Source organism: Rattus rattus, chromosome 3 (genome assembly GCF_011064425.1).
Source record: "Rattus rattus isolate New Zealand chromosome 3, Rrattus_CSIRO_v1, whole genome shotgun sequence".
NCBI lineage: Eukaryota > Metazoa > Chordata > Mammalia > Rodentia > Muridae > Rattus > Rattus rattus.
The window spans coordinates 117,889,059-117,951,561 of NC_046156.1; the positions used below are offsets into that span (position 1 = coordinate 117,889,059).

At 41.0% G+C, this 62,503-nt stretch overlaps 1 protein-coding gene and 1 pseudogene across 1 annotated transcript; one reads left to right on the plus strand and one right to left on the minus strand.

Annotated features, from left to right (window-relative positions):
- Positions 1-12,624: 12,624 nt before the first annotated feature.
- LOC116895900 (ankyrin repeat domain-containing protein 26-like) lies at positions 12,625-50,490 on the plus strand. Its single transcript, XM_032896985.1, has 10 exons — positions 12,625-12,745; positions 14,841-15,033; positions 28,120-28,303; positions 35,024-35,161; positions 41,732-41,802; positions 42,132-42,225; positions 46,488-46,778; positions 47,853-48,067; positions 49,601-49,823; positions 50,383-50,490. The coding sequence occupies exons 1-10, from the start codon at positions 12,625-12,627 to the stop codon at positions 50,488-50,490; spliced, it is 1,638 nt and encodes a 545-aa protein (XP_032752876.1).
- On the minus strand, positions 33,213-33,781 carry LOC116895177 (annotated as a pseudogene).
- Positions 50,491-62,503: the final 12,013 nt, after the last annotated feature.

The following is a 62,503-nucleotide window of genomic DNA, read 5'->3' on the forward strand; positions in this document are numbered from 1 at the left end:
GTCTGCAAACAAGCCCCCCATCGCCACCACACACCTCAAATCTTATCCGTTGGGTTTTAAAAATATGCACAATCTTTTGAGGGTGGTTGTAGGAATTACCCCACTCTATTGGAACATGCTCAGGATTTTCTTCATTGCCTTAGATAGAAACCTGACAGCCTTTAAGCAGAAATTGAATAGTTTACAGAAATATTGAGAAGACTCAATACAGTCGATGATGCTTTACAAGAACATTGAGAACTCATTCACCAACAGATCATATCTAACTCGAAATCCTCTGTAGGAGCTTGCCTGTAATGTTACTTACCTAATCTTATTACCTCAGAGATGGGCGACGTCTCCTAAGCATAATCTTCGAAGAACTCAGGTAGTTTAAAGAAGACACAAACATCTCAATGAACTTAAAAGAGACCAGCAATAAATGCCAGGACAATGGGGGAAAACACAAATACATGGACAAATTAGAATTTGAAGAACACCTTGGATGTGAAAGCTGAACTCAATAGAGAGAAAGAAAGACGGGAGAGAACTCAAGCTGAAGTGAAGATGAAGGTGAGAACACAGCATGACTAGGACATTCAGGGGAGACACAACATGACTAGGACATTCAGAGGAGACAACAACATGACTAGGACATTCAGGGAAAACATTACAAACACAACATGACTAGGACATTCAGGGGAGACATTACAAACACAGCATGACTAGGACATTCAGGGGAGACATTACAAACACAACATGACTAGGACATTCAGGGGAGACACAACATGACTAGGACATTCAGGGGAAAACATTACAAATAGAATGGATCAAGTAGAAGACCGCATATCAGGAACCAAAAACAAAGCAGAGAAGATAAATCCACAAGCAAAGGATATAAAAAATTAAATCCCATGGAATGAAGAAATGTAGAGCACCATTAAAAGTCTAGGTCTTCTAGTTATATACACACATAAAGGAGAAGGATCCCGGGACAATGTTGGAGACCAGGTCTTTAACAGGACCATAGAAGATGTCTCCAAATGGAGGCAAGACATACACAGACACAAGAAGCAAATAAACGTCCCATGTGTATCGTAAACAAAGAAAGAGTATTGAAAGATGCAAGAGAAAGAAAGAGAGACAGATTTAAAGGAAAAACCCAACAGAACAACAACCACTTTCTCAACAGGAACTAAAAATCAGTAGAGCCTAGAGCGATGCACTTCAAATCTGAAAAGACCACAGATGCCAACCTAGACTACTACTACTACTGTACTACTGTACTACTGTACCACTGTACCACTGTACCACTGTACCACTGTACCACTAGACTACTAGACTACTAGACTACTGTACTACTGTACTACCGTACTACCGTACCACCGTACCACCGTACCACCTTACCACCGTACCACCATACCACCGGATCACTGGACCACCGTACCACTGGACCACTGTACTACTGTACTACCATACTACTGTACTACCATACTACGGTACTACTAGACTACTAGACTACTATGGTACTGTACTACTATACTACTATACTACTGTACTACTGTACTACTGTACTACTAGACTACTGTACTACTAGACTACTATACTACTATATACAGCAGAACTCTTGATCGTCATAGATGGAGAAAACAAGATATTTCAAGACACATCCAAATTTAAACAATTTCTATTCACAAATTCAGCCCTGCAGAAAATACTAGAAGGAAAAATCCAATCCAAGAAGGTAACTACATCCAAGAAAACACAGGAAATAAATAATTCCTTATCAGCAAAAAACAAGGGAAGCACAGGCATGTGCACACGCACATACCACTAACACCACCAACATCAAAAGAACAGGAATTTATAGGGGGGGGTTGTGGAGGGGAAACTGAGAAAGGGGATAACATTTGAAATGTAAACAAATAAAATATCCAATAAAAAGTAACAGGAATTAATGATCACTGACTATTAATATCTCAACATCAGTGGACTCAATTCCCCGAAACAAGCTAACAGAATGGATGAGAAACCAGGATCCATCATTCTGCTAAATGCTGGGAACTGAACCTGGGGCCTCTGCTAGTATGCACAACCGTTCCAAGTCCCACTTTGTCTTGATTTAGCTTTGGTTGCATATATCTAGAAATGCATCCACTTCTTTTAGATCTTCTAGTTTGGTAGAATACAGATTTCTTTTTTACATATATTCTTATGATTCTCTAAATTTCTTTCATGCCTATTGTAATGTCTGTCTTTTCATCTCTAATTTCATTAATGTGGATCATATCTTGTTGGTGAATTGTTTCACATGGAACCATCAAAGAGAGAGACACTGATGAAGGAAGTAGCCTTCACTGGCAGGGACAGCCTCTGAGGAATGAAGGCAGAACTATCTTGCAGACACTTTTACTCATTGTTACACTAAAGACCCTTTAGTAAGTCAATTTCCCCATACTAAAATCTTTCTCTGCATAGAAACAGATTATTAGTTCAACAAATGGTCTGGTCTAGGAGTTCTCGGAAGAAACCATTTCCTGAACACTTCTCAGCCACTGCAAGACTGAGGTCATGCAAAGGCTCTGGAGTTCCCATCGGAAGGGCAACCCCATAAAACTGATTGTTTACAAAGGATTACTTCAAAGGCGAGGTGCCAGCACTCCAGAGATCATGCCAGACACCTGAACTTTCCCATATCTCCCTGTTCCCTCTCCCCTAACTCCCTGCGAGTGTGTGTGTGTGTGTGTGTGTGTGTGTGTGTTTGTCTCATAAAATAAGTGAAATAGTTGTACAGTGAGAACTCTAAGACACCGAAAAGGAAATCAAAGAAGATTAGTGAAAACACTCATGAATTGGAAGGATATTGTTAAAAATAGTTGTCCTACCAAAAGCAATCTTCAGGTTAAGCACAATTTCCATAAAAATTCTAATGTAATCATTCGCAGAAATTAAGAAACAAATTAAATTTCATGTAGATATAGAAAAGACCCAGGATAGCCAAATGATCCTGAAAAAACCAACCAAACAAACAAACAAAAATGCTGGAGTTATCACCCGGTGCTCAGTACCCAGACTACAGGATATATTACAGAGCTATAGTTCTGAAAGCAGCATGGCACTGGCATAGAAACAGATTCATTGTCAGTTGAATAGAACTGAGGACCCACAGAAAAATTCCCATTCCCAGACTCTACAGTAAACTGATTTTGAGCAAGAAGCCAACAAAACAGGTTAGAGAAAAGATAGACTCTTTCACAAATGGTGCTAGTCAAACTCAATAACTATATGTAGAAGAATGAAACTCACCATTCATTTCTTGATATGCACAAAATTTAACTCCATATGGATCCAGGGCTTCAATGTAAGACATGATAGATAGATGAGAGAGTAGATAAAATATTTGAACTCACTGACACAGGAATGAACTTTCTGAACAGGATTATGGTAGCACAAACATTAAGACCAACAATTAATAAATGAGACCTCATCACACATTGGAATAAAGAGGCAGCCTATAGAACAAGGAAAAATATTTACCAGCTATACATCTGAAAAAGATTAATATCTATAATATATAAAGCATTTAAAAATCAAACAACAACAAAATGAACAACCAAATTAAAAAATAGTTCCTAGAACTAAACAGGAAGTTCTCAAAACATGAAGTATAAATGGCCAAGGGATGATTTTTAGTATAGTCAACATCTTTAGCTATCAGAAAATATGAATTAAAACTTTTTGGAGATTTCATCTCACTCCAGTCAAAATGGCTGAGGAAAAAAACAAGGAACAACAAGTTCTGGCATAGATGTGGGGAAAGGAAAAGACTTAGTGTCTGCATGGGAATGCAGACTGGTGCAGCTACTATGGGAATTAGTGTGAAGGTGCCTCAAAAGACTAAAAACAGATTCCCGGTAGGATCCAGCCACATGCTCTTGCGTATACTCTGAAGGATTTCTAACCCACTGAAGGTCTAGAAGTACCTGCTCACCCACATTCATTGCTTTTGTGCTCACAATAATCAAGAAATAGAAACTGATGAATAGGTATTAAAATGTGTTAGATTTACACACCAGAATTCAGCTATTAACTTTCAAGGAAAATATCATCAATTCTTTATAAACTGTTCCACAAAATAAAAAGGCAAATATTAGTACCAATTCATTCTACAAAGTTAATATCACCATGATACCTGCTTCCAAAACATGACAAGGAGAAAGGGGGAGGGGCAGGAGGCAAGGAGGGAAAAATACAGACTAACTTCCTTAATGGTCATAGATGCAATGTTGTCAATGAAGTACTTACAAACCAAATTCAAGAACACACGAAGACAATTTTACACCACAATAAAATTGTTTCCATGTGAGGGGACATGAATTTTACTGAACATATGCAAATCAATAAATATAATATAACATTCAGGTAAACTTAGAGACGAAAATCTTAACAGACTCAGAAAATGTATTTGACTAAGTTCAAAATATGCTCATGACTGAAGTCCCCCAAAACCCAGCAATAGAAAGAACATATTTAGACATAATAAAGTCTATGTACAAAAAAACCCTATAGTTAACATTATACCAAACAGCAAAATTTGAGATCACTTTCTATAAAATCTAGAAACACTGTTCTCAACATCACCTTCTTCTTATACATCATGTAGTGCTTGAAGTTTTTCCTAAAGCAGTAAGACATGAGAAACAGAAGGGATACAGATAAGAAAGGAGAAAATCATCTGTATATACTGTGATCTTGCCCTATAGACTCCAAAAAAAACCTCTTAGATATGACAAATGTTTTCAGTGAAGTTGATGAATACAAAATCATGGGAGGTCATGGGTATAGCTGCTTGGATTTGTACAGGATTTGCATTTAATCTACAATCAACTTTCATAGTATAGACATTTCACAATATTAATTCTATCAACCCAGGAGCATGGGAAGTCTTTCTTCTTGCACTTTATTATTTTTTCCTTTCCATGGTCTTCAAGTTTTCATCACAAAGGCCCTAAAACCTCCTTCATTTGGTTCATTATTATCTCTCTCTGTGTGTCTGTGTGTCTGTGTATCTGTGTGTCTGTCTATATGTTGTCTATTGTGAGTGGGTTCTTTTCCTGATACCTTTCTTAGCAAGTGTATGGTGGGGGAGACAGGGTAGAAGAGAGATTATGGGGAGGAATGACTAACACTGAAGGCCCTTTGAAAATCCACATGGAAACCTGGAGGAGCTTTCTAAAATACATACACATAGAAAAGGAATTTAAAGAAAAATAACTTATAATGGGGGTCAGTACCCCAACAAGACATCATATGCTACCAAAAAAATCCCTAAACATCACAGTGCATTGCTACTGATTCCCTTCCACAATCTGGTGATAAAACCTTAATGCTGAAGACACCACATAGTAATAGAACATGGAGAAATCAAATTAGTGTTCACCTGGAAACTTCACCTCTACTGGGTAGTGTTTATAGTTCTGGAAGGTGCTACTTAAAGAGACTATGCTACTGAAGGAAAAAAGCTGTCATCTTACAGAGACTGTAATTAGTAAAGAATGCACAATTGAACAACATGTAGAGAGCCAGGAACTTTGGAGGCCTCAGCCCTGAATCCAAGGTCTTTCTCAGACCCCTCCCCTCAGGGCTCAGGTATCTCTGAGTAAGAGGCAGTGGAAAGACTAAGAGCCAGGGGTGGGAAGCAGGTGCCAGGACTGAGGCGCATATGAATGAATGAACATATGAATGAATGAACATATGAATGAATGAACATATGAATGAATGAACACATGAATGAATGCACACACAGTGCGACAGCATGCACAAGACCTGTACAAGCTTAAACCAGACAAAACCACAGCACACAGAGAGGGAAGTGGGCACAAAGGAGCTATCTGCAGCTGATGGTTACTCGGAGGGAGAAAGTCAGATGTCTTCAGTAGCTTGACAGTAATATGTAATCCACACTCCAGGACAGGCCCCAGGTTCAGAAATAGTTGGCCAACACAAATCAGACTCCATGGTTTTGTGGGTTACTTTTTAGTTTGTTTTAAGAAAGAAAGAAGATGAAATTGGATATGATAGGGTGGTAGGGTATATCTGGGAGGAATTGGAAGAGGAGAAAGAATGTGATCAAAATAGATTATATGAAATTTTCAATAAATAAAAAGCTTTTAAAATAAAAAACCTCACTGCTTCCTTATAGTAACTTTACATCCTGCTACTTTGCTGAACGTGCTTAACTAACTTAAGAAATTTCTGCTGGACTCCTTAAGACTTTTTAAGTATAGGATCATATTTTCTGCAAGAAGAGGTAATTTTTTTTTCCTATTTGTCTCCCTTTAATGCCATTCCCTTGCTCTTGGTAAATGTTGCACTGTGCTGAATGAGAGGTGAAAGGATATATCTCTCACTTGTTCCAGATTTTAGAGGAAATGAGTTCAGTGTTTTCTCATTTAACACAATATTTGCAACATGTCCGCTATATATAGCACTTTTGATGTTGAAGTATGTTTCTTCTTCTGCTATTTTCTTCAAGACATAAAGAAATGTTGATATTTTTCAAAGTCCTTTTCTACAGCTTTTCAGATGATTGGGTGGCCTCTGTAGTTAAGTCTAAATATATATTCCATTTTCAGATTTGTATATTTGAACTATCCTGTATCTCTGGAATGAAAAGAAGTTGGTCATAGTATATGGATTTTTTTTAGTGTGTTGTTGAATTTAGTTTTTGGACATTTAATACTTAATTAATTTTCTTACTTTTATTTTTATCTTCAACAATTTCATTATATATATATATATATACCCACTCTTTCTGGTCCTTTACTTTTCCTGTCTATCCTCTCACCTAACTTAGGTCTTTTGTGTGTTTGTTTCCCTCACTAAGTATAAATAGGGTTGGTTTCACAAAAATTTACTACCAGTAGCTACATCTCCAAAAGAAATTTTGCCCCTCCCCCCGAGAACATTTAACTCCCAAAAGATCCTCAGAAAGGGATGGGGCTTCATTTTGTGAATCCCTCTCTTGAGAAGGTAGCCACAACTGGCCTGTGTTCGTGATTGCAACAGCCATGGCATACCCAGAAAAGAGATTCCATAGCTTGGTTCTCCATCCTGCTGTTTATACAGTCTTCCCACTTAATACTCCATGACATTGTCTGGACCTTGGAAGAAGTTGTTGAAATCTGTGTATGTCTGTTCATCAGGAATAATGATGTATCATTTTCTTTTTTATTGATCGCTCATCCAATTTTAGTCTCAGGGTAAAACTGGCTTTACAAAATGTATTTGGTAGTGTTCCTTTCTGTTATGATTAGTTTTTTCTATTTGTTTTTATTTTTATTTTTATTAGTTTTGTTGAGAACAAGCAAAAGAAATTTGTTCTAAATACTACCATTTTGTTTCAAGACTCCATTTAGTCCTAAGGAGAAACTACCCAATAGCTGGACAGCTTCTGTTGTTCAGAAAGAAATAGTTGTATGAGTCCAGCAATCTCAAGGACAATTCCATCTTGCTGGTAGGTTTAAACTAAGTTCATGTTCCCAGGCTCAGGAATCAACTCCTATCATGATTGGTGGGAAAATGTAACAATAACTTGGCGCACATTTTTATGATTTGCAAGCTTAATATATTCTGTGATGTTCTGACTCACTGTTGCCGTTCAACTCTCGAGTCTGTTCTGCAGCCTTGATCAATCAGTAGTAGCTTGATTACAATACATTTTTTGTCATCTGTATTGACCTGCTGTTTGTTTGAGCTACATTGGATTGAAGCAGACTCCATAGCAGTTTTTCTTTTTACTTGACACAAGCTAGACTTATCTGGGAAGAGTAATCTCAATTGAGAAAGTGCCTCCATCGGATTGTCTGTAGGCCAGAGGTGATGGATGGTTCTAGAAAAAGAGTGTCCTACAGGTACGACATGACTGATATATACTGCTATGTGTATTCACAAAGATTGTGAATACACAGGCTCAAGTCAGATGAAATCCCCGCAGTGACAGAAGGAAGCAGACTCAGGTTCCCACTCATACTCGAGAGAATATAAGGAAAACTCCGTTTTCTCCAATGAAGTCTCACTGGATATAATAGTTCCACTTCATGGTAGGCTCCACGCTCAGGAGTAGTTGGCCAACACGAAATAAACTCAACAGTACTTTTGCCAACCTTTTAGCCTCATGTAGCTGTGTTTGGGCTTTTGTCGTTGTCTTTTTCGTCTTTCTCTTGTTTGTTTTGACTTCTGTATTTGTGGTTTTCTCTGTGAATGTGTTTCTTATTTTGTTTGTTCATTTGGTTTAAATAGAGAGAAAAGGAACATAAAGTTGGATGGGTAGGAAGACGAGGATCTGGGAGGACCTGGGGAAGGGGAAATGATCAAAACACATATGAAAAAATGTTTCAATTAAAATTAACTATAAGAAACAAAGTTGGAATAAATTTAATAAAGGAAACAATTAACTATATAGCACTAATATACTTTGTATCACAAAAAAAGAGAGACTTTTGTTTTTTAGAGATATTGTATATTTTAAAGAACTAAATGTATCAGTGAGGGTTTTTATTGCTGTGATAAAATGTCATGATATAAAGCAACTAGGGAGAAAGGGGCTTATTTTAACTTAGATCTTGTAGTCTGTCTCCCAGGGAAGTCAGGACAGTAAGTTGAGGCAGGAACTTCTCCAGGCTGAAGCTGATGCAGAGGCCCTGAAAGAACTGCTTCCTGGCTTGCTCAGTCTGCTTTCTTACATCGTCTAGGACCACGTGCCCTTAGGGGGCAACCCCCAATCAGATGGGACCAGCCACATCAACCACTAATTAAGAAAATGCTTCACAAACATGATTACAGACCTACCTTATGAAGGTGTTTTCTCAATTCTGATTCCCTCTTCTCAATTCTAGCTTATATCAAGCTAAAAACAGAACAAAACAAGAAACCCAAACAAACAAACAAACAAACAAAAACAAAACAAGATTCTGGATTTCATTAGTATCTATTGTGGCGGGGGACACTGTTTCCATATCTAATTTTATTAACCGATCTTTTTCTCCTTTGGTTAGATAAAGCTTTTCTCGATCTTGTTTGTGTCAAAGAACGGAAACTATGTCTCACTGATGCTCTGACTCTGTTCTCTCTGCCTCCACTTTCTTCATCGCTGCCCTAATCAGTGCTACTTTCTTTCTATTCGTTTTGTTTGTTTTCCTTACGCTCCTCTTGTTTGTCTTCTTACTGTTGCTTTTGATACAGCTCCTCAGGTAGCTCAGGGCAGCTTTTTAAATCACCGTGCAATCAAGAAGAGGCTAAGGGGTTGGGGATTTAGCTCAGTGGTAGAGCGCTTGCCTAGGGGAAGGTCCTGGGTTCGGTCCCCAGCTCTGAAAAAAAGAACCAAAAAAAAAAAAAAAAAAAAGGAAGAAGAGGCTAAGGCTGGAACACCTGATTCTCTTACTTCCAACTTTTAAGAGTTGTCATGTGTTTCTAAGACCTGGAGGTACATTGTTATTAGCGACCTACTGTTTATTCAGAATATACATGGTTCCAGTTCCTTATTTTTACATTTCTGTATTCTTTTTGCTGATTTTTAGATTTATCAATTATAATCTGCTAATATACAGAATTATTTCAATTATTTTGTATTTGTTAAAAGTTACACTAAGAAACTAGAAAAGAGATATGTCTGCCACTTGGTGCTTTAAAAAATAATTTATCCACAAAGCTCAAATAAATATAGAAATAATATTCTCATGCAGTGTATATTTGTACTAACAAGGAAAATATTGGAGAATTTTTACAAACTTGCTACATTTGATCATCTTGCAACATGGGGTACAGCGGCTATCAAAGACCACAGAACACGTGCTGCCCAGGACTCCCAGAGGCCTCTGCGCCTAGCCATAACCCTCACGAGGCTACCGCGGGACGGTTGAACCCTCCAGGAAAGGGGACATGGCTAGAGACCACTGTGAGCTCTTGTATTTTCGGTGAAGAGGTGAGGAATAAGGGATCTCGGAAAAATTTAAAAAGCTCACTGATAAGAATTCAAAGTTGGGATTTTCCAAGTCACTCCAAAACCCAAGTGTATCCGTTTGACCATTGCTTATATTCCGGGGAAAGGGACGATTTACGTGTAATAAAAAGTAAAGTATAGTCAATAAGAGACCATGAGATCCAAAGCACCGACCGTGTCACTAAGTTAGCTTATACGATGCATGTTTGTAGATTCGTGAGTAAGCAGTTAAATACATGTCCATTGAGGAATTTCCTTTGGAAAAATAAGGGAGCTTCCACAAATTACCTATGTTTATTGTCATTTTATTTTTAAGAGTATTTTTCAATATTTGGGGGTGATGATATGACTCAGTAGGCAAAGTGCTTGCCAGCATTAAACCTGCGATCGGGTCCCCAGCACCCGCATAGAAGCCCAGCACTAGAAGACAGAGGCAGGAGGGTTCCCAGGACTAAGATTAGACAAATGGTGCACTCCAGGTTCAAGAAACTCTGTCTTACAATAGATAGAAGGTGCAGCGAGGTTACCAATTAGGAGCACTTGGGACTGGGGCGTTTGGTTCCCAGCATTCTCATGTCAGCTCGCAACTTCCTGTAACTCCAGTTCCAGTGGACACAATGCCCTCTTATGATCTCCCCCGGCCACCAAGCATGTACCTGCTATAGGTACACATGTAAAATTTAAAACTAATTAAGGGGGCTAGAGAATGGTGTGGGGTTATCAGCATTTGTTGCTCTTCTTGGGGACCCACGTTGGGATCTCGGCTTAACATGGTGGTTAGGCTATATACCGGTGAAAGATGCTTACACATGCGCGTCCGCACACAAATATTTACAAGAGTCGGAAATTATCAATTTTTAATAAGATAGGGGTGATAATATGGATTCCCCTGCCAATATATGACTTAAACAGTTGGAAATACTACATTTATAACATATTGTGAAACAACATGTTGTGGAGTCAGAATCCCTGGGTGGAAATTCTCTGGGTTTAGCCACTTCTTAAGTGATTCAGGCTTTCTCTTAAAAAATTTTTTTATTACGTTGATTAATGGGGACACACACGCTTGCCGCTTGCCACTTGCCACATGTGTGGAGGTCAGAGAAACACTTGTGGAGTCAGGCCTCCTCTTCCGGCCTGTGGGTCCTGGAGATTGAACTCAGGTCCTCGAGCTCGGCACGGAGAGAGTGCCTTTACCTATTAAACCTTCTTGCTAGCCCAGGACCCTAGAAATGTTTCTAATTCATCTCTTCATAAATAATTAATGTGTAACCTACCTCACAATTCTGTGAGGACTGGAATGAATTCAACACATGCCCAGTGCTTAGAATAACACCCGGTAATTACCTAGTAGGTCTCAAGAAAGTGAAGGGCTTATGTTCGGGAAACCGGGAAAGGGAATAATGTTTGAAATGTAAATAAAAAAAATCCAATAAAAGAAAAAAAAGGTTTTCCCCAACTAAGGATTTAAGTAATATTTTCCCAAATTGAGTTTAATTGTCATAAAAACTTGTTTTATAAAATGTAGCGATAACAGAATACCTGGTGTGTGTCTATTTAATAAACTGTTATCCTCTTGCTTAGACTGACGTCTGATCTAAATTTAATTGTTACACTGTTAGTAGTCGTAGCTTTTGTCCCTTAATGTCCCTTTCCAGCACAGACATGTCCCCCTGGCATTGTTTTTCAAGAGTTTGTAAATACTATCTCTGGGGCAAAGAACAAAATCATTCTTGTATGAAATGGCTTGTGAGTACTGTATAAACTTTATGAACAAGATAAATAGCAAATGTGGTATTTTATGCACAGATGACAGCAGGTACAGAACTTTCCCGTATTTTACAGATTTATTATCTTCTTACAGGGGTTTTATGGTTTTGGAATCCCGAAGGGCAGCACTGGGGGCAATGATGTAAGCTGCTATAAAAATAAACAAAATAACATTTCATTAAAACATATTACAAAATGCAAAAATGATGCATTTTAAAACAAACAGAAGCTTCCAGGGATGTTGAAAGGAAAGAGGGAATTGGAGAGAGAATAAAGGAGTACAGAGTGGGGGTTGGAGAGATGGCTCAGTGGTTTAGATCACCTGACTGTTCTTCCAGAGGTCCTGAGTTCAATTCCCAGCGACCACATGGTGGCTCACAACCATCCAGCGACCACATGATGCCTCACAACCATCTGTAATGGGATCTGATTTCTTCTTCTGGTGTGCATGAAGACAGAGAGCTTGTATATGTAAAATACACAAATGAATTCTTTTAAAAAAGAGAACAGAAGAGATGGAGGTAATCAAAATATACAAGTGTATATGGAATGACACAATGAATCTTTTTATTTTGTACCATTAATACAGACTAGTACAGTAATATTAAAAGGTACATTATAAAAGTTAAGTTGAAAGTAGAGAATGTTGTTATGGGAAGTCATTTAACTTTTAAAATGAAACTGAGAAACAATGGTTCATGGATAGTTTCCTTCTGATTAAACGTCAGTTCTTTCAGAAATCCCTGAAGTTCTTTTATTATATAAAATGATTGGCATTTGCCTTTTCTGTGTGGATGGCATGTGGTAGGAGATATTAAAGTACACTTTGAATTGGTATGACTTATTTTAAAGGTCAAAAAGAAAACCTGCCTGCTATGGAAGATTTGGGTGACTTATCTCAGTCATCTGAAACAGCCTCTGAGTGTGGCAAGCTTGCCTCCCCTAACTATGAAGCTATACTGAAGCTAATTGAAGGTCTGAGCTTAGAATGCAAAGGTAAGTCTGCTGTGGATAGATCAGCAGGGGCTCTACACACATCTGCACGGCACCCCGGAGCACTAATGCATCTTGGCGTGGCCATGCCGGAGACGTGCTATACATTTAAGGAGAAAGAGAATCAATCATACACTATTAGCCATTAATTTTATTCCTACTGTAGTTTCTTCGGTGTGGGTGGCACACCCTGTCTTTTTAAAACCACTGTTTCTCTCTTGAGCATTTCCTATAATCAGATCAGGTTATCTTTGTCTCTGCCTTGTGTATTTGGAACCCCTTGGAATGAATGGCTTAGAACTGTTTCTCTGCTAGCCTCACCCATCTCTTGAGACCACCGCCTACCTCACAACCCTGATGATGTGCTGTTAACAGTTAAGATGCGATCATGTTAACACCTTGCTTAAGACCAGCTGTTTCTCTACTTTCATTTATACTTCCTGTCTCTGTATGTCCCTTCCTGTCTGTATGTCGATCCTCTGCCTTAGATGTTTGTTCTTGTAATGGAGCCTTTTGTTTTCTAAGGTTTCGCTGAGATTTTTCTTATACCATGTACTGCACATGTACAAAGTATACCATTTGAGAAGTTTTAACATACACGTTAAACACGGTTAGTCAACATACTAAGACATTGACAGATCTACCACTTAGAACACTGTTTCCATTCCTGATTTATCGTCACTTGTGATATCACAAAAAACTGTTTCCACGTTTGGACCATGTTCCATCCCTTCCCTCACAGCATAGACACTGCCAGCCATTTTTAATTTTTCCATGCATTGTAATTCATGTAACATAAATCAATAATAATGATCAACACTTCTCCACGTGCTTGTTTACGCTTGTGTGTTTTCCTTGGAAACTGTCATCCCCAGTCTTTTTGCCAAATAAAATTAAGAGTGTTTGTTTGATTTTTAACCTTGTTATTTATGTTCCAGATTTCAGTCCTTTATCTGCTGTGCTTTTTGACAGGACTCTCCCCACTCCAGCTTTAGGGAATTTATGTATTCTCTTGAGACTATCTCGAGTACTGTCTCTTCCTTTGTGCTGGGGAATGGACTCAGGGACCCACACACTATAGGCAAGCAATCTAACGTTAAACTTCATCCGTTAACACTTATTTGCTTATACTTACACCTTTCTTAAGTCAAATGATACTAGAGCGGTGAGGCAGGAGTGGGCGAGTGGCTGGAGGAGCAGTTGTTTTGCAGTCTAGATCTTTTGCATTTCCATATGATTCCTTGGTAGATTTGTTTTACTTGTGTTTGTTTTTATATAGTGGTAAAGATTAAACAGAAGCCTTTGAATCTACTCCTTAAAGACCTAGCCATAGATGTAGATGTGAATTTTAAAATCAGCTTGCCAACTAAAAATTAAGTGTGTGGCCCTGGTTAGACAGCTAAGCACTAACATCTTAGTAAATCTTCAAACACCTAAGCAATGGTTTGCATTTATTTTCATGGGCAACATTTCATATTTCCATGTCGTTAATATTTCTATGCTTTTGTGTATTAGATATGTGATATTTCTATATTTTAGAAGTTTTATTTGTATTTCAGATATTTTGATAAAATAGTATTTGCTTTGTGAAGTAGCATTTATTTTTAGCTAACACATAGGAAGGTATCTTTACTTGTATTTATGAAGCTATACTGAAGCTAATTGAACGTCTTAGCTTAGAATGCAAAGATAAGACTGCTGTGGGTAGATCAGCAGCGGCTCTACACACATCTGCACAGCACCCCGGAGCACTAATGCGTCTTGGTATGGCCAAGCTCATGCCACATATGCATTGTGTGTATAATTACCAAAACATCATTTTTATAGATATATAACCTCAAATATTTGTCATTTCCTTGCTGTGAGAACATCAAGAAGTGTCTTTAGTAGCTGTTTTAAGATATTGAGTTAATGTCAAGCATAGTTATCTTGTGCTATGTGGATGCAAAAGTGACTTTCCTCATCTGGTGGCCTCACACCCCTTTATAAACCTTCTCTCTGGTCAGTATTGGAATCGGGGAATGGGACAACATACAGCCATTCACATATAAAAAGTTCTCTCATATTTTATTCCCTTATTGCTTTCTCACTGATTCAGATTCTGGTAGCCTATTAAAAATCCAGAATGCAGTTTATTCATATAAAAGGTTAATACAGCTGAAAAATGGTCACTGCAAAGTGCTTCAAGGGAAGCTTCAAGTGGTGGAGAAGGAAGTCAGTGGGCTCCGTAAGAAGCTTACGGATGCAGAACGTGAACAACTTGAACAAGAACAAGAACTCTGCAATGTAAGGTATGACGTCTCCATTTCAAAAATGTCTGAAGGTTGTGGGGACAGCTTACTGAGTCCTCGGCTGGCATGTGTGAGGCCCTGAGTTTTATCACTGTATTACACTAGAGGGTTACAATAGTGTGTGTAATCCCAGTCCTTGCAAGGCAGAGGAAAGCGAATCTCAAATTCAAGGCCAAAGGCAGTCTGCAACATATGGGGAAACTGAAGAAGGGGAAGAGAAGGAAGGCAGAGGCGTGGGGGAGGGCAGTGGACATTAAGTAGCCGGATTATGTAAAGCAGAGAAGTATCTGTGATAGGCCACAGATGCTGTCTGGTGACATTCTTACCCTTTGGGTTGAAGTCTACCGGTTCCCTTTGAAAAGGATCTTACCCAATAGTCACAGGGATGTTAGCTTAAACAAACACACGGCTGTTAAGAAAGCAGAAGATATGGCTGTCCTCTGAAAGGCCCAACAAGCAGCTGAAAGAGTCAGATGTAGACACCAGCAGCCAACCAATGGACAGAAGTCCTGGACCCCTGAGATCTTCCGGACACTGAGCCACCAACCAGGCAACATATACCAGCCCATATGAGGCCCCTGACAGCAAAAGTCTATTGGGTCTGGGTTCAGTGAGAGAAGATACACCTAACCCTTAGGAGACTTGAGGCCTCAGGGAGTGGAGATGCCTGGGGTGGTGGGGGTGAAGGCAGGAACAAGGAAAGGTGGGGAAGAGGTATGGGATGGGGAGCGGTCGGGAGACAGACCAGGAGGGGGATGAAGTCTGGACTATAAAAAAGAATTAAAGAATAAAAATAAAATAAATAAAAAATAAAAAAATAGAAGAAAGCAGAAGATAAGACTAATAATCAGGGTCTGCAACCTTTTAGCTCTCCACAATCAGAGACTTTTTTCCTTCCAATTTTATTAAATTGAGTATTTCTTATTTGCATTTCAAATGCTATTCCCTTTCCTGGTTTCCTGTCCATTAGCCTCCTAACACCTCCCCCTTCCCTTCTATATGGGTGTTCCCCTTCCCATCCACTCTCCCCATTACCAACCCCTCCACAGTCCCCTACACTGGAGGTCCAGCCTTGGCAGGACCAAGGGCTTCCCCTTCCACTAGTGCCCCAACAAGGCTATTCACTGCTACCTATGAGGTTGGAGCCCAGGGTCAGTCCATGTATAGTCTTTGGGTAGTGGTTTAGTCCCTGGGAGCTCTGGTTGGTTGGCATTGTTGTTCATATGGGGTCTCGAGCCCCTTAAAGCTCTTTCAGTCCTTTCTCTAATTCCTCCTTCCAATGGGGGTCCCGTTCTCAGTTCAGTGGTTTGCTGCTGGCATTCACCTCTGTGTTTGACATATTCTGGCTGTGTGTCTCAGGAGAGATCTATATCCAGTTCCTGTCAGCATACACTAATCAGAGACTTTTTTTTTTTTAGTTATTATTATTATTTTTTTTTATTATTAACTTGAGTATTTCTTATATACATTTCGAATGTTATTCCCTTTCCCGGTTTCCGGCAAACATCCCCTCCCCCCCCTTCCTTATGGGTGTTCCTCCCCCCCCTCCCCCATTGCTGCCCTCTCCCCAACAGTCTAGTTCACTGGGGTTCAGTCTTAGCAGGACCCAGGGCTTCCCTTCCACTGGTGCTCTTACTAGGATATTCATTGCAACCCACGAGGTCAGAGTCCAGGGTCAGTCCATGTATAGTCTTTGGGTAGTGGCTTAGTCCCTGGAAGCTCTGGTTGGTTGGCATTGCTGTACATATGGGGTCTCGAGCTCCTTCAAGCTCTTCCAGTTCTTTCTCTGATTCCTTCAACAGGGGTCCCGTTCACATTCAGTGGTTTCCTGCTGGCATACGCCTCTGTATTTGCTGTATTCTGGCTGTGTCTCTCATGAGCGATCTGCACTCACATTTTGATCATCCGTCTTGAGTTTCATTTGTTCTAGGCATCTAGGGTAATTCAGGCATTTGGGCTAATAGCCACTTATCAATGAGTGCATACCATGTATGTCTTTCTGTGATTGGGTTAGCTCACTCAGGATGATATTTTCCAGTTCAACCATTTGCCCTGAATTTCATAAACTTCGTTGTTTTTGATAGCTGAGTAATATTCCATTGTGTAGATATACCACATTTTCTGTATCCATTCCTCTGTTGAAGGGCATCTGGGTTCTTTCCAGCTTCTGGCTATTATAAATAAGGCTGCGATGAACATAGTGGAGCACGTGTCTTTTTTATATGTTGGGGCATCTTTTGGGTATATGCCCAAGAGAGGGATAGCTGGATCCTCAGGCAGTTTAATGTCCAATTTTCTGAGGAACCTCCAGACTGATTTCCAGAATGGTTGTACCAGTCTGCAATCCCACCAACAATGGAGGAGTGTTCCTCTTTCTCCGCATCCTCGCCAGCATTTGCTGTCACCTGAGTTTTTGATCTTAGCCATTCTCACTGGTGTGAGGTGAAATCTCAGGGTTGTTTTGATTTGCATTTCCCTGATGACTAAAGATGTTGAACATTTCTTTAGGTGTTTCTCAGCCTTTCGGCATTCCTCTACTGTGAATTCTTTGTTTAGCTCTGAACCCCATTTTTAATAGGGTTATTTGTCTCCCTGCCGTCTAACTTTTTGAGTTCTTTGTATATTTTGGATATAAGGCCTCTATCTGTTGTAGGATTGGTAAAGATCTTTTCCCAATCTGTTGGTTGCCGTTTTGTCCTAACCACAGTGTCCTTTGCCTTACAGAAGCTTTGCAGTTTATGAGATCCCATTTGTCGATTCTTGATCTTAGAGCATAAGCCATTGGTGTTTTGTTCAGGAAATTTTTCCAGTGCCCATGTGTTCCAGATGCTTCCCTAGTTTTTCTTCTATTAGTTTGAGTGTGTCTGGTTTGATGTGGAGGTCCTTGATCCACTTGGACTTAAGCTTTGTACAGGGTGATAAGCATGGATCGATCTGCATTCTTCTACATGTTGACCTCCAGTTGAACCAGCACCATTTGCTGAAAATGCTATCTTTTTTCCATTGGATGGATTTGGCTCCTTTGTCAAAAATCAAGTGACCATAGGTGTGTGGATTCATTTCTGGGTCTTCAATTCTGTTCCATTGGTCTATCTGTCTGTCTCTGTACCAATACCATGCAGTTTTTATCACTATTGCTCTGTAATACTGCTTGAGTTCAGGATAGTGATTCCCCTGAAGTCCTTTTTTATTGTTGAGGATAGTTTTAGCTATCCTGGGTTTTTGTTATTCCAGATGAATTTGCAAATTGTTCTGTCTAACTCTTTGAAGAATTGGATTGGTATTTTGATGGGGATTGCATTGAATCTGTAGATCGCTTTTTGGTAAAATGGCCATTTTTACTATATTAATCCTGCCAATCCATGAGCATGGGAGATCTTTCCACCTTCTGAGGTCTTCTTCAATTTCTTTCTTCAGTGTCTTGAAGTTCTTATTGTACAGATCTTTTACTTGCTTGGTTAAAGTCACACCGAGGTATTTTATATTATTTGGGTCTATTATGAAGGGTGTCGTTTCCCTAATTTCTTTCTCGGCTTGTTTCTCTTTTGTGTAGAGGAAGGCTACTGATTTATTTGAGTTAATTTTATACCCAGCCACTTTGCTGAAGTTGTTTATCAGCTTTAGTAGTTCTCTGGTGGAACTTTTGGCATCACTTAAATATACTATCATATCATCTGCAAATAGTGATATTTTGACTTCTTCTTTTCCGATCTGTATCCCCTTGATCTCCTTTTGTTGTCTGATTGCTCTGGCTAGAACTTCAAGAACTATATTGAATAAGTAGGGAGAGAGTGGGCAGCCTTGTCTAGTCCCTGATTTTAGTGGGATTGCTTCAAGTTTCTCTCCATTTAGTTTAATGTTAGCAACTGGTTTGCTGTATATGGCTTTTACTATGTTTAGGTATGGGCCTTGTATTCCTATTCTTTCCAGGACTTTTATCATGAAGGGGTGTTGAATTTTGTCAAATGCTTTCTCAGCATCTAATGAAATGATCATGTGGTTTTGTTCTTTCAGTTTGTTTATATAATGGATCACGTTGATGGTTTTCCGTCAGATATTAAACCATCCCTGCATGCCTGGGATGAAGCCTACTTGATCATGGTGGATGATTGTTTTGATGTGCTCTTGGATTCGGTTTGCCAGAATTTTGTTGAGTATTTTTGCGTCAATGTTCATAAGGGAAATTGGTCTGAATTTCTCTTTCTTTGTTGGGTCTTTGTGTGGTTTAGGTATAAGAGTAATTGTGGCTTCATAGAAGGAATTCCGTAGTGCTCCATCTGTTTCAATTTTGTGGAATAGTTTGGATAATATTGGTATGAGGTCTTCTATGAAGGTCTGATAGAATTCTGCACTAAACCCGTCTGGACCTGGGCTCTTTTTGGTTGGGAGACCTTTAATGACTGCTTCTATTTCCTTAGGAGTTATGGGGTTGTTTAACTGGTTTATCTGTTCCTGATTTAACTTCGGTACCTGGTATCTGTCTAGGAAATTGTCCATTTCCTGTAGATTTTCAAGTTTTGTTGAATATAGGCTTTTATAGTAAGATCTGATGATTTTTTGAATTTCCTCTGAATCTGTAGTTATGTCTCCTTTTCATTTCTGATTTTGTTAATTTGGACACACTCTCTGTGTCCTCTCGTTAGTCTGGCTAGGGGTTTATCTATCTTGTTGATTTTCTCAAAAGAACCAACTTTTGGTTCTGTTGATTCTTTCTATGGTCCTTTTGTTTCTACTTGGTTGATTTCAGCTCTGAGTTTGATTATTTCCTGCCTTCTACTCCTCCTGGGTGTATTTGCTTCTTTTTTGTTCTAGAGCTTTTTAGGTGTGCTGTCAAGCTGCTGACATATGCTCTTTCCTGTTTCTTTCTGCAGGCACTCAGCGCTATGAGTTTTACTCTTAGCACAGCTTTCATTGTGTCCCATAAGTTTGGGTATGTTGTACCTTCATTTTCATTAAATTCTAAAAAGTTTTTAATTTCTTTCTTTATTTCTTCCTTGACCAGGTTATCATTGAGTAGAGCATTGTTCAGTTTCCACGTATATGTGGGCATTCTTCCCTTATTGTTATTGAAGACCAGCTTTAGGCCGTGGTGGTCCGATAGCACGCATGGGATTATTTCTATCTTTCTGTACCTGTTGAGGCCCGTTTTTTGACCAATTATATGGTCAATTTTGGAGAAAGTACCATGAGGAGCTGAGAAGAAGATATATCCTTTTGCTTTAGGGTAGAACGTTCTATAAATATCCGTTAAGTCCATTTGGTCATGACTTCTCTTAGTCTGTCTACGTCTCTGTTTAATTTCTGTTTCCATGATCTGTCCATTGATGAGAGTGGGGTGTTGAAATCTCCTACTATTATTGTGCGAGGGTGCAATGTGTTTTGAGCTTTAGTAAGGTTTCTTTTTTACATTATGTAGGTGCCCTTGTATTTGGGGCATAGATATTTAGGATTGAGAGTTCATCTTGGTGGATTTTTCCTTTGATGAATATAAAGTGTCCTTCCTTATCTTTTTTGATGAGTTTTAGTTGAAAATTGATTTTATTTGATATTAGAATGGCTACTCCAGCTTGCTTCTTCTGACCATTTGCTTGGAAAGTTGTTTTCCAGCCTTTCACTCTGAGGTAGTGTCTGTCTTTGTCTCTGAGGTGTGTTTCCTGTAGGCAGCAGAATGCAGGGTCCTCGTTGCGTATCCAGTTTGTTAATCTATGTCTTTTTATTGGGGAGTTGAGGCCATTGATGTTGAGAGATATTAAGGAATAGTGATTATTGCTTCCTGTTATATTCATATTTGGATGTGAGGTTGTGTTTGTGTGCTTTTCTTCTCTTTGTTTTGTTGCCAAGACGATTAGTTTCTTGCCTCTTCTTGGGTATAGCTTGCCTCCTTATGTTGGGCTTTGCCATTTATTATCCTTTGTAGTGCTGGATTTGTAGAAAGATATTGTGTAAATTTGGTTTTGTCATGGAATATCTTGGTTTCTCCATCTATGTTAATTGAGAGTTTTGCAGGATACAGTAGCCTGGGCTGGCATTTGTGTTCTCTTAGGGTCTGTATGACATCAGTCCAGGATCTTCTGGCCTTCATAGTTTCTGGCGAGAAGTCTGGTGTGATTCTGATAGGTCTGCCTTTATATGTTACTTGACCTTTTTCCCTTACTGCTTTTAATATTCTTTCTTTATTTTGTGCGTTTGGTGTTTTGACTATTATGTGACGGGAGGTGTTTCTTTTCTGGTCCAATCTATTTGGAGTTCTGTAGGCTTCTTGTATGCCTATGGGTGTCTCTTTTTTAGGTTAGGGAAGTTTTCTTCTATGATTTTGTTGAAGATATTTACTGGTCCTTTGAGCTGGGAGTCTTCACTCTCTTCTATACCTATTATCCTTAGGTTTGATCTTCTCATTGAGTCCTGGATTTCCTGTATGTTTTGGACCAGTAGCTTTTCCGCTTTACATTATCTTTGACAGTTGAGTCAATGATTTCTATGGAATCTTCTGCTCCTGAGATTCTCTCTTCCATCTCTTGTATTCTGTTGGTGAAGCTTGTATCTACAGCTCCTTGTCTCTTCTTTTGGTTTTCTATATCCAGGGTTATTTCCATGTGTTCTTTCTTGATTGCTTCTATTTCCATTTTTAATTCCTTCAACTGTTTGATTGTGTTTTCCTGGAATTCTTTCAGGGATTTTTGTGATTCCTCTCTGTTGGCTTCTACTTGTTTATTAATGTTTTCCTGTGTTTCTCTAAGGGAGTTCTTCACGTCTTTCTTGAAGTCCTCCAGCATCATGATCAAATATGATTTTGAAACTAGATCTTGCTTTTCTGGTGTGTTTGGATATTCCATGCTTGTTTTGGTGGGAGAATTGGGCTCCGATGATGCCATGTAGTCTTGGTTTCTGTTGCTTGTTTTCCTGCGCTTGCCTCTCGCCATCAGATTATCTCTAGTGTTACTTTGTTCTGCTAATTCTGACAGTGGCTAGACTGTCCTATAAGCCTGTGTGTCAGGAGTGCTGTAGACCTGTTTTACTGTTTTCTTTCAGCCAGTTATGGGGACAGAGTGTTCTGCTTTCGTGTGTGTAGTTTTGTCCCTCTACAGGTCTTCAGCTGTTCCTGTGGGCCTGTGTCTTGAGTTCACCAGGCAGGTCACTTGCAGCAGCAAAGTTGGTCTTACCTGTGGTCCCGAGGCTCAAGTTCGCTCGAGGGGTGCTGCCCACGGGCTCTCTGCGGTGGCAGCAACCGGGAAGATCTGCGCTGCCTCTTCCGGGAGCCTCCGTGCACCAGGGTTCCAGATGGCCTCCGGTGTTTTCCTCTGGAATCAGCAATGTGTGTAGAGAGCAGTCTCTTCTGGTTTCGCAGGCGTGTCTGCCTCTCTGAAGTTTTAGCTCTCCCTCCCACGGGATTTGGGTGCAGAGAACTGTTTATCCGGTCTGTTTCATATCGGATGCGCCGACGTCTGAACTCCAGTTCCTCCCTCACCTCGGCCCTCTCCTACGGGAGGCCAGAGGCCTTATACAGTTTCCTCTTGGGCCAGGGATGTGGGCAGGGGTGGGCAGTGTTGGTGGTCTCTTCTACTCTGCAGCCTCAGGAGTGCCCACCTGACCAGGCGGTAAGGTATCTCTCCCACGGGTTCTGGGAGCAGAGAGCTGCTGCGGGCGGGATCCGTGGGTGTGGGACTTCGGTAAACACAGGGCGTGCCTGGTCCTAGAGGATTCTGCCTCTGTTGTCCCGATTCCCCGGCAAGTCACTTGCAGCAGATAAGTTAGTCTTACCTGTGGTCCCGAGGCTCAAGTTAGCTCGCTTGGGGTTCTGCCCACGGGCTCTCGGATGGCAGCGACCAGGAAGATCTGTGCCGCCTCTTCCGGGAACCTCCGTGCACCAGGGTTCCAGATGGCCTCCGGTGTTTTCCTCTGGAATCAGCAATGTGTGTAGAGAGCAGTCTCTTCTGGTTTCGCAGGCGTGTCTGCCTCTCTGAAGGTTTAGCTCTCCTTCCCACGGGATTTGGGTGCAGAGAACTGTTTATCCGGTCTGTTTCCTTCAGGTTCCGGCGGTGTCTCAGGCAGGGCTCCTGCCTCACCTGGGCCCTCTCCCACGGGAGCCCAGAGGCCTTATACAGTTTCCTCTTGGGCCAGGGATGTGGGCAGGGGTGGGCAGTGTTGGTGGTCTCTTCTACTCTGCAGCCTCAGGAGTGCCCACCTGACCAGGCGGTAAGGTCGGTCTATGTCTTTTGACTGGAGAATACAGCCATTGAAATTTCAAGTTCTTTTTGAAGCGTATGTGTTAGCCGTGGTCGTGCTGCTGAGTTGGGGTGTATGTGTTAGCCGTGGTCATGCTGCTGATCTGGGGTGTATGTGTTAGCCGTGGTCATGCTGCTGAGCTGGGGTGTATGTGTTAGCCGTGGTCGTGCTGCTGAGCTGGGGTGTATGTGTTAGCCGTGGTCGTGCTGCTGAGCTGGGGTGTATGTGTTAGCCGTGGTCGTGCTGCTGAGCTGCTGTGTATGTGTTAGCCGTGGTCGTGCTGCTGAGCTGGGGTGTATGTGTTAGCCGTGGTCATGCTGCTGAGCTGGGGTGTATGTGTTAGCCGTGGTCATGCTGCTGAGCTGGGGTGGCGTTGCTCGTATGCTCTGTGGTATTTTGGGTTTAGTGACTGTGGCTCTGCCTTGTTTGCCATGTCTGTCTCCCATTCTCACGACTCTCTTTGGCCTGAAGCACCACTTCCTGTGTTTTCTCCAGCTTTGGTTTGTTGGATATAAATTTTTATAAGCTCTTGTCTCAGAGTCTTACTGCTGTGAAGAGACACCATGACCAAGGCCCTAGGGCAAGGATATTCAAACCATTTCCTGGCCCCCTGGCTTGTTTAAACACACAAGTCTATGGGGGCAATACCTAGCCATAGCACAATGCAAAATAAATTTAATCCAACTTCAAAAGTTCCCATATATCACAGTCTCAACAGTGTTTACAAGTTCAAAGTCTCTTCTGATATTCATGCAATCTCTTAACTGTAATACCCTATAAATTCAACATTAAAAAGCTGTTCACATACTTCCAATATCATAGAACCTACAGTTTCATTCTGAAACATGATAATGAGGAAATATTGGACCAAAGAAAGACCAGTAACCAGCTGCACACACTCCAAAATCTGAATCTCCGTGTCTAATGTTCAGCAGAGCATAGCCATCACAATCCATCCATATCTTATTCTGTCCAAATGCAAACAATAACTAAGTCAAAATAATACCTAACATAATAAAACTGTCCCTTGTTCAACTGCAAATGCTTAAACAATAAAGTTAAATGGGTGGGATCTTGCTGAGGTCACCACTTCTTTAATTCCATTTAATATACTTGAACACAAGATTTAACTCCATTTTACTTCTTGGTGCCCCTTTAATAGTTGAAGCATAAATTTTGTATTTTTCCTTTTTAACCTTTATTCTTCATAAGAGTGAACTACAGGACAGAGTCTATGCTGGGCTTTTTTGAGACTTCCTTTGTCAATGCAATTAATCTAAATCCTGTCACCCTAGCCTCAAGCAGACTCTTCGGACAAGGGCAAAAGGCAGTCCCATTTGTCAACAAAATATCTCAAGAATGATCTCTAGTCAACATACTAAAATTCTTCTCCTCTGAAACTATAGGTCCCCAGAGTTCAAATCACCCTCAGCACCAATGTCTTCCATATTTCTCCTAGGATGGCCCATTCCACTGCTTTTCAAATGCAAACTCTCCAAATTCACATTCCTCCAAACAAAAGCACAGTCGGGCCTATCACAGCAATACCCCAGCCCCTGGTACCAACTTCTGTCTAGGTGAGGGTTTTAATGCTGTGAACAGACACCATGACCAAGGCAACTCTTATAAAGACAAACCTTTAATTGGGACTGGCCCATACTTTCAGCAGCTCATTATCATCATAGCAGGAAGCATGGCAGCAAGCGGGCTGACACAGGGCCGGAAGAGCCTAGAATGCTATATCTTGATCTGCAGGCAGCAGAAATGGACTGTCTTCCTCAGGCAGCCAAGGGGAGGGTCTGGATCACACTGGCCAGATTTGCGCATATATGTGAGACTTCAAAGCCCGACAGTGACACAATTCCTCTACCAAGACCACACCTCCTCCAATAAGGCCACACCCCCTAATGGTGCCATATCCTATGAACCAAGCATACACAAACCACCATAGCTGTTTATGATGTAGAAAGTTTTTCTTTTTCCTGCATTCATATTAGATAGTTTTACTAAATATATTAGTCTAGGTTTGCAGTCATTTAAGGATTTGACATGCATCGCTCCAGACGTCAGGCTTTCAAAGTTTTCACTGAGAAGTTAGCTATTATTCTGGTGGAATATGCTCTTGTATGCTACTTGCAATTTTTTTCTCTTGTATCTGTCTATACACTTTCTCTGTTCCTTAGTGTTTTAACCACGGCATGCTGTGGGGATTTTCCTTCTGGTCTTGTCTATTTGCTGTTCCATGTGCTTCTTGTATTTGGGTCTTTTCTTAGTTTGGGGACATTTTCTTCTGTGATCCTGTTGAAGACATGGTCTATGCCATTGACTTGGGATTCTTCTTCTTCATCTATGCTTATAATTGGAAGATTTGTTTTTATGATGCCCCACGTTCCCTGTGTGCTCCCTGCTGGTTTTAAATGTTTTCACATTCATCGATAATTTGGTCTAGATATTGCACTTCATCTTCCAGACCTGATATTCTAGTCTTTGCCTGATTCATTCTGCTAGCAAGGCTTTCCTTTGTGTCTTCTAGTTGGGCCATTGGGTTATTCAATTCCACCTCCATCTCAGACTGAGTCCCCATCTGTGTTTCTATTTATTTAATTTTGTTCTCAAGTTCTGGGTCGCCGCCATCACTTCCATCAGCCTTAGGTTTGTGTTTTCTTGGGCACCACTCAGGCATTTATTCTCCTCAAGCTCTTTCTCCCTGACTTCATTGAGAGGTTTCTTCATGATTTCTTCAAACTGTTTGAACTCTCTGAGGAGGTTTATGGCTGTTTTTTTTTAATTTCTGGGCCTTGAAATTCATCTAGATAATTCTCTTTGACAATCATTTCTATAGGACTAGAAGATTTTGGAGAGAAGCTACCAGCTTGATCTTTCATATTGCTGGTATTGCTGGGGTGACATCTTGGCATGTAGAATTCCTGTATTAGTTTTAGGTTTGTGTGGATGGAGCAGGGTTGGGGAGAGAGAAGATGTTGGGAAAGGTTGGGTCTAGAGATTTGAAGTGGCAGTCAGTTGTGTGGAGGGAACTGGGCTGGTACACAGAATGTACTTCTTGTTCCAAGTTGGAGTGTGGATGTAGATAGGTCTGAGTGGGAAGGGTGGTTATGACTTGGGAGAGTCCTGTTGTATGGCAGACAGGTAGGGAAGATATGGGACCAAACCTAGAGCAACTCTGCAGTGAAGACCAGACTAGGTTTACGCACTTATTGTGGGACCGAGGCTAATCCTGGTAGATTGTAGAAAATGTGTGGATGAAATGATCGGGAGTATTCACCAGGATGGACCCTGGAGGAGGACATTGGAATCTGAATATGGAATGGGGTTGTGAAGGCTGCAATATAGGAACAGTGGGTAGATGATGGTAAGGAAAAGGTCCAGTGAGTAGGTGATGGTAAGGAAAAGGTCCAGTGGGTAGGTGATGTTAAGGAAAAGGTCCAGTGGGTAGGTGATGGTAAGGAAAAGGTCCAGTGGGTAGATGATGATAAGGAAAAGGTCCAGTGAGTAGGTGATGGTAAGGAAAAGGTCCAGTGGGTAGATGATGGTAAGGCGGGTCTTGGCGGAAGCCTGGATGTTGGCTGCAGTATAGGAGGAGATGGTGAGACTAGGTCATAGGTCAGATCATGGGACTAGGGGCACTGTGGAAGCCTAGAGGTCACTATTATCAGACATGGGCCATCAGATTTGGCTAGCCCACTGTCTGAGAAACCTGAACTATATTTAGCAGGATATGGAAAACAAGTATGGGGGTCGTGATACTTACCAGGCTAGAACCTGGAGGAGGATGTGGAAAGTTTAGATACAGAGTAGGGTGGTTTAGGCAACAACAAAGAGACCTGTGGGTTGATTTCAATAGTCTTTTATTTTTTGTTTGCTCTATCTGGTTGGTTTACTTATTAAGTAATTAAATGAATGTTGTTACTTACCATGTACTTGTATTCGTTTGCATATTTTTTGTTGCTGTGGCAAAATAGACCATTCCATAATGAATTTCTACTATGCGTAATAGAAAGAAGCTAGTTTCTACTCTAGACATCCTTTGTGGGTAAATAACAGTGATGTCTGCTGGAAATGGTTTACGTCTCAGTTGCTCTAAGGATATAGGGCCTTTACCCTCAGGCTGCTTTATTGTTCTCCTTTTCTTTATCCCAGAGTCAGGGCTCAACCTGACCCATGATAGGGATTTATGAGAACAGAATGGGGCAAACATGCTTGTTCCTGAAGTGGGCAGCCCAGATTCCTCTCTAGAGCCAGTTTCGTGGGGAGCTGTAACAGTGCGTGACCACTATCCATACATCACACATGTAAAGAGACATTTGCTTCTATGTAGAGCAAAACTCAGTGGTTTATATCAGATAGGAGATTCGCTGGGGCATCCAGTGACAACTGGCTGGGCCCACAGTCCCTGACCTCTGTATGGCCTGTCCTTGTTAATCAAGTCATAAATTCTGGGTTGTCCACTGGGAAAAGACTGACAAGAGGCAGGAAGTGTTTCCTCCTTTCAGTGTCCTATAAGAAACAGAAACCTTGATTTAGGTTCCACTCTGGTTTCTTTACATTTCGCAGGTTTTGAGTGTGTGGATCCAGGTGGCTGAGGTGTCTGCCTTTGCTGGTGTCTAACTTGACATTCTCCCTGGCTAGTCTTGGGGCTACCCACGGCTTGCAAACCTGTACCCAATTTGTGTGTGTGTGAGGATGGAGAAGAGACATCAGAAGGGGCAACGGGGGGTAAGCATGTTTCAGAGGAAGGTTGGATTCTCTAGAACCTTCAGAATAAACAAACCTGTAGGCGACTAGCCAGGCGAAAGAAACATTTTCTAACAAAACGCGTTCCTAACAAAGCATCTTAAACTGTAGGTTTACTTTAAAACAAGAAGAGGAGAAGAGAAAAAATGTGGACTGGATTTATAACAAAATAAAGGAACAGCTAAGAGAAAAGGAAGAGCAATATAATAAAGAAGTTAAAGCGAGACAAAAGCTCGAAATTCGTATCAGGGAACTGGATGTGGAAATGAAGACTGTGAGAAATAATCTTAATAAAGTGAGTGCACTGTTTACACTTTGTAAGGTTGGAGTGTGTGCCAGTCTGAATCAAGCAGGATCAAATACATTTAAAATTATACTTTCCCCCCATTTTTATTAAATTGGGTATGGCTTATTTATATTTCAAATGTTATTCCCTTTTCCAGTTTCCTGTCCATCAGCCCCCTGACCCCTCCCTCTCCCCTTCTATATGGGTGTTCCCCTCCCCATCCATCCCCCCTTACCACTCCCCCAACAATCCCCTACACTGGGGGTTCAACCTTGGCAGGACAAAGGGCTTCCCCTTCCACTGGTGCCCAACAAGGCTATTCTCTACTACATATGCAGTTGGAGCCCAGGGTCAGTCTTTGGGTGGTGGTTTAGTCCCTAGAAGCTCTAGTTGGTTGACATTGTTGTTTTTATGGGGTCTCAAGCCCCTTCAGCTCTTCAGTCCTTTCTCTGATTCCTCCAACAGTGGTCCCGTCCTCAGTTCTGTGGTTTGCTGCTAGCATTCGCCTCTGTATTTGACATGTTCTAGCTGTGTCTCTCAGGAGAGATCTACATCCAGTTCCTGTCAGCATGTACTTCTTAGTTTCACTCAGCTTATCTAGTTTTGGTGGCTGTATATATATGGGCCACATGTAGGGCAGGCTCTGAATGGCCATTCCTTCAGTCTCTGCTCTAAACTTTGCTTCCATATCCCCTCCTATGGATATTTTTGTTCCCCTTTTTAAAAATGAGTGAAGCATTCGCATTTTGGTTATCCTTGAGTTTCATGTGGTCTGTGCATTGCATCTTGGGTAATTCGAGCATTTGGCCTAATATCCACTTATCAATGAGTGCATACCATGTGTGTTTTTCTGTGTTTGGGTTACCACACTCAGGATGATATTTTCTAGTTCCATCCATTTATCTATGAATTTCATGAAGTCATTGTTTTTGATAGCTGAGTAATATTCCATTGTGTAGATGTACCACATTTTCTGTATCCATTCCTCTGTTGAAGGGCATCTGGGTTCTTTCCAGCTTCTGGCTATTATAAATAAGGCTGCTATGAACACAGTGGAGCATGTGTCTTTGTTGTATGTTGGAGCATCTTTTGGGTATATGCCCAAGAGAGGTAGCTGTGTCTTCAGGTAGTTCAATGCCAAATTTTCTGAGGAACCTCCAGACTGATTTCCAGAGAGGTTGTACCAGTCTGCAGTCCCACCAACAATGGAGGAGTGTTCCTCTTTCTTTACATCCTCGCCAGCATCTGCTGTCGCCTAAGTTTTTGATCTTAGCCATTCTGACTGTTGTGAAGTGGAATTTCAGGGTCATTTTGGTTTGCATTTCCCTGATGACTAAAGATGTTGAACATTTCTTAAGGTGGTTCTCAGCCATTCGGCATTCCTCAGCTGAGAATTCTTTGTTTAGCTCTGTAACCCATTTTTAATAGGGTTATTTGGCTCTCTGGAGTCTAACTTCCTGAATCCTTTGTATATTTTGGATATTAGCCCTCTATTGGATGTAGGAGTAGTAAAGATCTTTTCCCAATCTGTTGGTTGCAATTTTGTCCTAACCACAGTGTCCTTTGCCTTACAGAAGCTTTGCAGTTTTGAGGTCCCATTTGTCGATTCTTGATTTTAGAGCATAAGCCATTGGTGTTCTGTTCAGGAAATTTCCCCCAGTGCCTATGTGTTTGAGACTCCTCCCCACTTTTTCTTCTATTAGTTTGGCTGTATCTGGTTTGATGTGGAGGTCCCCGATCCACTTGGACTTAAGCTTTGTACAGGGTGATAAGCATGGATCGATCTGCATTCTTCTACATGCTGGCTTCCAGTTGAACCAGCACTATTTGTTGAAAATGCTATCTTTTTTCCATTGGATGGTTTTGTCTCCTTTGTCAAAAATCAAGTGACCATAGCTGTGTGAGTTCATTTCTGAGTCTTCAATTCTATCCCACTGGTCTATCTGCCTGTACCAATACCATACAGTTTTTATCACTATTGCTCTGTAATACTACTTAAGGTCAGGGATGGTGATTCCCCCAGAAGTTCTTTTATTGTGGAGGATAGTTTTAGCTATTCTGGTTTTTTGTATTCCAAATGAATTTGCAAATTGCTCTTTTTAACTGTATGAAGAATTCAGTTGGAATTTTGATGGGGATTGCATTGAATCTGTAGATTCCTTTTGGCAAAATGGCTATTTTTACTATATTAATCCTGCTAATCCATGAGCATGGGAGATCTTTCCATCTTCTGAGATCTTCTTCAATTTCTTTATTCAGAGGCTTGAAGTTCTTATTGTACAGATCTTTCACTTGCTTGGTTAAAGTCACACTGAGGTATTTTATATTATTTGGGATTAATATGAAGGGTATTGTTTCCCTACGTTCTTTCTCGGCTTGTTTCTCTTCTGTGAAGAGGAAGGCTACTGATTTATTTGAGTTAATTTTATACCCAGCCACTTTGCTGAAGTTGTTTATCAGGCTTAGTAGTTTTCTGGTGGAACTTTTGGGGCCACTTAAGTATACTATCATATCATCTGCAAAAAGTGATATTTTGACTACTTCCTTTCCAATTTGTGTCCCTTTGACCTCCTTTTGCTGTCTGATTGCTCCGGCTAGGACGTAGAGAATTATATTAAATATGTAGGGAGAGAGTGGGCAGCCTTGTCTAGTCCCTGATTTTAGTGGGATGGCTTCAAGTTTTTCTCCATTTAGTTTAATGTTAGCTACTGGTTTGCTGTATATGGCTTTTACTGTGTTTAGGTATGGGCCTTGAATTCCTGTTCTTTCCAGGACTTTTATCATGAAGGGGTGTTGAATTTTGTCAAGTGCTTTTTCAGCATTTAATGAAATGATCATGTGGTTTTGTTCTTTCAGTTTGTTTATATAATGGATCACGTTGATGGTTTTCCGTATATTAAACCATCCCTGCATGCCTGGGATGAAGCCTACTTGATCATGGTGAATGATTGTTTTGATGTGCTCTTGGATTCGGTTTGCCAGAATTTTTTTTTTTTATTGAGTTTTCTTTGCTTGAAGATCTGCTTCAGTGGTTTATTTTATTTATGTATTTATATATTACAATACACCTAAAATCTTTCCCCCTTCTCTTTCTTCCCTTCAAAATCTCCCATATATCCCTCCTTGCTGTATTTCAAATTCATGACTTCTTTTTTCCACTAATTGTTACATTCACACATGTATTAGGTTACCAATTACTGTCTTCCATGGCAGGACCATATTGGAAAAACATCAACATCAAGAATTTTTAAAATAAAGGTGATCGGATATTTGGAGTTGACATTTTGTATTAGACTGCCATAAACAACAGATACCTTCCCATATCAATCAAATTATTGGTCCAATTAAGATTAGCAACTGTTACATCATTTTATATTGTCTGCTTTTTCCCATTGGGCTACATTATACATGCATATTCTAAACCATGGTTCTGTCTCTTGAACTGTGCTACACAACTGGTTATGACATGCCATAGATGATTAATATAATTCAATTGGTTAATTTTTGTAGCCACTGTTCTATCTTTCTTCAGGTGAGATGTTCCTACTCTGTTGTACCCAGAAGAAGTCATCATATATTTATTGTAAAATAGGTTTGCCAGAATTTTATTGAGTATTTTTGCGTCGATATTCATAAGGGAAATTGGTCTGAAGTTCTCTTTCTTTGTTGGGTCTTTGTGTGGTTTAGGTATAAGAGTAATTGTGGCTTCATAGAAGGAATTCCAGTGTTTGCTTTGGTGGAAGAACCTGTGGTTTCTGTTGGTTGGGTTCCTATGCTTGCCTCCCGCCTTCAGGTCATCTCTGTTGTTAGCTTGTCTTGCTGTTTCTGATGATGGCTTGACCCTCCTGTAGGCCTGTGTGTCAGGAGTGCTGAAGACCTGATTTCCTCTTTTTTTTTTTTTTCTTGAGCCAGTTATGGGAACAGAGGGTTCTGCTCTCAGGTATGTAGTCGCTCCTGGTAGCTGGCTTTTAGCTCTCTGAAAGGGCAGCAACCGAATTGGTCCTGCCCCTACTGCTCCTAGGTCCCTGTGCACAGGGGGCATAGATGACACTAGGTGTTTTCTTCTTGAGTCGGGAATGTGGGCAGAGAGTAGTCGCTTCTGGTTTCTCAGGAGTGTCCGCACCTCTGAGGGTCTAGCTCCTCCCACTACCACAGGATTTGGGTGCAGGGAGCTGTTTGACTGGTTCAGTTCAGATCTGGGCACAGATCTGGACCACAGGGCTCCTGCAGCTGACTGCTCTATAGTTTGCTTTTACTTCACCAATATTGTTTACCCCTTTGAATATATATTGAATATAAACATAGAATCATATGGTACTAACATATGGGGATATGACCTGAGATATATGCTCGGCATACTGATCCTGTAGTCATCAAAAGTGTGCACACACAAGCATAGCACATCGAACTCATCACCTGGGCAATGTGGCCCTATTCCTATGGCTACTGTGAATGGGATGGAGACTTTCTTGGTTCTCTCTTTAGGCTTACCAAGGAGGCTTAGGTCATGCAATCGCAGTTGAGTCCAGAGCCACCGTGAGCCACTGGATTCTGAGTCTGTTGTTTCATGTCCACAGGAATGAGGAAATGTGGACAAGAAGACAAGGAAAATACAAATTCATTAAGGAAAATTGAGAATGAATTTATGAGGGTAAGGCAGGCTCCAAAAGAGAAACACCCCTGTGTTGCTCTGACCATTTGTATTGCCCTTGTCTTTCATGGGTTTTTGGAGAGAATTCAATGGAGCCTGAGGTAGGGATTATCTCTACAGGGATTAGTCAGTTTTTGTGTACACCACGGACCCAGCTAATAAGTCTATATCCCCTATGTATGGCTCTACCAAAGAGCTATTCATTAATTTAGGGATGGGGTTATGTATGGTATATGACTATCTGGGGTCCATCCAGGGGTCCTGTCCTTACAACCACAGGGCAGCTAGCTCCAGTCTCAATGCAGGAGCACTGTGTGTTCTTTTTTTTCCCCCATTGGTATATAAACTATTTATTAACAGCAAAGGCCCAAAGACTGATTTCTTCTTGGACACACCCACAGTACAGCCCCTGCGGCCAGTGGTCTTGGTGTGCTGACCCCGGACACGAAGGCCCCAAAAGTGGCGCAGCCCCCTATGGGCTCAGATTTTCTTCAGCCGCTCCGGGTCCTTGCGCAGCTTGTTGTCTAGACCGTTGGCCAGAACCTGGCTGTACTTCCCATCCTTCACATCCTTCTGTCTGTCCAAGAACCAGTTGGGGATCTTGTACAGTCGTGGGTTCTGCATGATGGTGATCAAATGCTCTACCTCGTCCTCTGTGAGCTCCCCAGCCCTCTTGGTGAGGTCAATGTCTGCTTTCCTCAACACCACATGAGCGTATCTCCGCCCCACACCCTAATGGCAGTGATAGCGAAGGCTGTTTTCCCGCCGCCCATCGATGTTGGTGTTGAGTACTCGCAGGATGTGCTGAAACACATCTCGGGGATCACTAGGGACATGGCGGCAGCACAAGCGGCGGCTTGTAAGCCTCTTGTGGAAGAGAGAGCACTGTGCGTTCTTATGTGGTATGTGACTAAATTATTTAGGTTTTTAAATAAAAATCGACCCCCAAGTGCTGGCAGTTATCTAAGAACTTGACCAGCTCATTCCCTGGGTTAAAGTAAAAGTTGAGCATTTAGAAAAACAACAAATCCAAAGAAATGGAGTAAGCATAAAAGCAAACAGAATCCCTTGAGACGGGCGGGACCCTGAGGCTGAAAGTCTGCTAAACAGACTCTGGGTTGAATATTCTACAGGACCTCAAGTCCTCCCCTTCCCCTATTGGCCCTCCCTACGTAATGTCTCCTGTGACTTCCCATCGTTTCTCCTCTCAATGTCTTCTTGGAACAAGAGGCTTCCATCTTGGGGAGCACGATTTTGTTTTTCTTGTCTACTTCCATTCCTTTAAGTCTCCTTCAGGCAGGGAGGGGCAACGACAACTCCAGCTGCCTCGTGCTGAGGAGGGCAGAGTCTGGGTGGGGGTGGTGGTGGTGGAGGGAGGTGTTGGTCCAAGACAAAAGGAACCCTTGTGAGGCAGGAGGGCTCCTGTTTGCAATAAAAAGTGCACTTTGAGATCCACCTGTAAAAGCAGAGCTGTCGAAGGACTGAAGGAGAGAACATGAGAGGCCATTATACCATTGCTCAAAGTAGTACTGCCACCCCGAGAAAAATCTCACATAACAGCAATCATTGAACAGCATCCAAAAGGTGTACTAAGGATGATAAATAGTGCTACTCATCTAGGACATAAACGGCACCCAAGGCCCTTCACTGGGTCCATTCAGAGCTCAACTTGCACCTTTCTTCCTCCATTATCATCCTCAAGTATCTTACCCGAGTCTGGCATTCTTGAACTCAAGATGAATCCTGAAATGACCTTGAACTCCTAATCTCCCTGCCTCTACGTCCTGAGTTCTTCACTCACAGGTGTGTATCACAGTTCCTGGTTTTACAGGGACCTCAGGCAAGCACTCTACACACAGAGCCATGTTCCTAGCACCAAGCTTTTGGTTCTGCTGTTGAAAAGGTCAGCTATCATTTATGCATTTAAATTTTGATTAATTCATGTGGGAGGCAGGCTCTTGTGGGTTTTATAGGCTCTTTGAACACTTTTTCAAGGTTAATATGGCTTTAGACTCCTTACTCCCACCTATCCTACCATGAGATGTAATAATAAAAAATGTCTCTAAATGTGTCTCTAGGTTTTAGAGGAAAGAAATTGCATGGAGAGGCAACTTCTGCAAGAACAGAAAGCCAGAATCTTACAGGACGGGATTCTGGCAAGTCACCTTCACAAACAGAAGGAGCTAAAACTTGCACAAGAAAAAATTAGTTTTCAGGTATTTTCTTTAGTTGCCTTTAAGTCCCTGTATATGTATTTGTATGTGTACCTGGGGTTAAAAAAAAACAATTACAGGGCTCATGAAAACTACAGAACAGTTTTCAAAATCCTATGTGGATGTTCGTGATACACATACTTCGATGTGGGAAGAGCTCTTGTGCTTTTTAGCAACTTGGATAAAGTAATGTTAATTCAAGTCCATTTGTCTATGGCATAGTGATGACATTCACAGTGACCTCATCCAAATGTCATGCAAGTCCTGCTTTAAAACAGCATAGAATAATGCTTTTGACACTGGCTTCCTCTGAAGAAAGGGTTTGGGTTATTTCCATAAAAAATGTATCTTTCTGTTGTCACAAAAGCCTTGCTAGTAACAATGTATCATCTGCTTTGGGGCATGATTTCCGCTCTCAGATTCCTGCTTTCTCCATCTGCTGCTAATGGAGAAATTTGTTTATTTGTTTCAACATTTGATAAAGGGGGAAAAGACAGACAACAGAGATCATATTTTAGATGTCATTTCCTTCCTTTCCAGAAGAGTAACAGTTTGCTACAATTCTTTATTTCACTTCAAAGAGCTTTGGACAACAAAGATGGGCTCTATTGTAGACAGAGAACTGCTTTACTGTCAAGTCTTACCCAGAACAAAGACTTTGTTTCTGTGTCATGATTTCAACAGTGCTGTAGCTGGACTCTAGGTCTTCACACTTCTATACAGTCACTCTCTCCGCTTAGCATATACCTAACCTCCGAAGTGGAAATATTTATTCCATATTTTTTCAATATGGAATTGACTCTATAGAAAGACCAGTATAGTTTTCTCAAAAAATATTTAAAGTATTTAAAAGATGAGGCATTTTCTTTTCATTTTAGACATTTTAAAGCACAGAATTAGTAAGAATAAGTTATAGTACTTTTATCCAAAGTAAATCAATGAGAAAATTATCTAGATTTTTGTCAACTGGAGCATTAGAAAGCAATTCTAATATGTAACAGATGTACCATGTAGTTTTGACAGTTAACATATAGAATTCACTGGGTTTTGTTTTATAGTTTAATGTATTTTAATAGCAAACTTACAGGAACAGCACAGAAGACAGACAACATTAAAAGCATGTACTTGCATGTAGGGCAACTCCGTTAGAAAAGTACAGTGAATGGATGAAATCTACTGTGCGATAAAATGCTGCAAACACCATTTAGTTGCCGTCAATAAGAAAGTTACTTATTTTTTAAAAATTCAAATGCTGGCATTGTCCAGAACATTTTTAATGACTTATTTATAATTGTTATAACGCTGAACTGTTGAAATGCGTTCAATGAAACATTTCGCTTGTATTAATGCTTTACATCTTGCATTTATATTAAAAAGTCACACACAAATAAATGTGGAGAAACTGCCAATACTGATTCCATCTCCTATGTTTCCACTCGCAATCACATACTTAGGTATCATTGACCCCATGGGGAAAAAAATCTAACATTCAGAACTACTGATAACAGGAAGAAGAGGAAAAAAAATTGAGAATGAAGTGTTTCCCCTCATAGTGGACTCTTAAGCACGTTCTCCGTGTATGCGGCATGCTAACTGGGTATTTTTTTGGCATAATTGTTACATGTTTGGCATGGCTGCCACACAGGTTGGTATCTTCAAAAAGGCCAACCAGATAGGCCTCACTTGCCTCCTGCAAAGCACCAGTAGCTGCCCTCTGGAAGCGCAGATCTGTTTTGAAGTCCTGAGCAACTTCTCACACCAGATGCTGAAAGGGGAGCTTGTAAATCAGTTCAATGGACTTCTGATAGCTTCTGATTTCACAGAGTGCCACAGTCCCAGGCCTGTAACGATGAGGTTTCTTCACCCCTCAAGAAGAGGGTGCCCTCTTGTGAGCAGCTTTTGTAACCAGTTGTTTTCTGGGTGCTTTACTACCGGCGGATTTGCCCCACAGTCGGCTTGGTATGAGCCATAGTATGGTAGCCTCCTTACTTACCCCCCCACCCTCTCCTTCAGCTGGAGCTCGGCAAACCAGAGGCAGCGCTGGCATTAGAGAGCGGCGGCAGCTGAATTTACTGTTTCTTAATGTGCACACAGAGTTCACAACCACTTCTACCACCACAGGCAATTTTAGAACATTTCATGGATTTGAAAAGAAACCATAAACTCTTATCTGGGAAGCCCGAAGAAACTGGTCCCTCCCTCTTTTCCTGTGCTAGAAACCCTCCAATCCATTCCTTGTCTCTTTAATCTCTTTGCTCTAGAAACAGAGTCCCATGGAATTAGTCCTCCTTGAATGGCTTATTTCTCTTAACACAATGTGACGTGTTATCAAGTGGGAGTCCTTTCCACTTCTGTTTATTCTGCATCTGTGCCATTCATTCTCCATCGGCTGACAGACGTCAAGGCTCTGCCCGCTGGCTGTTGTAGTTACTTCTCTTTGGCTGTGAAGAGGCACTGTGACCAAGTCAACTTATAGAAGAAATACTTGCTAGGGCTTACAGTTTAAGAGGGTGAGCCCATGGTTATGCTGGTGGGGCGCATGGCAGCAGACACGACACTGAAGTAGTAGACGATCGCTTATATCCCCATCCACAAGCAGGAGATAGTTGTGGGGGGAGGGAGAGACAGAAGGAGGGAAAAGGTGAAGAGGAAGAGGGAGGGAGAGAGGGAGAGGGGGAAAGGGAAGAGAGGGAGGGAGAGACTAAGACTGGGAATAGTATTTCTCCTAATCCTTTCCAAATAGTTCTGCCCACCAGGGAGTAGACATTTAAATACACAAGCCATTTTCACTCAAACCACCACACTGGCTGTTAATGAAAATATTTCTATGAACTCTCATTTATGAAGTATTGGTATAATATGTTTATCTCTCCACTACTAGATTTTATTCTCAGAGTTACCTGGGCTGGTTTCGCCATTTCTCTTCTTTTGCTCTTGCTGACTTACTCATTGCTTGCGTGGTAGTCCAGGGTCTAATGCTGCATCCTGATAGATCTGGAACTCATGATGAGTCTCCTGCCTCATCCTCCCAAATGCTTGGATTCCAGGTATAAACCACTGTACAAGGCTTCATGTCTCATATTGTTAAATATATGGTAAATATGAGTGCTTGACAGTTGTTAGGATAGCATTAACTCCAAATCTAAATCAGTATTACTGCACAGAGTCTTGCACAGCCATATTTATCGTGGCATTGTTCACCACAGTCAACTTAAAAAAATAACACTTATGTCCATCAGTGGAAAACGAAAAACAATGCTATGTATACACAGTGGAATTTTATTGTGTCACAAAGAACATTATATATATATGAATATATATGTGTATATATACATACATATATTAATATATATGAATGCTATGAGAATACACATGAATATGTGTATATACATATATATTATATTCATTTATACATATGAATGCTATGAGAATACACATGTATATGTGTATATATACATATATATTATATTCATTTATATATATGAATGCTATGAGAGAGACTGGAAGACTATTTGGGAAAATGAAGGGGTTGGCCTAGCTTACAGGATAAAGAGAAAAACAGAAAAGGACAGTGTTGGCTGGAATTCAATATGGTCAAAGCACATGATATGTAGAGATGGAAATGTAGTTTTGAAATTCACCACTACACTCAGTGAAAATATGCTAACAAAAAAAGAAAGAAAAAGACTAAAATGGCATTTTCATACCATAGCAATGATTTACTTAAGAAACTGACATAATAAGGCTTTCATCTTAAATATGTTAAGAAATTAAATATAAGATTAATAGCACTCACATTAACACTGAAGAATTGTTTGGCGTTTCTCTCGCTATGCATAAAGAACAAGACTTGCCGTCATTCATTCTGCAGTCGGAGCTGGAAGTGTAGTAATTTACCAACTGAAGTGCTGTGGAGACAGCGTTTCTCGTGTGCCGTCATTCCACATGATCCCCAGTATTCAGAGTACATGCTAAAGCATCCCAGCAGGAGCGGTGACTGGGAATGGACTGATTCGGGGGTAATCTCGATTTCACATTACAGTCCAGCACTTTCAGCCCACTGGTTCTTGACCACCTCTGACGACCACGCCACTTGCATATGCATACTACTCAGTCCAAGAGCAAACAGTTGCTTTATGCACACCACCACTGACCACCAAGGAGTCCGAGAACCAGTGGGTTGTGAATAATGACTAGCAGACAGAAGTACCATTGGTTAGTGATAGCATGGCTTCATGGGGCATTAAGAAATTAATGGCATATACATCCACCAAACTAGATAAGATGGATGAAGCAAAGAAGTGCAGGCTGACAGGAACCGGATGTAGATCTCTCCTGAGAGACACAGCCAGAATACAGGAAATACATAGGCGAATGCCATCATTAAACCACTGAACTGTGAACGGGACCCCATTGAAGGAATCAGAGAAAGGACTGGAAGAGCTTGAAGGGGCTCGAGACCCCATATGTACAACAATGCCAAGCAACCAGAGCTTCCAGGGACTAAGCCACTACCCAAAGACTATACATGGACTGACCCTGGTAGCATTGGATATCCTAGTAAGAGCACCAGTGGAAGGGGAAGACCTTGGTCCTGCTAAGACTGAACCCGCAGTGAACGTGATTGTTGGGGGAAGGGCGGTAATGGGGGGAGGATGGGGAGGGGAAGCCCATATAGAAGGGGAGGGGGAGGGGCTAGGGGGATGTTGGCCCGGAAACCAGGAAGGGGAATAACAATTGAAATGTAAATAAGAAATACTCAAGTTAATAAAGATAAAAAAAAAAAAAAGAAATTAATGGTGAGCATGAAGCTCACCATTTGTTGCAATCTCAGAGGAAAGAATGCCTCAGTCCACATCACAGAGACTATTTCTTCCACTGGCATGCGCTTACCTGGATCAGATTTCAATAAAACATAAAGCATACTAATAATGCTGACAGTGGTATGAACCTAGTATGTTCTTTATGCATGCACTGTAATTCAGCTTTACCAATCTCCCAATAAAACATATAACATTGTCAACCCCAGTTTACAGAGAAGAAGTAGGCATCGCAAGGATGACTTGTTTGGGACCACATAGCCAGTAACCCTTGAGTCTGGACTCAGATGCAGCCTTTAGACTGCGAATGACTGCCATCATTGAAATAGCAGCAGCTGTTTATACGCACGAAGGTGATCTTTGGAATGCAGCAATTTAAATGTTCACCGTGGGGGATGTCTTGTTTCCCTCCATTGTACCAATTTTTGTTGGTTTTAGTGTTATTATGGCTCGAATGGAAAATGCCTCTCGTGTGTAGTTCTTGGTCTGTCATGATGAGCTTGGAACATTGAAGAAGCAAGGCTTAGATGGAAGGAGCAGGTTCCGGGAGGGAGGTCTTGAGGCACTCAGGCTGGCCCAGAGTCACACATGACTCTGCTTCCTGATTTCAGACACATAGTAGCTGTGCGGCAGATTCTTGCTCCCATGGATTGAACCCCAGCTGCCATGCCTTCCCCACCACAAAACAGAAATAAAATGCATTCCTCTTCTCCCGAGTTTTATATCTTGGCAGGTTTTATATCACAGCAAAGAGGAAAGAAACTAACTGAAAACCGGCACTAAAATGTGGGGCTTTTGCTGTAAGAAACCTAATGATGTGGTTTATGGGCCTTTGGAACGAGTTTGCTTGAGGAATATGGGGGAATTTGTAGCTTGGGGCTGAAGAATCCTCAGAATGTTTTAAGTGGCTTCTTTTTGCAGTAGAAGATGGCAGTAACGCAGAGAGGTACAACCAGGTGTAAGAGATTGTGGTGTGCTCAGCCCAAAATGGGACATCTATTTCATACTTCCTCTCCAAAGGTTCAGAAGTCATTGCAGAAAAGGGACAGAAAGATTGTAAGAGCCGAGATAATTGGAACCTAGAGCAGGGCAGTATTTACCAGAAATGACAGGGTCACTGCAAGTGTGAACTCACAAGGTGGTGACTGCAAGCTCAAGGCCTGCACAAGATCTAGCCCAAGGTCCGCTATGGAAAGATGAAATGTTAGCATTTCCCTCAGCTACAGGGCCAGCCAGGATGTGAGCCAGCTACCCCAGTCCCCTCCCCCCACAGCCACCCCCAGCACCGCGTGCCTTATACACCATGATGGAACATATTCCTCAAACCATGAGTGAGCCAAAAGGAATTCTCCTCATTATTTCTGTATTCTCTTACAGTGGCACAGAAGGTAACTAATACAATATTTAAATTAAAAACAAAATCTTTTTCAGTCCCAGTGCAAGTATCTTACAGAGAGAGTTCTAGGATAACCAGGGCTACACAGAAAAACCCCATCTCAAAACAACAAACTTTGTAAAGGACTACTGGTGTTATTTAGGCTTTGCGAATTATAAAATTGGTGGGGTTTGTTGTGAGGAATACTTTTGGATGTGCCTATAATAATTTAGCTAATTTTGCAGGTGTAACAACAACAAAAAGTAAATATGCATAGTCTTTAGTGACGGTTACTGTATCCACTGATACTTTAGCAGGAAACCTGGAAGGGCACACGCACAGCAGATTGTTAGTAAAGGATTGTTTCCTTTGTCTTAGTTACAAGAAGCACTGGAGCAACACAGACAGCCCACCCAATGCGCTAAGAAGATGCAGGACTGCATACAAAAGTACAAGGCTGCATGCAAAATGACTTGAGTATTTACAAAGCAAATAAGTAGTGTGGTATGGGAATTATACCAGTCATGACAGTTTATGAGATTTATTCTTGATTTACTTGAAACACACAATTTGGCCTGGGGGTACAGTTTAGTAGTATAACAATTTTTGCAAATCTTACATGTTTGCTTAATTATTCATAAAATAAAGCTAGAAAATGATACATTTATTATTTTACTTTTTATCAGAATTTATATATTATTTAAGATCTTTGTTGATAAATTGCATGATGTTTTAAAATTGGTGTGTGAGTGTAACTATTTTAAAATGTGCATTATAGACTTGGACTTGAAAATCACATGTTAAAAGCTACAGCAAGAAAGCAAGCAGAGAAAATTGAACAGTTAAAGAAAAATCTACTCAGTGAATTTTTGGTAAGTTATTCTCTTATTTTTTGTAATAACGAAAAGAAAGTTTTACTTCTCTAATATTAGGAATGTTGTTTGCCTGAGCTCCAACAGTGAGTTCAGTGATCCGACAAGGAGATGTAGACTCAGTGACTAATGGAACACACTTACACACACACACACACACACACTCTCTCTCTCTCTCTCTCTCTCTCTCACTCACACACTCTCTCACACACACACTCACACACACACACACACACACACACACACACACACACACACAAAGTGGGTGAAATAAGGCAACAGCGACTTAGTTTTTCTTTCACAGCTTTTAGTCCCCAGCAAAATGTTCCAAGCAGTACCACAGTTACAATGTGGCTATATTCTATTTTTCTTTTCTTTTTTTAACCTCAGTGAGCCCCTCCCTCAACTATCAAGAATGTACCTTTCTGAACTTTACACTTCCCAGCAAGATTCTTCCTAGCAAAGCAACTAACAAAAACATCTTAACAACTTTAACGACAGCCTACATCTCTAAATTCTCTCTAAGGATAGTGGCTGAGTCATTAATCTGTTCCAGCAGCAGTACTGTAAAGATCACTCACTGTTATTGTAAGCACCAATGACACTGGGCAGCAAGGGGCGGGAACCCCCTTAGAATTTTCCCACAGCTCACAGCTTATGAGGGACATGAAGACCAAGCAGGCACAAGCAGAGAGATGCTGCATCATCTAAGGTCGTCAGGACTTGTGGTCCTCGGGCCCTGCCTCTCCCAGGCACACCCACAGGGCGTCATGCTAACCTGTGGGCTGTCCTCCGTGAACTCCAGAGCTCTGTGCTATCCCTCTTGCATGACTCTTGACAATTTTAGGTAGTAGGACCTTTTTATTGGTAAACATGTTCGTGTGCATATCAATACATTCCTTATATTAGTGACACAGGTAGTCCTAAAATCAATGATCTGGGTAGTAAATTTTAAACAAATGTTGTAAGAGTATAAAACCAATTTGTACGACCTACATTTTTAGCCAACCATCAACCAAAGAACATGTAGGTGTCTTCTGTGTTTTGACCTTTGTGAATAGTGCTGCTCTTAGTAGATTGTTTAGTTATTGTAAATAATGTGTGAACTTTAGGTACAATGTACAATAAGAATACATTTTTTATTAAGTAGCTGTTGTTGCTATTACTATTATGATTTCTGTGGCATGGAGATTATACCTGGGACCTTACAGGTACAAAGCAAGCGTCCCAGCACTGAGCCACACACCAAGCCTGAACGGTGCATCTAAGTATGTGTCTGACTCTCTGGGTTTTAGAACAACCTTTAATATGATAATAAAGTAGTTATTTGATCTAGAATTTGGGATATCTATTTTTTTCTAAGACTTTTTCAGCAAGATTTGATAATGAATTTCTTATAACTTACATATCTTATCAGGAATAAGTCATTATATAAGCATTTTCTCCCAGAGGACAGTGGTTTGATCTTCAGATTTTAGAAAAGAATTTCCTACACTCATCTGTGATCATTAGGCAAACACTTAACTGTCCAACCTCAGGGGAAGAAAGATGCTGTTCATTATGTCAATATAATCATGTATATTAAAGTTCTGTTCCCTAAGGAGACCTGGACTCTGTCATTCGTGCTTTTTTCTGTAGAACTTAAGACCCTAAGCCTGCAATATGGACACTATAAATTGGAACGAAGTCTTTTGCTCCCACTATGGTGCTTTTAGGTCACAGTTACTTTTGTGGGAATTGATAGAATCCTTGCACACAAGATGCCCTAAGGACCATGACAATCATTAGAGGACAATATAGGAATTTGTAACTGAGGAAAGTGAGTCATGGGAGGCACATCTATCCTTGGCCTCATCCCCGTTTCTCTGCTCCATGGCTGCCATGAAGTGAGATGCCTCTTCTGTAACACACTTCTGCCACCATGGCATTCTGCCTCACTTAGGCCTAAAAGATGGGGTCCAGTCATTAAGGACTGACACCTTTCAAATCACGATCCAAAATAAATCTATGTTTCTTTTTCTCCCAACTAATTAAACAAGGGCAGGGAAACCTGACCAATAGGGTGTCAGTGCTAAGAAGCAGAGTAATCACTGTGTCAAAAATCAAACCGTGTGCTTCTTAGGCCCTTGTGAAGAATTTGGGAATGATTTTTAAAATCAGCATATAGAATGCTTTTAAGAGAACTTTTGTGTGGGAGCCGAGAAGACCAGACTGTGGAGAGCGCATGAGGTTCCAGATAGGAACAAGGATTGCATTGTGGGTTAGACCAGAGGCCATCCATGTTGTACTTTTGCAAAGAACATGCTCTCATTTTCCATTTGCCATACAACTACCTGGAGCCAAGTTTAAAGTGGTTAAGCCATTTAACTAGTGGAAGAAGGATTCCTAGGTAGCCTGACATTCAGGCTGCAGTATCTCCATTGATACCTGCTTTTGGCCAGTTGTTTACTAAGGATTAGAAGCAAAAAGATTATTGGAAAAAATATTAAAACTTATAGTTTGGTCAGTTATGCCTGTATAAAAGCTGGGGTTAAGGAAGGCACTGTTTCTGCAGAGATAAGCACCATTTAAAAGGAACCACAGAGCAGCCACAGTGGCACACATCTTCAATGCAAGCACTCAGGAGGCAGAGCCAGGCAGATCTCTATGAGTGCAAGGCTAGCCTGCTCTACACAGTGAGAGAAGGCTACTTAGTGAGACCATCTCAAATATATATGAGTCCCTCTCAAATAAAAGAGTAATTTCATTTAAAGAGACTTAAAAAGTGAGAACAATTGGACACATTTCTGACACAGACTGCATAAGAGGTTGTTTCCCAGAATTCCTTGTACATTGCTCAGTTCACAGCTAAGAGTTTACTTGCATCTCAGAATCAAACAATTCAACAAAATGATTAGATCATAGAGGCACTAAAGTCAACAAAAAATGCACTCAAGAATTCATAGCTGAATATGGTATATGGATGTGGGGCCTATAAGTCACCAGGAATACACCTTTGAAACATAAATCTATCCTTGAAAAATAAAACTACTAACCGTTATGTTGAATGGTCTATCTTTTGGTTGGAAAAGACAGATTTTCTTACTATATTTTGAATACACATAATTTAAAAATTTATTGAACATGAGTTAGCTGAGAACAACTACCAATATCATCCAGAAATGTATTAATGAATCAGAAAGATGAAAGTCCAATAATAGTACCCCAAGCCTACTGAATTTATTGAAAGCAATGAGGATTTTTCCACAAACTCTAAAAAATTAGGAATGTTAACTAAAATCATTGGCTACTTTGCACTCCTACCCAAAGGCTGAAAGTGTCTGACATGTTCCAGTTGTTTTGTTTCGTTAAACGACGCCGCCTCACATTCAGTAACGTCATCTTACCCCCCCCCACTCAATAACATCATCTCTCCCCCGTTAGAAACATAATCTTTATATCTATGTCACTTTGAAGTCATCAAAGTTCACTTTCTCAAAGCCAGCATTTTTTTTTTTTATAATCGATGTCTACTTAAATGAGGCGTAGTGTGGCCAGCTTACTTAGCATCAAATTCAGTGACTTGAAACGAGGCACTAAAATAATCTACAAGCTTGTTCATACACATGTTTGGTAAAAGAATCTGACTAGGCCTTTGGCAGGGTTGCTTACATTAGGATTCACTGTGTGGCTTTCACTGCCTTACAGTTATAATATCATGCTACTGAATTTAAGTCATTTGTATTCACAAATAAATATCAATCATATCTCTCAACCTTCGTCATGGGAGATATCGCTTCTTTCTGAGAACCATTACATCTTAGAATTCAATTCAAATATCAAACATTTGCAGTTCAGGAAAAGGATTATTTCCATTAGAATCTTTAGTTATAAGATTAACTATTATTATTATTCTTTTGCATGCCTTATTTTCCTTTTCCTGGGAGCCAATTATTTGTAGGGTCTATATAATGCTAATGATATCTTCATGTCTTCTTTTAAAGTGAAGATAGATACTGTTAGAGGCCTTCTTCTAAGGGGTGACTTCATGTTAAGACAAAACTATAGAAAAATAACACTTATGTAACAAAGGTAATGAGTATGCTCTGCGACTCTTGGTGATTTTTTCTTGTTGACTTTCTGAGTAATTAATAACATTGTAAGTATCAAGTAGACACGATACTTTGCAACTAAAATTGTGTCAGATTTTGTTACTTGTATTCCGTTAGACTATTGTCAACTCACTTTCCTCAGTACCAAGGTGTATTGTTTTATGTCTACAGAGTGATGATCTTACTGCAAAACTGGAAACTGCAACGTCCAAATGTCTACATCTCTATAAGCAAAATCAGCTGCTTCAGCGGGAGTTACTCTCTATGAAAATGATACAAAGGAAATATGAAAAATTAAAGAAGCATAAAAAGAAGTTAGAACAAGAAATAGTTAACCTCAGAAGTCACATGGAACAGCATATGATAGAGTGTGGTCAAATAGAACAATATAAGTGGGAAATCGAAGAGAAGACAAAGCAGGATTTGGTGGAAAAATTAAAACAAGTCAACCTATTCTTGCAGGTTAATTATATGCAATATGTCTTCATTCTTTTCACTGCAAATAATATTCGGTGTGTGCACATTTTATGCATGCTTCTACTTCTCATGTTGCAAGCTGCTTTATAAATTTTTAAGGAATGGCGGGAAAAGCCAGAGGTTCAGGAGGAGCAGATTGAAACAGAGTCTTCTGGACAGGACAAACCCACAGTTTTCATAAACTCACAGCAGGTGTGATAGCCAGCAGGAGGCCTGGGCAAGAACAAATCAGTCCACATTTTAACTGTGTGGGAGGAGCTTCATGCCCCTCCTGCTAACTAAGGAGCCATGGACAGTTGATGGTGTCTAGGGAGGGGAGAGTTGTTCTTTGTGAATGCAGCCCCCAGTAAGTCAACCATGTTCAGTGGATGGCCCCACAGGCAGGAGTGTATGATCAGCACAAATTGAAACATTATGTTTTTAAATGACAATGGGAAATTGTAGGAGGAGTTGAAAGGAGCAGAAGGGATAGACGATCAAAATTCTAGGAAACTCTCAAAGAATAAAAAAGTATTTTATTAGAAATTTTGGAAGGAAAGTGATGCACGTTTTCCCTTGAAGTAGTTCTGTCCGTGTATGTAAACTGATCATGCAAAACTGTTGTTCTTAGAGAATCATTTGATGTTTTACACTAGCGGACATAAAACCTGACTTAAGAAAAGGAGAAACTATGGGAAAAAAATCACACTTTGAATTCAAGCTACCTTGGTCAATTTATTAAATTTTGAGTTGGTATTATTTTGTGACTTGTCAGATTGCGTGAGTATGAACATGGAATAATATTGATCTGAGGCCACAGTTCTTTGGTAGGACATGTGCTAAGCACATGTATTCAAGTCTCAGCACCACAAAAAGTTATAAAGGTAACAAATAAGAATGATTCCACTTTCAAATTCAAGTTTGACATAACTCAAATTAATGAAAAATATTTGGAATTTAGCATTGTTTTACATATTTAAATGCATCTGTTAAATAACTGGTCGAAACAAAAGGAAATGGGTCACGATAACTCCTGGAGCTACAGTTATTTTTAATCTGTCTGCATTCAATTTGCTGTAGGCACAAGCAGCGTATGAGGACAAGCTAGAGAAGCTAAGACACAAACAGAACGCTTCGGTGCGAACTCAGATGGAGCACAGAATAAGGGACCTGGAGTCTGAATTCTCTAAGATGAAAAGCCAAGTTGACTGTAATCAAATAGAAATGGAAAACTACAAACAGCTCTACCTAGAAGAAGTGAAAATTAGAAAATCATTGTCAAATAAATTAAGCAAGTAAGTCACAACTCACAGAAGATAAATTAAGCTCAGGATTCTGTCCCTAGAACACAATTTTTGGTAAAATGGGTTATAGCAATTGGAGTGGAAATCAACTGTAGGATGTAAATTTGTAGGCTGGCGCTGATGCCCCGTCAGAGTTCCGTGTGCAATGCCCACACCATGTCCCACAAAGTTACGAAGGAAAAGAGAATAAAATTTTAGAAAAAAAGATCAACGACATAACTGATCTGAAGGGGTTGGAGGGATGGCCCCAATGTCTAAGAGTGCATGCTGTTGGGCCTCCGAGTCCAGTTCCCAGCCTCCGCATCAGTCAGGCCACAGCGCCTGTAATTCCAGCTCCGGGGGAGCCAGTGCTTCAAGCTCTGCCAGCACCTGCGGTTATGTGAGCATGCGCACAGTCGTCCTTTTAAAAACATTAATAGCTTCGTCCATGTCAACTTATATCTCCTTTTCTTTCTATATAGCTTTTTTATCCTTCCTCATGCTATCCTATAGTTAACCTGGCATATTGCTAAGGCTCTGTATTTCATATCCCCTCATTACCAAATTTCTGCTTATCACCCTCTCAGAAAGAAACATTGAAAGGTTGGAAAACTACAGCTTGAGCCCGTGGGTCATGGGATACTGTTACTGTTGCAGTGGGCACATCCTTGTCACTGGCAAATTAACTCTCCTAGCTTATGTTTGTTACCACTGAGGGTCCCTAGACACAAACTCTCCTGTAGAGTTCTCTACTGTGCCTTAAAGCATAGCTTTGTCCCAGGAAAACACTAGCGTAAGACTAGAGGAAAGTGTACTTTGGGACATGGTAAGACACAGTTTCCTACTCAGGACTGAGTAGAAGACAGGAAGGGTGGAGGCCACCTATAACATATTGGCAAATGAGTAACGGCCACGTTGTCCTCAGAGGTGCTTTGGCTGTTTGAGATCACTGACTGGACCACCTTGTTCTCTTCCAGAAGTTATTCCTCTGGGTTATTTTTCAGTGCCGCGTGCTTAATTTCTTCCGGGAAATGGGTGAAACCCACATGTGGTAAAAATGTCTTTAAGGCAAAGGGTTTTTTTATTATTATTATTCTTATACTGATTTACTCAACTCATTTATATCTCACTTCTTCTCTCATCTCTCAACCTTCTCACAAAGCAGAATGGTGGTTAAGCCAGATGAGCTAACACACGTGTCTTTCCACGGTTACCCTTTTCATGCATTTCTAAGACATCCGGGATCTTAGGCATAGGACTTTTCCAGAAGTCTGCAGTATAAGTGTTGAGCCACGTGTCATCGACAGACATCTCTCTCCTCCACAGGGGTTGAACTGCTTGCTTGTTGTTCTCCTAGGTATACAAGCATGTCCTGCTTTAGAACAGTTTTTACACTGTACTTAGATGCACTGTATATGCCCTGACACAATTCAAGTTCTAAGATCCTATCAATGGGGAGTGCCGTTAACTCTTTTTAAATGTAGGTTATTTAGGATCAGCTCGGGAACACAAGGCATGGAGAATTTATCTTTGCACTCTTCTCAGAACAGATGAAAGACTGGCAGAGGTCAAGACCAAACTTCTCCTAGAGAGAAAGCAGAACAGAGCTTCACAGTACAGCATGGTCGACATAAGACCTGTCCTGGAGTCCACCTGTCCAAGAGACAGTAATAGATTTTTCACTCCAAGAAGCTTCTCTAGAGAAAACATGCTTCCTACATCAAACCTCTGGCTTTCAGTTGAGACCATGGAAAACTGTAAGACCAAGGTTAGTTTTATCTTCCTTATGTTCCTTTGGATTCCATGCCTGGTGTAGCTCTTGTTGATTTCGTGCACTACCAAGTTATTTGGTTGCCTTGCACAAAATGAGTGAACATTATAACAATGCATGCTCGTGAAGAAAGAAAATAGAAATTCTATAATTTTCAAGATTTCCAAAATTCTCGTTGGCAAGCAACGCTCGTTTGTTGACTTGCTGTTTCAGATGGAACTGACTGGGACTGCAGAAAACTGAAGGGTTGAGAAATGCTTTGGCTTTCCTTGCAAGGAATTTAGTTTGTGCTTCTAGATTAGTTTTAAGATGTTTTTTCGTAGTTGAGTGAAGAATATCGTTAGAATTTTAATGCAATTGATTTGACTCAAGGTTTGCTCTCCAGACCATGGACAAATTCACAATGTTAACTCTGGTGTCCTGTTAGCATGATGGCATCTCTCCGTCTTCTGTTGCCCTCGTCAGTTGTGTGTTCTTCTGCTTTAAACTGTTCATGGTAAACTCTCCAGCATCCTGTTCCTTACCTACTCAACTTTGTGTGTGCCTCCCCTTCAAGTCCACTTTCAGTGCCCATGTATCCATGAATGCAGAGTATAAGGAGTGGATCGGTGGCGTTGATCTGAAAGAAAACCGTCTTTCTCTCAACAGCCATCGGTTACAATAGTTCCTCTCACGGGGGCGGGGGGATGGGGGAGCTTCACTCCCGGCTGATTCTTCTCTCCCTTGGCTATGCTTATTCCTTAATTTTTTTGTGAGATTATCTAAGTGATACTTTTTCCTGATTTCTTTCTTGGAAGCTCTTTGGTTAGTTCTTGGAGAACTTCTTATGAGTTTTTATCATATTCGCCCCACCCTCCAACTTCTCCCAGGTCCTCTGCCCTCTTCCTTACCCACTCAACTTTGTGGGCACCTCTCCTTTTACTCAACCATCAAGCCCAGTTTTGGTGCCCATGAGTTGGTGAGTGTGGAATGTGTGGAATCCATCCGTGGCAACACTCTGAAGGAAAACGATCTCTCTTACAGCAGCTATCAATTACAATAGGTTCTTTGATAGGACTGAACTTCAGGTCCGTCTCCAGCTGCCATGCTGATATTTCTTCTGACTTGAGTTTGCACCAGGCTTTGTGCTGCCATAGCCGCTGTCAGTCCATACGTGCAGCTGGCTGCTTTGCGTGGAAAACACTGATTCTTTGTATTCATTCGTCTCTTGCTTTTACATTCTTTATGCCCCTTCTGCAATGACCCCTTAGGATGCCACATCAATGTGCCGCCCAGGGCTGAGCTTTCTGCTGGCTCTCACTCCCTGAACTGTGGCCAGTTGTGAGTCTCCGTGTTCATCCCCACCTATAGCAAACAGAAAGCTTCCCCTGAGGGTCGATTTGATGCGTTAATCTTTGGATATAATGGTAAGTCATTAGAAGTCAGTTTAACATGGTGTCCATTTACCAGATGAATAATGGTAGGTTCTCCCTGAGACCCAGGACCTGTCTAGCCACAGGTTCTTGGTCCAGTAATGGTGGCAGGAATTGGTTTTATCTTGTCCAACAGTACCTTTTTAAATCAAAAAGACAGTTGTTGGTTACTCCGATGGTGTTTATGACACTATCGCACCATCTAACACTATCTTGCCGGGTCAATTGCTATCACACACCACGGGGTTTCTCAGCCAGGTAGAATTGATGACTTCCTCCTCTGGTAGCACACGTAGCATGCTCCAGCACTATGCAAGCTAGCCAGTATGAATACATTTTACAGGTCAGGACTAGTTTGATTTCTCCATGTCCTATGATTCATGTATGTGGTGCCTTCAGGGATAGGATCTTGACATCTAGTTCTGTGGAGAACCAAGAACATTGGCAAAGACCTGTTGTGTTCTAATGGCAGCTTGTCAATGACAGATCACACCAGGCCAGCATGGTTCCATGGGGGAGATTTATTGGCAGAGGAAAGATGAAGGGGTGATGAAGAAGGAGGAGGAAAGAGAGAGAGAAGTAGAGGATGGCCATGAGCACATTGTGTGGGGGGTGAGAAGAGAAGGGAGAAGGGGCAACGGGACAGAGTGGGAGCAAGAGAAAGAGGAGGGGGCAAACAGCCCCTATTATAGCGAGTCAGGCATCCCTGGCTGTTTCAGGGCTGTTGCCCCTAACTGTGGGGGTGGAGCTTAGACAAAATGCTAACACCTGTAATGTTGACCCTAATGGCTAACAACTTCTATAGAAGTAACCCATATCCATGACTGGGTTTTTATTTGTTAGACTGTGGTGCCTAGTAGGGTCATTGTTGCCATGTTATGGAGTAACTACAAGTATCCCTGTAGTGGTACATAGTGCTGTGAGTAACTATCCAAGAATTGTAGAGCTGGGCCATGTGGTAGATGGTTTTCAGCTTTTCGAACAAACCCACTTTAATTTCTATACTGATTGCACCACTTTGCAATTCAACAACAGCGAATACGTGTATCCATTTCCCTACATCCATGCCACCATTTGTTAACACTGGTTTCTGCATTCTTAGCCATTCTTGTCGGGATAAAATTAAAATAATGAATGTATTTTTAATTTACATTTCCCTGATGGGTAAAGATGATGAACATCTTAGAAGTTTTTCACGATCATTTGTGTTGCATCTTTGGAGAAGCTGGCATATAATTTTCTCTTTTGGTTTAGTCTTTGCCTAGTTTTGGTAACAGTGTGATGGAAATGTTTATTTACTATTTTGTGGGATGATTTGAGGAACATTGGTGTTAATGCTTCTTTGAAAGCACAGGGACACAGCAGAAGATGGTAGGCAGGGTAGCCGGAGCCGTAAGTGGAGAGTTCACAGCAGAGAGAGTGAACTAGGAAGGGTAAGAGTCTTTGGAGCTTCAAGGTCACCTCCAGTAACAAACTTTCTCAGCAAGGCCATACCTCCTAAGCCTCCCTAAACCATGCCATCAAATGGGGACTAAGCATTCACTTGTCCAAGACTATGGGGAGGGGGCGTCTAATTCAAACCATCACAGGGTGTAATAGTAGCACTTATGTCCTGAGAGCAACCAATGCCCATCTGATTGGACTTTAAGGCCCACTAAATAGGAGAGAAATCAATATGGCAGCAGAAACGTAACCACAGTTGGTGAAGCCAAGGACCCTACCGGAGAACCTGCTACTACCACTTTGCTATACCTTCTAACTGCATTCTAAAAACTTACACCTCTCCCCATGTTAAAACAAACTTGTTTTTAAAGTAGACAGAGACCTGACAGATACTCACCACCATCTTTTCGTCCACTCTTCTGTGAGGTTCCCTGAGGTTTGGATGGTAGAGACTGTGTTGTAGGTCAGCTCTTCTCTGTTTTACCAGTGTCTTACCTAAAGGGAATGTTTTCCTTTGGCTTTTTATAACACTTTTAAGATAAATGAGTGGGCAGATGCATACTATAATTAAAAAATTTTAAAGATAACGTTTTACTGTATAATCCAATGACCATGTAGCCCAGGGTGGTCTGGGATTCATGGCTTTCTCTTGCATCAGCCCCCTTTAAGCAGGGATTTCAGGCATATGCTATCACACTGCGCTAAGACCATGTTTTTTTTGTTTTGTTTTTTGTTTTTTTTTTTTTTTATTATTAACTTGGGTATTTCTTATTTACATTTGAATGTATTATTCCCTTTCCCGGTTTCTGGGCCAACATCCCCCTAACCCTTCCCTCTCCCCTTCTGTGTGGGCTTCTCTTCCCCATCCTCCCCCCATTACTACCCTTCCTCCAACAATCACGTTCACTGGGGGTTCAGTCTTAACAGGACCCAGGGCTTCCCCTTCCACTGGTGCTCTTACTAGGATATTCATTGCTACCTATGAGGTCAGAGTCCAGGGTCAGTCCATGTATAGTCTTTAGGTAGTGGCTTAGTCCCTGGAAGCTCTGGTTTCTTGGCATTTTTGTTCATATGGGGTCTCGAACCCCTTCAAGCTCTTTCAGTCCTTTCTCTGATTCCTTCAACGGGGGTCCTGTTCTCAGTTCAGTGGTTTGCTGCTGGCATTCGCCTATGTATTTCCTGTATTCTGGCTGTGTCTCTCAGGAGAGATCTACATCTGGTTCCTGTCAGCCTGCACTTCTTTGCTTCATCCATCTTGTCTAATTGGGTGGCTGTATATGTATGGGCAACATGTGGGGCAGGCTCTGAATGGGTGTTCCTTCTGCCTCTGTTTTAATCTTTGCCTCCCTATTCCCTGCCAAGGGTATTCTTGTTCCCCTTTTAAAGAAGGAGTGAATCATTCGCATTTTGATCATCCGTCTTGAGTTTCATGTGTTCTGTGCATCTAGGGTAATTCAAGCATTTGGGCTAATAGCCACTTATCAATGAGTGCATACCATGTGTGTTTTTCTGTGATTGGATTACCTCACTCAGGATGATATTTTCCAGTTGCGACCATTTGCCTACGAATTTCATAAAGTCATTGTTTTTGATAGCTGAGTAATATTCCATTGTGTAGATGTACCACATTTCTGTATCCATTCCTCTGGGTTCTTTCCAGCTTCTGGCTATTATAAATAAGGCTGCTATGAACATAGTGGAACACAGTCTTTTTTATATGTTGGGGCATCTTTTGGGTATATGCCCAGGAGAGGTATAGCTGGGTCCTCAGGTAGTTCAATGTCCAATTTTCTGAGGAACCTTCAGACTGATTTCCAGAATGGTTTTACCAGTCTGCAATCCCACCAGCAATGGAGGAGTGTTCCTCTTTCTCCACATCCTCACCAGCATTTGCTGTCACCTGAGTTTTTGATCTTAGCCATTCTCACTGGTGGGAGGTAGAATCTCAGGGTTGTTTTGATTTGCATTTCCCTGATGACTAAAGATGTTGAACATTTCTTTAGGTGTTTCTCAGCCATTCGGCATTCCTCAGCTGTGAATTCTTTGTTTAGCTCTGAACCCCATTTTTTAATAGGGTTATTTGTCTCCCTGCGGTCTAACTTTTTGAGTTCTTTGTATATTTTGGATATAAGGCCTCTATCTGTTGTACGATTGGTAAAGATCTTTTCCCAATCTGTTGGTTGCCGTTTTGTCCTGACCACAGTGTCCTTTGCCTTACAGAAGCTTTGTAGTTTTATGAGATCCCATTTGTCGATTCTTGATCTTAGAACATAAGCCATTGGTGTTTTGTTCAGGAAATTTTTTCCAGTGCCCATGTGTTCAAGATGCTTCTCCACTTTTTTCTTCTATTAGTTTGAGTGTATCTGGTTTGATGTGGAGGTCCTTGATCCACTTGGACTTAAGCTTTGTACAGGGTGATAAGCATGGATCGATCTGCATTCTTCTACATGTTGACCTCCAGTTGAACCAGCACCATTTGTTGAAAATGCTATTTTTTTCCATTGGATGGTTTTGGCTCCTTTGTCAAAAATCAAGTGCCCATAGGTGTGTGAGTTCATTTCTGGGTCTTCAATTCTATTCCATTGGTCTATCTGTCTGTCTCTGTACCAATACCATGCAGTTTTTATAATACCATGTTTTAATGGTAAATAATACTCATCATAATGTCTCACCTAGATGGCCATCAGGTAGTGCAAGGATAATACATATGTGATGTATTTCCACAACATTAATCAGCTACTAAGAAAAAGAGCTATGAAAAATAAATAAATCAGCTATTTAAAATGACAGCAATTTACTCATATATGAATTAATTCATATATTATAAATAATATCTAACTGATTTCAGGTGCTTCAGGAGTGGGAACGAAGTATAACCAGAGAATTAAGGCAAGGTAAGTGTCACATTTTATTTGTTGAGTTTGGGTTGATAACTGATTCCTGAAATAAAGTATGAACCTCTAATAGTTTCACCTTCATTGGTAGTTTCTAGGTTACTATTTGTTCTTAGGAAACCAAGTGGAAGGCGGGAAGACTCAAGCATCCTTAGTGAAGTGTGCGTTTACACACCATTTATTCCTGTCCTTAGAACTTCTGATCCTTTCTACCTTATCTGGCTCACCGCTTTCTTCACTTCTGCAATCCTTATGAAACTATCGGCCTGCACACTGAAGCTATCCTCAAAGACAATGCCATAGCTTCTAAAAACCCTAGGGGCCCCAGGCAACTAAGGGGTTCTGAGAGCTGGATAAATACTGTCCCCTGAGCACACCGGATGGTTATCCCGTACCAAGTGGTCAGCCCTGCTGACCACATGTACACATGTACTTCGGCAGTACAGAGACGGAGCAGGGTGGGCCATGCATTTAGTAATACGTACATGTATGTGTGTGTAACAAGAATTCATGACAAAGAAGCCGTGGATCTGGAAAAGGGTTGAGGAGGGGTTTCTGAGGGGACTGAAGAGAAGAAAGGGAGGAGCCATGATACAACTATATTACAATCTCAAAACATAAAAAATTAAATATGAAAATGTAATGACATGCTGGCCTTCTCAGCTTATGACCAAGAAACCGAGGTTTATTTACTAAAGCTTGCCAACAACAATGAAAAAAGCCGGGAAACAGACCGGATAAACAGTTCTCTGCACCCAAATCCCGTGGGAGGGAGAGCTAAACCTTCAGAGAGGCAGACACGCCTGCGAAACCAGAAGAGACTGCTCTCTGCACACATTACTGATTCCAGAGGAAAACACGGAGACCATCTGGAACCCTGGTGCACTGGAGGCTCCCGGAAGAGGGCGGAGATCTTCCTGGTCGCTGCCACCGCGGAGAGCCCGTGGGCAGAACCCCATGAGCCGAACTTGAGCCTCGGGACCACAGGTAAGACTAACTTATCTGCTGCAAGTGACTTGCCTGGTGGAATCGGGACAAACAGAGGCAGAATTCCTCTAGGACCGGGCACGTCCTGTGTTTACCGGAAGTCCCACACCCGCGGATCCCGGCCCGCAGCAGCTCTCTGCTCCCAGAACCCGTGGGAGAGATACCTTACCGCCTGGTCAGGTGGGCACTCCTGAGGCTGCAGAGCGGAAGAGACCACCAACACTGCCCACCCCTGCCCACATCCCTGACCCAAGAGGAAACTGTACAAGGCCTCTGGGTTCCTGTGGGGGAGGGCCCAGGGCAGCAGGAGCCCTGCCTGAGACACCGCGGAACCTGAAGGAAACAGACCGGATAAACAGTTCTCTGCACCCAAATCCCGTGGGAGGAGAGCTAAACCTTCAGAGAGGCAGACACGCCTGCGAAACCAGAAGAGACTGCTCTCTGCACACATTACTGATTCAGAGGAAAGCACCAGAATCCATCTGAAACACTGGTACACTGAGGCTCCCGGAAGAGGCGCAGAGATCTTCCTGGTTGCTGCCACAGCATGGAGAGCCCGTGGGCAGCACCCCGCAGCGAACTTGAGCCTCGGGACCACAGGTAAGACCAACTTTTCTGCTGCAAGTGACCTGCCTGGTGAACTCAAGGCACAGGTCCACAGGAACAGCTGAAGACCTGTAGAAAGGAAAAACTACACACCCAAAAGCAGAACACTCTGTCCCCATAACTGACTGAAAGAGAGGAAAACAGGTCTACAGCACTCCTGACACACAGGCCTATAGGACAGTTTAGCCACTGTCAGAAATAGCAGAACAAAGTAACACTAGAGATAATTTGATGGCGAGAGGCAAGCGCAGGAACCCAAGCAACAGAAACCAAGACTACATGGCACCATCGGCGCCCAATTCTCCCATCAAAACAAACATGGAATATCCAAACACACCAGAAAAGCAAGATCTAGATTCAAAATCATATTTGACCATGATGCTGGAGAACTTCAAGAAAAACATGATGAACTCCCTTAGAACAAGTAGAAGCCTACAGAGAGGAATCATAAAAATGCCTGAAAGAATTCCAGGAAAACATAAATAAACAAGTAGAAGCCCATAGAGAGGAGACACAAAAATCCCTGAAAGAATTCCAGGAAAACACAATCAAACAGTGGAAGGAATTAAAAATGGAAATAGAAGCAATCAAGAAAGAACACATGGAAACAACCCTGGATATAGAAAACCAAAAGAAGAGACAAGGAGCTGTAGATACAAGCTTTACCAACAGAATACAAGAGATGGAAGAGAGAATCTCAGGAGCAGAAGATTCCATAGAAATCATTGACTCAACTGTCAAAGATAATGTAAAGCGGAAAAAGCTACTGGTCCAAAACATACAGGAAATCCAGGACTCAATGAGAAGATCAAACCTAAGGATAATAGGTATAGAAGAGAGTGAAGACTCCCAGCTCAAAGGACCAGTACATATCTTCAACAAAATCATAGAAGAAAACTTCCCTAACCTAAAAAAAGAGATACCCATAGGCATACAAGAAGCCTACAGAACTCCAAATAGATTGGACCAGAAAAGAAACACCTCCCGTCACATAATAGTCAAAACACCAAACGCACAAAACAAAGAAATAATATTAAAAGCAGTAAGGGAAAAAGACCAAGTAACATATAAAGGCAGACCTATCAGAATCACACCAGACTTTTCGCCAGAAACTATGAAAGTCAAAAGATCCTGGACTGATGTCATACAGACCCTAAGAGAACACAAATGCCAGCCCAGGCTACTGTATCCTGCAAAACTCTCAATTAACATAGATGGAGAAACCAAGATATTCCATGACAAAACCAAATTTACACAATATCTTTCTACAAATCCAGCACTACAAAGGATAATAAATGGTAAAGCCCAACATAAGGAGGCAAGCTATACCCAAGAAGAGGCAAGAAACTAATCGTCTTGGCAACAAAACAAAGAGAAGAAAAGCACACAAACATAACACATCCAAGTATGAATATAACAGGAAGCAATAATCACTATTCCTTAATATCTCTCAACATCAATGGCCTCAACTCCCCAATAAAAAGACATAGATTAACAAACTGGATACGCAACGAGGACCCTGCATTCTGCTGCCTACAGGAAACACACCTCAGAGACAAAGACAGACACTACCTCAGAGTGAAAGGCTGGAAAACAACTTTCCAGGCAAATGGTCGGAAGAAGCAAGCTGGAGTAGCCATTCTAATATCAAATAAAGTCAATTTTCAACTAAAAGTCATCAAAAAAGATAAGGAAGGACACTTTATATTTATCAAAGGAAAAATCCACCAAGATGAACTCTCAATCCTAAATATCTATGCCCCAAATACAAGGGCACCTACATACGTAAAAGAAACCTTACTAAAGCTCAAAACACACATTGCACCTCACACAATAATAGTAGGAGACTTCAACACCCCACTCTCATCAATGGACAGATCATGGAAACAGAAATTAAACAGAGACGTAGACAGACTAAGAGAAGTCATGAGCCAAATGGACTTAACGGATATTTATAGAACGTTCTACCCTAATGCAAAAGGATATACCTTCTTCTCAGCTCCTCATGGTACTTTCTCCAAAATTGACCATATAATTGGTCAAAAAACGGGCCTCAACAGGTACAGAAAGATAGAAATAATCCCATGCGTGCTATCGGACCACCACGGCCTAAAGCTGGTCTTCAATAAAAATAAGGGAAGAATGCCCACATATACGTGGAAATTGAACAATGCTCTACTCAATGATAACCTGGTCAAGGAAGAAATAAAGAAAGAAATTAAAAACTTTTTAGAATTTAATGAAAATGAAGGTACAACATACCCAAACTTATGGGACACGATGAAAGCTGTGCTAAGAGGAAAACTCATAGCGCTGAGTGCCTGCAGAAAGAAACAGGAAAGAGCATATGTCAGCAGCTTGACAGCACACCTAAAAGCTCTAGAACAAAAAGAAGCAAATACACCCAGGAGGAGTAGAAGGCAGGAAATAATCAAACTCAGAGCTGAAATCAACCAAGTAGAAACAAAAAGGACCATAGAAAGAATCAACAGAACCAAAAGTTGGTTCTTTGAGAAAATCAACAAGATAGATAAACCCTTAGCCAGACTAACGAGAGGACACAGAGAGTGTGTCCAAATTAACAAAATCAGAAATGAAAAGGAGACATAACTACAGATTCAGAGGAAATTCAAAAATCATCAGATCTTACTATAAAAGCCTATATTCAACAAAACTTGAAAATCTGCAGGAAATGGACAATTTCCTAGACAGATACCAGGTACCGAAGTTAAATCAGGAACAGATAAACCAGTTAAACAACCCATAACTCCTAAGGAAATAGAAGCAGTCATTAAAGGACTCCCAACCAAAAAGAGCCCAGGTCCAGACGGGTTTAGTGCAGAATTCTATCAGACCTTCATAGAAGACCTCATACCAATATTATCCAAACTATTCCACAAAAATTGAAACAGATGGAGCACTACGGACTCCTTCTATGAAACCACAATTACTCTTATACCTAAACCACACAAAGACCCAACAAAGAAAGAGAACTTCAGACCAATTTCCCTTATGAACATCGACTTAAAAAATACTCAACAAAATTCTGGCAAACCGAATCCAAGAGCACATCAAAACAATCATCCACCATGATCAAGTAGGCTTCATCCCAGGCATGCAGGGATGGTTTAATATACGGAAAACCATCAACGTGATCCATTATATAAACAAACTGAAAGAACAAAACCACATGATCATTTCATTAGATGCTGAGAAAGCATTTGACAAAATTCAACACCCCTTCATGATAAAAGTCCTGGAAAGAATAGGAATCCAAGGCCCATACCTAAACATAGTAAAAGCCATATACAGCAAACCAGTGGCTAACATTAAACTAAATGGAGAGAAACTTGAAGCAATCCCAGTAAAATCAGGGACTAGACAAGTTTGCTCTCTCTCTCCCTACTTATTCAATATAGTTCTTGAAGTTCTAGCCAGAGCAATCAGACAAAAAAAGGAGGTCAAGGGGATACAGATCGGAAAAGAAGAAGTCAAAATATCACTATTTGCAGATGATATGATAGTATATTTAAGTGATCCCAAAAGTTCCACCAGGGAACTACTAAAGCTGATAAACAACTTCAGCAAAGTGGCTGGGTATAAAATTAGCTCAAATAAATCAGTAGCCTTCCTCTACACAAAAAGAGAAACAAGCCGAGAGAAAGAAATTAGGGAAACGACACCCTTCATAATAGACCCAAATAATATAAAGTACCTCGGTGTGACTTTAACCAAGCAAGTAAAAGATTTGTACAACAAGAACTTCAAGACTCTGAAGAAAGAAATTGAAGAAGACCTCAGAAGATGGAAAGATCTCCCATGCTCATGGATTGGCAGGATTAATATAGTAAAAATGGCCATTTTACCAAAAGCGATCTACAGATTCAATGCAATCCCCATCAAAATACCAATCCAATTCTTCAAAGAGTTAGACAGAACAATTTGCAAATTCATCTGGAATAACAAAAAACCCAGGATAGCTAAAACTATCCTCAACCATAAAACGACTTCAGGGGGAATCGCTATCCCTGAACTCAAGCAGTATTACAGAGCAATAGTGATAAAAACTGCATGGTATTGGTACAGAGACAGACAGATAGACCAATGGAATAGAATTGAAGACCCAGAAATGAACTCACACACCTATGGTCACTTGATTTTTGACAAAGGAGTCAAAACCATCCAATGGAAAAAAAGATAGCATTTTCAGCAAATAGTGCTGGTTCAACTGGAGGTCAACATGTAGAAGAATGCAGATCGATCCATGCTTATCACCCTGTACAAAGCTTAAGTCCAAGTGGATCAAGGACCTCCACATCAAACCAGACACACTCAAACTAATAGAAGAAAAACTAGGGAAGCATCTGGAACACATGGGCACTGGAAAAAATTTCCTGAACAAAACACCAATGGCTTATGCTCTAAGATCAAGAATCGACAAATGGGATCTCATAAAACTACAAAGCTTCTGTAAGGCAAAGGACACTGTGGTCAGGACAAAACGGCAACCAACAGATTGGGAAAAGATCTTTACCAATCCTACAACAGATAGAGGCTTATATCCAAAATATACAAAGAACTCAAAAAAGTTAGACCACAGGGGAGACAAATAACCCTATTAAAAAATGGGGTTCAGAGCTAAACAAAAGAATTCACAGCTGAGGAATGCGAATGGCTGAGAAACACCTAAAAGAAATGTTCAACATCTTTAGTCATCAGGGAAATGCAAATCAAAACAACCCTGAGATTTCACCTCACACCAGTGAGAATGGCTAAGATCAAAAACTCAGGTGACAGCAAATGCTGGCGAGGATGCGGAGAAAGAGGAACACTCCTCCATTGTTGGTGGGGTTGCAGACTGGTAGAACCATTCTGGAAATCAGTCTGGAGGTTCCTCAGAAAATTGGACATTGAACTGCCTGAGGACCCAGCTATACCTCTCTTGGGCATATACCCAAAAGATGCCCCAACATATAAAAAAGACACGTGCTCCACTATGTTCATCGCAGCCTTATTTATAATAGCCAGAAGCTGGAAAGAACCCAGATGCCCTTCAACAGAGGAATGGATACAGAAAAATGTGGTACATCTACACAATGGAATATTACTCAGCTATCAAAAACAACGAGTTTATGAAATTCGTAGGCAAATGGTTGGAACTGGAAAATATCATCCTGAGTGAGCTAACCCAATCACAGAAAGACATACATGGTATGCACTCACTGATAAGTGGCTATTAGCCCAAATGCTTGAATTACCCTAGTTGCCTAGAACAAATGAAACTCAAGACGGATGATCAAAATGTGAAGGCTTCACTGCTTCTTTAAAAGGGGAA

Excerpts from the sequence above, each read along its gene's own strand:
- LOC116895900 (XM_032896985.1), top strand. The coding sequence starts at position 12,625 with ATGGAAGATTTGGGTGACTTATCTCAGTCATCTGAAACAGCCTCTGAG. Across the intron at positions 28,304-35,023 it reads TGAGAAATAATCTTAATAAA|GTTTTAGAGGAAAGAAATTG; the intron begins GTGAGTGCACTG and ends ATGTGTCTCTAG. Across the intron at positions 41,803-42,131 it reads ATGCAGGACTGCATACAAAA|ACTTGGACTTGAAAATCACA; the intron begins GTACAAGGCTGC and ends TGTGCATTATAG.